This window comes from Vulpes lagopus, chromosome 5 (assembly GCF_018345385.1).
Source record: "Vulpes lagopus strain Blue_001 chromosome 5, ASM1834538v1, whole genome shotgun sequence".
Classification (NCBI taxonomy): domain Eukaryota; kingdom Metazoa; phylum Chordata; class Mammalia; order Carnivora; family Canidae; genus Vulpes; species Vulpes lagopus.
The window spans coordinates 92,235,968-92,308,056 of record NC_054828.1 but is presented as its reverse complement, the minus strand read 5'-3'; positions in this window follow the sequence as shown (position 1 = coordinate 92,308,056).

Sequence of the window (72,089 nt, the reverse complement as noted above, 5' to 3'; positions counted from 1 at the left end):
CTTTTTATTCCTTTCTTAAAAATACTTGTATAGGGCTGCCTGAGTGGCTCAGTGACTTGTTTTCAGTTCAGGTCATGATTTTTAGCGGATGAGATTAAGCCTGGTGTTGGGATCCACGCACAGCACAGGGTCTGCTTGAGATTCTCTCCCTCTGCTCCTCCCCTCACTTACACACTCTCTCTCTAAAGTAAATGAAGAAATCTTTAAAAAGTATATATATAGATAGGTGGGCAGGTAGATAGATTGGTAGATAGAGATATTAATCAGATTTGCCCCAAAATGTTATTCTTATCATCTCAGTTCATATTTGGTCATTTCATTGTATCTCTATATGAAGATTTCTCTTAATCTAATTAATTGTTCTAGCTATTTTATCTTTTCTGAGTCCATTTGGTTCATTTCCCCCCTGCTATTTGCTAAGTATGCAAATAGCAAATATTGAAAAGCACAGGCATTTTCTCTGCACTCAAGAGTCCACTGTGGAGTGGGGGAAGCAATCACAAGTCCAGGTATAGTATTTTTTCATCTTTCTTCATTTTGAAATATTATTGTTTTCTTGACCATAATCTCTTCTGTCTGCCTTTGATTGCCCACCTCCACAATTAGTATATTTTCTTCCCACCCCAAACCTTTATTCCACTGATATTCTGTACCACTGAAGAGCCAATCATATGCTGTTGTTTGCTGAATGTTTTACAATAACATAACTGAGCTATTTCACCCTCTCATCTTCATTACCCTAGTCAGTCATGTGCACCACATTAATATTTAGAGTTAGTTTCCTTCTCCAATTTGATTATAATTTGTCCTTGAGAGAAGAGGCCATGCCTTATTATATCGCCTTATTATTTCTGATACATGACAGAACATGAAACTTATGATAACTGTTCAAAAATAACCTTCCATAGAATGCAACAATTTTAACCTAGCAGTAAATAAAGGAATGGGTAGGCGATAGATGAATACTCCAGACCTCTGTTACTCAAAAAATGGTCCATAAACTAGCAGTGTCTACTTCACCTGGGACCTAAATCAGCAAAACAAAATCCTAGGCCCCACTTCAGACTTACTGACTCCTGATCCGCATTTGAACAAAATCCTCAGGTGATCTGTTTGTACATCACAGCTTGAGAAATACTTTAAGAAGCCAAGCTGCAATGAATGGACTCATTTAATCCACTGCCAAAAAGTTATACAGGTGTTCCACGTAGGTGGTGATTTTCTTAAGATGGGATATAATTGGTTAGAGAGGAGGAAGATGAGGAGGGGGTGGAAGGAGAAGGGAGAAGAAAAAGGAAGTCCAGCTGTCCCCATGGTTCCTTTCTTTATTAGGCTGAGTTGGGCTCATCTCTAGATGAGGCAGATAAGGACAATCAATCAGGAAGCGTTCAGTCTACTTAGTCTTAAAATGACCTTTGGTTGTGTCCCTGATCTCTTAATTATTGAAATGAAACATGGAGAAATGTCATGTGTTTTTCTACTTGCTTTACCTGACCTAGGGTATAAACCCCATCATTTTAAAATAAAGAATGTACATTACAACCACCCATGGAGCTTTTAAAAAAATATTCATGACTTTAGCTCCACTCTCAGTATTTTAACTCTAAAGATCTCTCAGGAGACTAATATATATATATGTGTATATATATATATATATATATATATATATATATACACACACACACACACACACATACATATATATATTACATATATATACTTATATATAAGTGTGTATATATATGTGTGTGTGTGTGTGTGTAAAGCGGTTTGTGTTGAAAACCAGTGGCCTATTTAATCAACTGCATTAATTAGATTCACTAGTATTCAGTTAAGTTACCAAATCAGCAATAAGTTACTTGCTATTTAATGTTCTGTAGCTCTCACTTTCTCTTAACAGAATGTTTTTTGTTTTAAACTTTCTAAACTGAAATAGCTGTTGATCTGTAAGATAATATCCTTTCTCAAATCATAGTCTGCTGCTCTGAACACATTTTCTTGATAATACAGAGTGAAGAAAGAGGAGGAGAAAACAAAGGAGAGGAAGGAAGAGAGGGGGGGAGGGGAACAGGAAGGAGGAAGACTGGAAGCAAGAGAAATATAATATAATATACAAATATAAGAAGGAGAAAAAGAGAAACCAGATGAAGAAAAAAATGGACAAGAAGAAGAAAAAGTGAAAGAAAAAAAATCCAGAAGAGAACAAAGAGAAAGATAAATGAGAGGAATCAGGAAAAAAGGAGGAAAAGGAAGGAAAGAAGAAACAACTTCTATCTGGTAGTTTGTTGATTTCTTTCTTACACCACAGTTAACACCCAAGGGGAAATCTTCCAGGCCAACCACCTGAGATCTGTATCTATTACTCTGCCAAGTAGAAATAATAAATTCTTTCCCTCTGCCTTTTTTAAAAAAATTATTTTTATTTATTTTAGAGAAAGAGAAAGAGAGAGCAGGGGGAAGGGTGGGAGAGATGAAGAGAGAATCTCAAGCAGACTCCATGCTGAGCTCCATCCTCTGACCCTGAAATTATACTGGAGCTGAAATCAAGAGTTATCCACTCAAATGAGTGTACCACCCAGGCAACCCCCCATTTTTGTATTATTATTTTCAAAGTTCAACCATGATGGAAATGTGAATTTACAATTTAAAGTGGAAAGTAAGAATATTTAGCTGGTAAAATTATATATGTCCCAGCTGAAATGTTCTGAAGGAGAGCATTTCACAAGAGTGACATTTTTAGGCACAATCTCCTCAAGTGAACCCTGGAGATGTTGCTGTAAGTCAGTTTTTGGCACTCTGGGGTCATTCTATTCTAGCTCTCAGCTTTATGGCATCTTGTGATTTGATATTAGCTTCTTACAGCCTGGTGATGACCAAAAATAATAGAAATATAGCAAAATGATTACTCATGGCAACAAACCTAGACTTATCACATTACCAATAATCTTAAATATTTAGAAATTGATTATACCACACATACATGCACACAATAGCATATATAAACATATCTTTCAATATATATAGTGAATGAACTGTCTTATATCCACTGCCAATTTTGGAGAATGAAAAAAAATATCTACATAGCTATTCTAGAGCCATGATAAGATTTTTAGCTAGTAAAGAGTGACTGTCATGCTTCTTGATTTCAATTTGCTGAGTTACAGCCATTATCTGAAACTATTAAAAAGTTATTTTATTCATTTATATTTTTTAATAATAACTAAATGATGTGGCTTATGAAGTCAGCCCTATGAGTAAGCTGAGAAGGCAGTTTCTTGCATATCAGGATATAACTGATCATGAAGATGGCCTTGTTTATCCCCAAACAGACAATATCAACAATCAATATATATATAGCAAAACATTCCAGCAATTTGTAAAGCCCATATTCTTAAACTCAGTCATTGAGTTTCTTTCTTCTTATACTGTAATAACTTCTTCTTTCTTACACTATAGTAACTATTAACTTGAGAAAAATTACTACATAAACTTAAACCATGTCATAAATGCAATCCCATTATTTTATTTTATTTTTAAATAAATGCATGCAATTAATAGAAAATTGTATAATATATAATTTATATATGTATCTGTGTATATATGTAAATGGCTTTTGCAACTTTCTTGAAATATATTTATATACAAAACAGCATTTCATATTAACAAGTATACATTACTAAATTATTTTGAATCAGTATTAATTGTATACAAGTATATGTTAGGCTAGACACTAGGGTGTGATAAATAAAGATAAAATCTCTGCGCTGTGATTTACACAGTTGAAAAAGAGATCAACAATGAAAAGAAAATATCCTTAAAGTACATTAAGTGCTATGAAAGTGAAAGCACAGAGATTATGTTCTCAAAAAGTGAGGCACTGGATCCATGTCGGAAGATACAGGGGAAGGCTCCTTGGGTGAAGATAACGCCTAACTTGGATCTCAATGTATCTAAGAGAAGAGAAGTGGGAAGAACAATTCAGGATATATCCAGCAGAAGAGAAAGTATGTGAAGAAGTCTAGGACGTAAAAGAAAATATGATATATAAGAATAATATATCATGTAATTGCTGTACATTATTTTTAAAACTTCAAATCTTCAAAGCACATATTACTGGAATACAAATGTTTGGGGTAAGGTTCTGTCAGACACAGACTCGAAGACGTGTGTTGATGTGTGAGGAATTGAAGGAAGAATTAATTGAACTGGGTCAACGTTTAGTCCTGGAAGCAGGAAAGGGAAACTTGCTAAGAAAGTTTCATTTCCTGACAAAGACTCTGGAAAAATGGCTTCAGCCTTATTGGAACATAAGTTACAGCCCAGAGTATGTCCCCAGTGGAAGGAGGCTCTGTTTCCATCCTCAGGTCCCAGTGAGTAATTGGCTAACACACCCTAGGAACTGTAAAATCCCTGGCCTTCTGTGCTCTCCACCTGGTAAACAGAGTAGTTCTAGTAGCTCAGGGGAGTCTTCCGGAGGAAGACTCAGATATAAGCTGTTAAGGCAAAGGCCCTGTGAAGGCAAAGGAAGCTGTGAAGAGGCACACGGATACAAATAAAAAGATCTAAGAGAATCACAAAGAATACTGACATGTTCCTTTCAGGTGGACACAAATTATACTTTTCTAAAAAGAGATTACATCCTGGCTAATGGGAAACCCAGACCGCACGGCCCATTTGGAAAAAAAAAAAATGTATTGAGGTATAATTCGTATACCATAGAATTCACATGTTTTAAACATGTAATTCAATGCTTTTTAGCAAGTTTGCTGAGTTGTGCAACCTTTCCCATAATCCTGGTTTAGAACATTACCATTGTTCCGGGAAAATCCTTATTCCATTTTGCAGTTAATAATTCCATCATTCCAGTTAATCCCCGGACCCACTCTCAGCGCTAGGCAACCATTAATCTACTTTCTCTATGGATCTGCCTTTTCCAAACATTTCTTAGAAATAAAATTATGAAATATCTGGTCTTTGGGGCAGGGATTTTTCTATATTATACTTAACATAATGTATTCATCTAGTTTTACTGAGCATCCACCTTATGCCAAGGCACTGTAAACTAGGCTACTGGTCATGAAAAAAAGACATGAGTCTTATGGTCTAGTAAGAAAAATGGACATAATAAAATGATCATACAAAAATGTAAAATTTCAAGAAAGTTTCAGGATGCTTTGGAAACATGAATGGGAATTGAGGGAAGGCTTCCCCGAGGAAGTAACACTTGACAAAGACTGAAGAACAGAAAGTTAATTAGGAAAAGAGCAGAGCAGATCAGATAGAAGGAACAGGAAAATGGACATGCCCACTCCTAAGGGGGAACACAGCTATTATAAGTGACTGAGAGAATGTTATTTGGTTGGAGTTATGAGAAGAAAGAAAGGATGGTGAGAGATAAAGCTGGAGAGAAAGGCAGGGACCAGATTAGAATGAGATTTATTAAATCATGTTAAAGGTTTTAGTCTATTTTAAGACCAGTAGAAAGGCATTGAAGTGTTTTTAGTTGGGTTGGGGGGGAAGGTAGCTGATACTAAAGGTTTTTTGTTTTGTTTTGTTTTTTAGAAAGACCCACTTTAGAAAAAGGGAATTTTTTTTAATGTTCTCAAAATACATTCTCTAAGCAGAAAAATGAGCACATTTTATTTTACCTGCTTCAGACTTCTACTTCATGACAAACAATGGCTATTTTATTTTATTATAAAATTTTATTTACTTATTCAAGAAAGAGTCAAACAGTGGGGAGAGGGGGAGAGGGAGAAGCAGACTCCCTGCTGAGCAGGGAGCCTGACTGGGCACTTGATCCTAGGACCCCAAGATCATGACCTGAGCCAAAGGTAGATGCTTAACCGAATGAGCCACCCAGGCACCCAAATAATGGCTATTTTAAATGTTAGTGCATTTAACAATCACATGATAAAACAATCCACCCATGGATATTTCTGAACAATCTATAGCTCAGTCTAGCATTCTCATTTTGATTCCCTAATGGAATAGCGACATATCATGTGCATCTGGGCTTTGTTCAACAATGATCTATTCTGATTAAATGGTGAGTCTTGACCTCATCCTCAGTTAGTCGATTAATGCTGTATGAACTATGTGAACTATAGAACTATAAATAATAATACATAGATCTCTTTGTATATTCATAATTTTGTTCTTTTCACACTAAAAATGGTAACTCAAAAAGACTTTATTTCTCTAAGTAACACAAAATTTATTTACATGGAAAAAATTAAATGGTAAGGTAATTATCCAGATCATTTGAGCAAAAATCTCACTTTGTTGGCCTGAATGATTGTAGTGTATTATTTACATGGATCCAATCTACTGGATAATGGCTTATCAACACCTTACAACATTCATGAGTAGATAGATAATGGGTGATTTACCTAAGTTATGCAGTAAGATGGGCAGGGGGGCGGAAATGCTACACTAAAAATGGAAAACTCATGTTCAATAAATAGGAGAGAATGTCTGGTGAATATCAAAGGGATCATTATACTGTTTGGTTTCCAATAATCTTTACAATGAATGTGATAAAAAATAACACAAATGAAGTAGTAATATTGGAATTAAACAGAGATGTTAGAACTTTAGGGCTTAAAATAATATGTCCGTGTATACACATTTGCCAGGTTCTAAAACCAAATGAATGACCATTTGGAAGGTGTGGAATTAATTGTCTTTCTAGAAACATGCTAGACATATTTAATTCATTGGGTCTCTTCTAACTTGGTGACCAGAATCAACAATAATTTTGTATACTTTGCTTACATAGTGTTTACTCTGGATAATGAGATACCAAAAAACCCCACATATTTTCAGCACATAAATTATAACTCCTTTTGTCCTTGGACCTCTATAATATAGATACTTTATTTCTACTCTTTTACAGAAGAGGAAACAGAATGAGGGCAAGGCAGTTGCCTAAAGCCATACAATCTTTAAAGATCTAGAAATTAAATACCAGTTCTGCCTGATTCTAGAGTTCCCATAACTTATTTCTTCTGTCTATAAGAGATTTACTGTTCACATTTCTGTAGTAATTTCAATTTGAGTGTGTTTTTCTGCTTTAATGATCATATTAACTTATACACTGGAAAATGCTTCTATTTTATAACGTAAAAACTTGTGTGAACAATTAAAGATTCAGTTTGTTTAGAGGAATGTTTCATTTTTAAACGTAATACAAACTTGTGGAAATACTATGATTTGGACAGATTTGAGCATCAGATAAAACATTTCAATTCTAACAACTGGAAACCTACAGATATAGGAGGAGACTGGCACATTTTACCATGTTCCTAGTTATGAGTTAGCTTGGAGATGAGTCAGATATCTGGACATTTGGCCTATTTGTATTGCCATTCTTCACAAGGGAGGATTGAGACTCTGTGTTACCAACTACTAAGATTAACCCAATCCTGGGTCTACAGAATGACCAAATACTTGGTCAACTCATTCAAGCAACTGGCTTTGTAAAACAGGAAAAAAAAAAAAAAAGATTAAAAGAATGGCTGAAATCAATAGCCTGGAAAGTTATTTGGGGGGCTCTTTATTACGTTGTATGAGAGGTTCAATTAATTTTCCATAGTCTCTTGCAGTGGATTATATGTGACTCTGGAACAGAGTGAAACTGATTTCTAGGAAATTAACAAGGGCCTATCTAATCAGTATATTATGTGAATATTCATTGAATTCTAGAAAGTAATGCTCATTGTGGGGGTAAACAGGGTTTTGCAGAGGGGAAGGAGAGGAAGTAAGGGAGGCTTGTCTGCAGGGATATCAAGATTTCTCTAGATATTTTCAAAGTACATGGCACCTCTCTCCTCCTCCACCCTGCTCAACCGCTGCCCGTGACAGACATACATGCACGCACACATCAAGTTACAGTTACTGTTAGTATTACTAGCAGCATGTATTACATGCCTTCCAGATTTTGAGAGTGTGAGGAGGGATGAAAATCAATGAAGTAGAGATAGTGGCAGGGTGGCAGTGGGATGGAGGGAAATTACCAGATCACTAGGATCTCTTCCTTTATCTATGTGGACTAGAGCAAGTTAATTGCATATATTGCTGCTATTTTTCTCATCTAAAGAATGATGAATTGGAACTTAGTGAATTGTTAGGTGTTTATTTATTTATTTATTGCATCACTGAATTTACAGACAATTACAGGTGATTTTAATACTTCTTTCAGTAATTAATAAACTGTAAATTGATAAATTGACAAATGTAAAAATCAGTAATAAACTAGATTTTGAGCAACCAATTTAATCTAATTGATACTATACCCAATACCTGCAGAATACACATTTTTTTTCAAGTTTTAACTTAAATTCTAGTTAGTTAACATATTGTGTAATATTGGTTTCAGGTGTAGAATTTAGTGAGTCATCACTTACATATAATACCCAGTGGTCATCAAAACAAGTGCCCTCCTTAGTACCCATGACACATTTAGCCCCCCCCATTCACTTCCCCTACAGTAACCCTCAGTTTGCTCTCTATAGTTAAGAACTATAGTTATAGTTATTGCTCTTTATAGTGAAGAATCTCTTATAGTTTGCCTTCCTCTCTCTCTTTCTCTCTCTCTCTCTCTCTTTTTTTTTTTTTTTTTTTTTTTGGTCCTTTCCCCTGTGATCTTCTGTTTTGTTTCTTAAATTCCACATATGGGAACTCAGTGGATTGAAAGGGCCACTCTACTTCCACTATCTTCTATTATTGTGTCCTTTATAATTGATCCAAGACTTGAAGGTCTGCAATTTTAGTACAATTCTACAAGCTCAGATTAGATATACATAGACACATTCAAACTAGACCTTTGTTTTATATTTGAATATTTTTGGAAGAGATTTATTTCATTTGTCCTGCCACTTTCTTTTTTTTTTTTTTTTTTTTTATTTATGATAGTCACACAGAGAGAGAGAGAGAGGCAGAGACACAGGCAGAGGGAGAAGCAGGCTCCATGCGCTGGGAGCCCGACTTGGGACTCGATCCCGGGTCTCCAGGATCGCGCCCTGGGCCAAAGGCAGGCGCCAAACCGCTGCGCCACCCAGGGATCCCCATGTCCTGCCACTTTCTTAATTCTGCTTTATCCTGTTCTCTAAACCCTCTACTTAGAAAATATTCTACTTTAAACAGCATAAGTAATACTTCATTTTTCATTATCCTATCAGTCATATTCTAAATGTCATTGTAAGATGCTTTTGCTTTTAAATGCATGCTTTTGAAGGTTTGAATCTAAACATTTTGCTGCCCAGAGTTATCGCTTATTAATTAACACCCCCTCTAACCCAGGAATTAAGTGCTTTTTTGGTTTATTTAAATTAAATGATCTTTTTTTTTCCCCTAAGCAAAATTCATTCTTAACACTACAGTGCTGGAGACAGTTATATATTCTGGGGAGAGATCCAGCTTTGGAGAAAATAACAGAGTATTTCTAACTAGTTCAACCAATATTAGGAAGTACACATTTTATGGTACAAGCAGTGGTCAGCCCATTAAGAGAAATGTTTTTTATCTGGAAGTGTCAAAACTTTCACAACCTTGAGAATAGTTTATTATTTGATTCAAATTAATGCTCCATTCACTTATCCAAAGTAATGAGTGATAGATACAAAATCAATGATCAATTAAATTCCTTCCTTAAGACCCATTGTCATAATGTAGAAATGCTGCAAAAGCCACCAGATTGAGATTTCAAATGGATGTGTCAGCGAGGCTTATTGTCCAATAAACTACAACATGCACCACACAAAGGGACTTTTATTCTTGACAGTGGCTGCAGCTTTAAAAGAAAGGAACAATTTGCTGTGAAGTAAGCACACACTGAGCAAAAGAGCCTGCCTATGGACAGTGCACTAGGCTCACAAACGTAGCTGGGAATTGAGCATAGCAAAAGGGTTTAAACTGATTTTGTCATTTCACATTCAGAGCATGTCCGACCTTTAGACTTTTCCCTGAAACATACTGTGTTTCAGGCTCTGCATATTCTACTCACGTCTCCTTCTGTGATTCTCCCAGCACCCAGGGCCGCTGGAGGAGCCAAGGTCCCAGCCTTGTAATGGGAGCTCACCCTGGAACACTGTGGGAGCAGTGAACTAATAAAATCATGGAATCTTAGTTTGTAGAAGCCTCAGAGAAATCTCTAGAATATTCGTCCACCCAGAGGAGGATGAACATCTGTAACAAATGATCATGCAGGCTCAGCTCAATACTTTGTTATATAGAGATAACTTTGATTTTTGGAAATCCCTTCCTGTTGGTTAGTTCTTCCTGATTTTACCCCACATATATCTGCCAAGTCAACCTGTTGGTTTTGTTCCTACTGTCTAGGCAAACCATGGTCTTTTCATGACTATATTTAAAAAGTAGAAAACAGACATAATCCTATTTGCTTCTTAAGCTCTATGTTTAAAAGCCAATTTTCTTTCTACTGTTTCTCATAAAACCTCATATTCAGATCCCTTGACAGGATAATCAATTTACATGTGGTGTTGTGAGAGGCTAACTCCCAGATAGATATTGAGTCTGTAATAATCAAAAGAGAAAGAACAAAATCCTCACTGATCTAACATTTTAACTACAGGTAGTTTGTTACACGGTTATTAACTTAACTACACATTGCCATCTTTTCAACTTATCTTTACCCACTGAAAGAACAGACTGATGATTACACTGTTTTCATTGACATTCAAATGTCGTTTTAGGTGCCTTCATGTGTCAACCATGAGAACTATAAAATAAATAAATGCATCCATAAAGCCAAATAGAACTAACTTGGGAAGCTTACCTGCAAGCTTATCCTAATCTAAAATCTATTTTAAGGTAATGCTTATGTAAGATTAATGAATATATGTGATAGTTTTGAGCCAAGTGGAATTCCTATACCATTTCTCTTTTATGAAGGAAATCCTAATTTCCACAGATGCAAAAACTGTAAAGAATTAAATTGACATATTTTATTCATATCAAAAGTAGTTGATGTAGGGACGTCTGGGTGGCTCAGCAGTTGAGCATCTGCCTTTGGCCCAGGGTGTGATCCCGGGGTCTCTGGATCGAGTCCCACATCAGGCTCCCTGCACGGAGCCTGCTTCTCCCTCTGCCTCTGTCTCTGCCTCTCTCTCTCTCTGTGTCTCACATGAATAAATAAATAAAATCTTAAAAAAAGTAGTTGATGTATTTTATTCCTGTCAAGATACTTATGCTTATTGCAATAACAAAATATATTTTAAGAACAGAATATAATATGCAAGCAGGCCTAGATTCATGTGCAAATACTCCTACTTTCTAATTATGCAACCTTGGAAATTTTATTTCAGCTTTCCTGCCTTAGTTTTCTCTTGTGTAAAATGGCTTTGATAACTCTATGCACCTTAGCAGAATTGTGTGAGACTCTGGTAGAACTCACTTTAGCTGTGCATAGAAAAATAATAATAAGGTTAGCTTGATGTGTTCTAAATATGTTGGAGAGTTGACAATGTGAACATAATGATGATGAAACTGAGTGGTAATTGTGTTAATCATGATGATATTGATAGTCTAAACAAGATCAGGCACTTGATGGGATGAGTACTGGGTGTTATACTATATGTAGGCAAATCAAACTTCAATAAAAAATTTAAAAAAAATTTAAAAAGCCCCACAAGATCAGGAATAGCAAAACTAAAGAAAAAAACAATCTTGAATCAGATAACATTCTTGAGACTGGAGGTAGTGAAGGGGAGAAAGAGAGAGAGAGAGAAAGGGAAGAAGAGAGGGAAGGAGAAAGGAAAAGAAACAGATTAGGAGAATGACCAACTGCATGGATTATATTTCTTTTCCATGCCAGGAAGAGTGCAAGAGTACAAGATCACTGACTTAGGTTGAAAAATGCGTAAAGTCAGGGCAAAGCTTGACAATGACAACTTAAACACAGTGAAATAACTACCTGGATTCACCATACTATGATGTCAGAGGAAATAAAATAGAACAAAATAACCCTCTCATACAAAACAAACAACACACATGGAACCAAAACAAATAAAAATGAGATATACCAATGGACAGCAGATCAAACATGTTTGTATAAAGAGGAATAGTAATAGATTTATCAAGTGGAATACTCATTCCAGATGCCTACAGAACTAACTGCAGACTCAGTGGCATCTTGGGCACCGGGTGGCACAAAGGACAGTGCCGAAACAATATCAGAGCAGTTGTTTAAAAATTAATACATATACATGTTAGATTCCAGTTTCCTCTACAATCCTACAGACAACAGATTGCTAGAAAGAAGAGATATTTACTCTTCTGTGAAGATGAAACTTCCTGACTTCAAAATGGAGCTGTGGTTTTAATACATGTCTGGGGACAGGAGGGTGAAGTTAAATACTTGTGCATAAAAAAAGATATTGAAACTTTAAAAGCACACCAAAACTTAGTAAAGGCATATAGGGGAACCTGGGTGGCTCAGCCCATTAAGCATCTGCCTTTGGTTCAGGTCATGATCCCAGGGTCCTGGGATGGAGGCCTCTGGTTGGCTGGGCTCCCTGCTCAGCGGAGAGTCTGCTTCTCCATCCCCTCCCTCTGCTGTGCTATTGCTCATTCTCTCTGTCTCTGTCAAATGAATAAATAAAAAAAAAAAAATCTTTAAAAGATTAGTAAGGGTATATGGAAACCAAGGAAATAAAGAGTTAGGATATATTAACTAGGGGTCAAACCTAGAAAGAAGACAGTTGATAATGAGCATAGGGCAGATTTTAACCCTAATCTGTTTGTGGATCCTCTTCTACCTGATTGTTAGATACAAGGTTAACTTTTCCAGGTCTGGATTTCCTTTTCCCCCATTGGATTTATATGGTCCTAGAGGCACAGATCTAGTCTTCCAAACATGTATCATGCTAGGACAAGTAACTAACTGATTTTGCATCATTATTCATGTTGCTATGTGGATTGGTGTGGCTTTTTAAAAATATTATTGGAGTTATTTATTCTCCCTCAATAAAGTGATGTTTTCAAGAAAAAAAATCATATTCCCTTAAGAACTAATGCTAAGCTAACGTTGGGAAACTCCTAGTATAATTTTTTATTCATTCTCAGTCATTTCATAGTTTTATCAATGTAGTGATGGTGATTGTACACCTATTTTATTTTCTTATTGATATATGAGCTATTTTTTATACACTTTTCTAATGTCATTTCATTGAAATTCCAAAATTCTAGTTTTCTTTCATAAGTCATGGTTCTTACAGAATATATAGAAACAGGAAGGGTCCTTGGTTATTTGATAGTGAATATTAATTCTATTAGTTTAAGGTTTGTTTACTTATGGGTCATCATTTTAGGAAACTTCCCTTCCTTTTATTGAAAATTCTTCACAAAATTTGTTGACAGGTTTAATAAATGTTTTGTTGCTGTTGTTGTATATTATAAGTGATCATACTTGCCATTATAATTATTGATTAAGCTCAAAATTAACATTTACTAAAACAACATTTTGCATCCACTGAATTTGTATGTGTATGCATGTATATGCATGTACATACATGTATATTTATATATATGTATATGCATGTATATACATGTATATTTATATATATTTTCCTATTATAACTGTTACAGTTTTATTTGCAATTTCTAAAAATACAATCCTAAACAAACAAACAAAAGAACTAATGCTAATCAGTTTCTTAGTTAATATATGATCTTTTATAAGAATTGTAAAGAGCATCTTTATCCATTGGAACATGATTTGATTTGCAAAATGAAAAAGAATGTGCAAGGGCAAAAATTCAGTTTCTCCTTGTGGCTCCTTCGCTGTGATAAATTCTCAGTAACCCCTTAGTGAATTTTTTTTAAATAACACACACTGTTCAGGTTTAGTTACCTTGACCTAAAGTGCTAAAATATACCAAACAAACAAAAATTTAACAAAGTTTAAAAAAATCTTCTTCCTTTTTTTTTTTTTTTAAAGACTTTATTTATTTGAGAGACAGAGAGCATGCATGAGAGAGAGCAGGCAGGAGCTGAGGCAGAGGGAGAGGGAGAGGGAGGAGCAGGTTCCCCACTGAGCAGGGAGCTCAAGCAGGGTTCAATCCTGGGTCTTGATCCCAGGGCCCTGGGATCATGATCTGGGCAAAAGGCAGATGTTTAACTGACTGAACCACCCACATGCCCCCTAAAATCTTCTTTCATTATTGTCTCTACTTGTCAAAAAACTGCTAGGTATATGGATTCCCATGATAAAATAGCATGTTACTAAATTCCAAGAAAGAAACAGACACATATCCATATTTCTGATACATAACTGGCTACATGGTTTGTAGGACTCAGTGAAAAAAGGAAACTGGGAGTCTCTTGGTTCAAAAAGACAACTGCAAGTCTTTTTTTTTTTAATTTTTATTTATTTATGATAGTCACACACAGAGAGAGAGAGGGGCAGAGACATAGGAAGAGGGAGAAGCAGGCTCCATGCGCTGGGAGCCCGACTTGGGACTCGATCCCGGGTCTCCAGGATCGCGCCCTGGGCCAAAGGCAGGCGCCAAACCGCTGCGCCACCCAGGGATCCCCATGTCCTGCCACTTTCTTAATTCTGCTTTATCCTGTTCTCTAAACCCTCTACTTAGAAAATATTCTACTTTAAACAGCATAAGTAATACTTCATTTTTCATTATCCTATCAGTCATATTCTAAATGTCATTGTAAGATGCTTTTGCTTTTAAATGCATGCTTTTGAAGGTTTGAATCTAAACATTTTGCTGCCCAGAGTTATCGCTTATTAATTAACACCCCCTCTAACCCAGGAATTAAGTGCTTTTTTGGTTTATTTAAATTAAATGATCTTTTTTTTTCCCCTAAGCAAAATTCATTCTTAACACTACAGTGCTGGAGACAGTTATATATTCTGGGGAGAGATCCAGCTTTGGAGAAAATAACAGAGTATTTCTAACTAGTTCAACCAATATTAGGAAGTACACATTTTATGGTACAAGCAGTGGTCAGCCCATTAAGAGAAATGTTTTTTATCTGGAAGTGTCAAAACTTTCACAACCTTGAGAATAGTTTATTATTTGATTCAAATTAATGCTCCATTCACTTATCCAAAGTAATGAGTGATAGATACAAAATCAATGATCAATTAAATTCCTTCCTTAAGACCCATTGTCATAATGTAGAAATGCTGCAAAAGCCACCAGATTGAGATTTCAAATGGATGTGTCAGCGAGGCTTATTGTCCAATAAACTACAACATGCACCACACAAAGGGACTTTTATTCTTGACAGTGGCTGCAGCTTTAAAAGAAAGGAACAATTTGCTGTGAAGTAAGCACACACTGAGCAAAAGAGCCTGCCTATGGACAGTGCACTAGGCTCACAAACGTAGCTGGGAATTGAGCATAGCAAAAGGGTTTAAACTGATTTTGTCATTTCACATTCAGAGCATGTCCGACCTTTAGACTTTTCCCTGAAACATACTGTGTTTCAGGCTCTGCATATTCTACTCACGTCTCCTTCTGTGATTCTCCCAGCACCCAGGGCCGCTGGAGGAGCCAAGGTCCCAGCCTTGTAATGGGAGCTCACCCTGGAACACTGTGGGAGCAGTGAACTAATAAAATCATGGAATCTTAGTTTGTAGAAGCCTCAGAGAAATCTCTAGAATATTCGTCCACCCAGAGGAGGATGAACATCTGTAACAAATGATCATGCAGGCTCAGCTCAATACTTTGTTATATAGAGATAACTTTGATTTTTGGAAATCCCTTCCTGTTGGTTAGTTCTTCCTGATTTTACCCCACATATATCTGCCAAGTCAACCTGTTGGTTTTGTTCCTACTGTCTAGGCAAACCATGGTCTTTTCATGACTATATTTAAAAAGTAGAAAACAGACATAATCCTATTTGCTTCTTAAGCTCTATGTTTAAAAGCCAATTTTCTTTCTACTGTTTCTCATAAAACCTCATATTCAGATCCCTTGACAGGATAATCAATTTACATGTGGTGTTGTGAGAGGCTAACTCCCAGATAGATATTGAGTCTGTAATAATCAAAAGAGAAAGAACAAAATCCTCACTGATCTAACATTTTAACTACAGGTAGTTTGTTACACGGTTATTAACTTAACTACACATTGCCATCTTTTCAACTTATCTTTACCCACTGAAAGAACAGACTGATGATTACACTGTTTTCATTGACATTCAAATGTCGTTTTAGGTGCCTTCATGTGTCAACCATGAGAACTATAAAATAAATAAATGCATCCATAAAGCCAAATAGAACTAACTTGGGAAGCTTACCTGCAAGCTTATCCTAATCTAAAATCTATTTTAAGGTAATGCTTATGTAAGATTAATGAATATATGTGATAGTTTTGAGCCAAGTGGAATTCCTATACCATTTCTCTTTTATGAAGGAAATCCTAATTTCCACAGATGCAAAAACTGTAAAGAATTAAATTGACATATTTTATTCATATCAAAAGTAGTTGATGTAGGGACGTCTGGGTGGCTCAGCAGTTGAGCATCTGCCTTTGGCCCAGGGTGTGATCCCGGGGTCTCTGGATCGAGTCCCACATCAGGCTCCCTGCACGGAGCCTGCTTCTCCCTCTGCCTCTGTCTCTGCCTCTCTCTCTCTCTCTGTGTCTCACATGAATAAATAAATAAAATCTTAAAAAAAGTAGTTGATGTATTTTATTCCTGTCAAGATACTTATGCTTATTGCAATAACAAAATATATTTTAAGAACAGAATATAATATGCAAGCAGGCCTAGATTCATGTGCAAATACTCCTACTTTCTAATTATGCAACCTTGGAAATTTTATTTCAGCTTTCCTGCCTTAGTTTTCTCTTGTGTAAAATGGCTTTGATAACTCTATGCACCTTAGCAGAATTGTGTGAGACTCTGGTAGAACTCACTTTAGCTGTGCATAGAAAAATAATAATAAGGTTAGCTTGATGTGTTCTAAATATGTTGGAGAGTTGACAATGTGAACATAATGATGATGAAACTGAGTGGTAATTGTGTTAATCATGATGATATTGATAGTCTAAACAAGATCAGGCACTTGATGGGATGAGTACTGGGTGTTATACTATATGTAGGCAAATCAAACTTCAATAAAAAATTTAAAAAAAATTTAAAAAGCCCCACAAGATCAGGAATAGCAAAACTAAAGAAAAAAACAATCTTGAATCAGATAACATTCTTGAGACTGGAGGTAGTGAAGGGGAGAAAGAGAGAGAGAGAGAAAGGGAAGAAGAGAGGGAAGGAGAAAGGAAAAGAAACAGATTAGGAGAATGACCAACTGCATGGATTATATTTCTTTTCCATGCCAGGAAGAGTGCAAGAGTACAAGATCACTGACTTAGGTTGAAAAATGCGTAAAGTCAGGGCAAAGCTTGACAATGACAACTTAAACACAGTGAAATAACTACCTGGATTCACCATACTATGATGTCAGAGGAAATAAAATAGAACAAAATAACCCTCTCATACAAAACAAACAACACACATGGAACCAAAACAAATAAAAATGAGATATACCAATGGACAGCAGATCAAACATGTTTGTATAAAGAGGAATAGTAATAGATTTATCAAGTGGAATACTCATTCCAGATGCCTACAGAACTAACTGCAGACTCAGTGGCATCTTGGGCACCGGGTGGCACAAAGGACAGTGCCGAAACAATATCAGAGCAGTTGTTTAAAAATTAATACATATACATGTTAGATTCCAGTTTCCTCTACAATCCTACAGACAACAGATTGCTAGAAAGAAGAGATATTTACTCTTCTGTGAAGATGAAACTTCCTGACTTCAAAATGGAGCTGTGGTTTTAATACATGTCTGGGGACAGGAGGGTGAAGTTAAATACTTGTGCATAAAAAAAGATATTGAAACTTTAAAAGCACACCAAAACTTAGTAAAGGCATATAGGGGAACCTGGGTGGCTCAGCCCATTAAGCATCTGCCTTTGGTTCAGGTCATGATCCCAGGGTCCTGGGATGGAGGCCTCTGGTTGGCTGGGCTCCCTGCTCAGCGGAGAGTCTGCTTCTCCATCCCCTCCCTCTGCTGTGCTATTGCTCATTCTCTCTGTCTCTGTCAAATGAATAAATAAAAAAAAAAAATCTTTAAAAGATTAGTAAGGGTATATGGAAACCAAGGAAATAAAGAGTTAGGATATATTAACTAGGGGTCAAACCTAGAAAGAAGACAGTTGATAATGAGCATAGGGCAGATTTTAACCCTAATCTGTTTGTGGATCCTCTTCTACCTGATTGTTAGATACAAGGTTAACTTTTCCAGGTCTGGATTTCCTTTTCCCCCATTGGATTTATATGGTCCTAGAGGCACAGATCTAGTCTTCCAAACATGTATCATGCTAGGACAAGTAACTAACTGATTTTGCATCATTATTCATGTTGCTATGTGGATTGGTGTGGCTTTTTAAAAATATTATTGGAGTTATTTATTCTCCCTCAATAAAGTGATGTTTTCAAGAAAAAAAATCATATTCCCTTAAGAACTAATGCTAAGCTAACGTTGGGAAACTCCTAGTATAATTTTTTATTCATTCTCAGTCATTTCATAGTTTTATCAATGTAGTGATGGTGATTGTACACCTATTTTATTTTCTTATTGATATATGAGCTATTTTTTATACACTTTTCTAATGTCATTTCATTGAAATTCCAAAATTCTAGTTTTCTTTCATAAGTCATGGTTCTTACAGAATATATAGAAACAGGAAGGGTCCTTGGTTATTTGATAGTGAATATTAATTCTATTAGTTTAAGGTTTGTTTACTTATGGGTCATCATTTAGGAAACTTCCCTTCCTTTTATTGAAAATTCTTCACAAAATTTGTTGACAGGTTTAATAAATGTTTTGTTGCTGTTGTTGTATATTATAAGTGATCATACTTGCCATTATAATTATTGATTAAGCTCAAAATTAACATTTACTAAAACAACATTTTGCATCCACTGAATTTGTATGTGTATGCATGTATATGCATGTACATACATGTATATTTATATATATGTATATGCATGTATATACATGTATATTTATATATATTTTCCTATTATAACTGTTACAGTTTTATTTGCAATTTCTAAAAATACAATCCTAAACAAACAAACAAAAGAACTAATGCTAATCAGTTTCTTAGTTAATATATGATCTTTTATAAGAATTGTAAAGAGCATCTTTATCCATTGGAACATGATTTGATTTGCAAAATGAAAAAGAATGTGCAAGGGCAAAAATTCAGTTTCTCCTTGTGGCTCCTTCGCTGTGATAAATTCTCAGTAACCCCTTAGTGAATTTTTTTTAAATAACACACACTGTTCAGGTTTAGTTACCTTGACCTAAAGTGCTAAAATATACCAAACAAACAAAAATTTAACAAAGTTTAAAAAAATCTTCTTCCTTTTTTTTTTTTTTTTAAAGACTTTATTTATTTGAGAGACAGAGAGCATGCATGAGAGAGAGCAGGCAGGAGCTGAGGCAGAGGGAGAGGGAGAGGGAGGAGCAGGTTCCCCACTGAGCAGGGAGCTCAAGCAGGGTTCAATCCTGGGTCTTGATCCCAGGGCCCTGGGATCATGATCTGGGCAAAAGGCAGATGTTTAACTGACTGAACCACCCACATGCCCCCTAAAATCTTCTTTCATTATTGTCTCTACTTGTCAAAAAACTGCTAGGTATATGGATTCCCATGATAAAATAGCATGTTACTAAATTCCAAGAAAGAAACAGACACATATCCATATTTCTGATACATAACTGGCTACATGGTTTGTAGGACTCAGTGAAAAAAGGAAACTGGGAGTCTCTTGGTTCAAAAAGACAACTGCAAGTCTTTTTTTTTTAATTTTTATTTATTTATGATAGTCACACACAGAGAGAGAGAGGGGCAGAGACATAGGAAGAGGGAGAAGCAGGCTCCAGCCTGACATGGGATTCAATCCTGGGTCTCCAGGATCACGCCCTGGGCCAAAGGCAGGTGCTAAACCGCTGCGCCACCCAGGGATCCTGACAACTGCAAGTCTTAAGCAAGCAGAAGTTTCCCCCTCCCTCTTGGTCTGGTGTGTCCCACCACCCCCAACATAAGGTATTGTGGAACTACAGGAGTCACAGGTCTATGAAGCCAGCATAGCTTCATATGTTTTTTGTTTCAGCAAACAAAACAACTTTTGTTTAACAAAAATCCTCCCTTTCACTTTCCCATTATTTCAACTGGAAAATATTTTTAATTTTTCTCCTCAAGGCAGATTTCTTCTGGTTGGCAAGTTAACTAATATGAACCTTGAGAAATGGGACAATTCTATTCTTTAAGGCCATTCGAAAGGCCTAAAATCACTAATCTCTCAAAGATAATTCTTACTGCATCCAGTAGTTTGCAGGCAAAGCTTTGGTTCCAGCTCTGTGAAAGTAAAAATGGAATATCTCATTTACTAAATAAAAATACAATGCTAAAAAATAGGTCAAATATATAAATGTAAACCATACTTATATGGCCCTAGGAAAGTTGAGAGCAAAAGAGAAAAAGAGAGGAAGAGAGCTTTCTGAAGAGTCTATTCTTTCTGTTCTGGATTATTTTGTTTTCTCCAGACTTCCGTTAATAAGTTGAATCATTATAGATGCTACAAATATTTTAGTTTTAATGTGTTATTCAAAGTAATTATATGCCAAGTGAATATGGAGTTCATATATTAAAATTACTTTTGATATAGGAAAGCTTTATCTTTTTTTTTTTTTTTTTTATGATAGTCACACAGAGAGAAAGAGAGAGAGAGAGAGAGAGGCAGAGACACAGGCAGAGGGAGAAGCAGGATCCATGTACCGGGAGCCCGACGTGGGATTTGATCCTGGGTCTCCAGGATCGTGCCCTGGGCCAAAGGCAGGCGCCAAACTGCTGTGCCACCCAGGGATCCCAAGCTTTATCCTTTTAAGATTAAGAACACATTGATCATGAGATTAAAAGTTAATATGAAATAATTATTCAAGAAATTTTAAATGTTTTGTAATTCCAAAAATCACTTGATAGTCAAGTTGCTTATTATTGAATTTACTCAACTTTGTGTATGTTTGTTGATAACCAATTTGTGTTTAGATTGGGTAATCCTGTTGTGTCTGAAGTTGTCATCCATTTTATCTAATATTTTATTTTATTTTTCAAAAGGTTTTATTATTCATTTTATTTTGAGAGAGAAAGTGAGTGCATGAGAGAGCATGGGCAGAGGAAGGGGCAGAGGGAGAGGTAGAGAAATAAGCAGACTCCCTACTGAGCCGGGAGCTGATGTAGGGCTCAATCCCAGGACCCTGGATCATGACCTCAGCCAAAGGCAGACATGTAACTGGTGTACTCAATATTTTATCCAATATTTTAGAATTTACAATTTACTGTTGATTTATGGCACTAGAATGAAACTGACGTAAATTTATGCCACGATGTATTTATAGAGAGAGGAAACATCAATGCAATCAACACAAAGGGTTGCATCAATGCAAAGGGTATTGTAATAGAATTAATAACAATAAAATACCTAGGAGTAGCACAATAAATATAATATCACAGATTGTTTCTTCTCATAAAAATTAAGCAAAGTGGTAAAGCATTTAGGTTTCAGATAGCAGTTATGCACCACAAAGCTGTTAGAAAACAAAGTTCTTGCCAGCTCACTGCTCTACTAACTTCAGCACGTTGTCTTCACCTTTATATGCCAAGATGGCATCAACTACCTTCCAGGTAGCAAGGTCAAGATAATGCTAAAGAAAAGAGTAGATCTGGGAGATCTCTTTTATTTTTGTTTTAAGATTTCGTTTATTTATTCATAAGAGACACAGAGAGAGGCAGAGACACAGGCAGAGGGAGAAGCAGGCTCCATGCAGGGAGCCCAATGCAGGACTCCAGGACTCCAGGATCAGGCCCTAGGCCAGGCCCTGGGCCAAAGGCAGACACTGAACTGCTGAGCCTCTCAGGCATCCCATGGCAGATCTCTTTTAAAGAAGGCTTCTGAGAGATGCCACAGGAGCCTTCCATTTCCATTTAATGGGTCAAAAAGGTATTCACAAGGTTACCTTAAACTCTAGGGAGGCTTAGAAATGGTGTCTCTATATTGGGGGTCTATGCACTAGCTAACACCTCCTACTGTTATGGAAGAAAGGTTGGCTGGTTAGTGGGACTTTAATTTTTCTGTCACAGACTATTGAGACTACACCAAAATAAAAAGCTTTTGCACAACAGAGGAAACCATTAACAAAACAAAAAGGTAACCTACTGAATGGGAGAAGATGTTTGCAAATGATATATCTGATAAAGGATTCATATCCAAAAACTATATAAAGAATTTATATAACCCAATACCAAAAAGCTATGAAATAATCCCAATTAAACACATATATGATGGAATATTATTGATAAAAAAACCTGAGACCTTGCCATTTGTGACAATATGAAAATTATTATGCTAAGTGAAATAAGTCTAATAGAGAAAGACAAATACCGTATGATTTCACTTGAATGTGGAATCTACAAAACAAAATGAACAAACAAACAAAAGCAGAAAGTGACCCATAAATGCAAACAACAAACTAATGATTGCCAATAGGGATGGGGATATGGAGATGAGCAAAATGGGTGAGGGGGAATGGGACACATAGGCTTCCCATTATAGAATTAATAAAGTCATGGGGATGAAAGGTACAACATAGGGAATATAGTCAAGGGTATTTTAATAGCATTTTATGGTGACTGCTCTTATGGTGAGCATAGCATAAGATATAGACTTATCAAATCACTATTTTATACACCCAAAATTGATTTAATATTGCTTGTCAATTATACTTCAATTTAAAAAAAAGAAAACTAGGTCTGATCATAAAGAATTTGAGTGGTTTAAGTTAAGGGGATCAAGGACAGCTATTAAAGTCTAGATACGGCAACATTTGCTTGAAACTTTGGGGATGAGATTATGCAACTATTGTCATTAACCGTGGTGGTAACAGAGACAAGTCTGAACCAAAATGTGGTAAGAAAAAAAAATGTGGTAAGAATCACATCAGGACATTTCCTGGTGTTCTATCTTGCTTTTGTAAGCCTGCTGGGACTTGTTCTGTTGTAGAATCCATTAGACTCCAGGAATAAGTGAATTAGGCAGCATGGGGTTAGAATTATTTGGATAGGCAATGTACAATTGGTGGTTCTGGTATCTTATTATAAAATAGTTCTATCACTTCTTAAAAAATGAGGTTCTATTGCAAGTTTATCCATCTGAATTTCTAGCATAATAGGAGAAAAATCAAAATTTCCTAAATTTAGAGAAAAGGTAGACAAGGAGGTCAGAAAGACAATGAGGTTATTTCTCAAACTGGAGGTTCAAAAAAGATAAAAATTAAGAATATTAGTGTCAGAAGGTGTGTTAATATAAGTTACCCCAGTCAGACCATGCTCTCTCTTATTATTTTCAGAAAGTTAGAAAATTAAGAATCAACCATTCCAGTATCACATTGCAATTTTCCAGGTGAAGAAGTGAGAGATGATGAGTGCTGGAGGCTTGTCCAAAGCAGAGACCTAACGTTTAGTAGTTACACAATTACTGGAAGCAATGACATGAAGGACTTTATATTTTTTCCCTCTCTCTTCCTTTTCTTCTTTTAACTTTTATTACTTCTTTATACAAAGCTTTGCTAAAACTGCCATAAACAGTACAAGGAGTGATGCTTTACACATTCTCCTTAAGTCTAGTAATTCTCTTCTCAGATACTTCAAACTTTTGTGCAGTTTGCTGATTTTAGATCTTCCTTCCCACCAACAGCTTCTACATCTGTAAACCATTGTCTGTTCACTCATCACACTGCCACTCATGGCTTACCCTCTCTGAGCTCTGAGGTGTGTAAGTGGCTATACTTTATGACATAAAAATAATACAATCCCATATGTTAGATGTTAATTAATGATTATTATGTTTTATGGATGATGGATTTGCATGCCAACAAGATTCACTAAGATAAGGACATTAAAATAAAAGGTATCAAAGGAGAGAAAGAGTACTTTTTATGTCATCTCATGATAGGAAGCACTTTACAAAAGACAAATATTCTCCCACTCCAAAAATAAATCAAAATCAAGAAAAATTAACACCGTAAGTAAACGTTTAAGTGAAGAATGATTTTGCCAGGGGGTCCTTTCTCTCCTTGTACCATACACTTCCCCTTCATTTAACTCCATACTTGTCCTAATTCTTCACAGCTTCATTTTTTCTGAATCATTGCCTCTGACTCTTGTTATTTATTCATTTATTTATTTATTCAAGCATTGACAATTCTGATACTTTCCCAGCTCAGCAACCTACAGATACATGACATCTGGATCTGGGGTCAAACTGGATACAAGATGATGGAATAAAGCTTCTGTGTGATGCCTTTCGGCATCCAAGCTGTAACCTTCAGGACTTGGAATTGATGGGCTGTGTTCTTACTAGTATGTGTTGTCTGGATCTGGCTTCTGCTATTCTGAACAACTCACACCTACAGAACCTGGACCTTGGGCACAATGACCTGCGGGATGATGGAGTAAAAATTCTATGTGAGGCTTTGAGACATCCAAACTGCAATATTCAGAGGCTTGGATTGGAATACTGTGGTTTGACCTCCCTGTGCTGTCAGGATCTCTCATCTACTCTTAGAAGCAACCAAAACCTGATAAAAATAAACCTGAAACAGAATACTTTAGGGTATGAAGGAATGATGAAGTTATGTGAAGTCTTGAAGTCTCCTGAATGTAAACTGAAAGTTCTGGGGGTGTGCAAAGAAGCATTTGATGAGGAAGCTCAGAAGCTGCTGGAAGCTGTGCGAATTAGCAATCCACACCTCATCATTAAGCGCGATTATAATGATGATGATGAAGATGGTTCCTGGTGGCGGTGTCCCTGATTTGAAGAACCTGATGTTCTTTTTAAAAGTAAAATGAAGGCCTCAGAGTGACTAGGCTTGGGCCTCTTAGCTTTAGGTGCTTTATGCCCAGACTGTTTAAGGTCTGTTAGATGTAGATGAGTCACTTCTCTGTAACATATCTGTTATACTTCACATGGGAGTTGAAAGGCTATAAAATAAAATGAAAAGCATAAAGCTCAAAAAAAAAAAAAAAAAAAAAAAAGAGTTTGTACAAATGATGACAGCAAAGTGAAGACATTGTACAGAATGTGTTAAATTTCTTGTACAAAATTGTTTATTTGCCTTTTCTTTGTTTGTAACTTATCTGTAAAAGGTTTCCCCCTGCTGTCAAAAAATATGCATGTATAGTAATTAGGACTTCATTCCTCCATGTTTTCTTCCCTTATCTTACTGTCATTGTCCTGAAACCTTATTTTAGAAAATTGATCAAGTAACATGTTGCATGTGGCTTACTCTGGATATATCTAAGCCCTTCTGCACATCTAAACTTAGATGGAGTTGGTCAAATGAGGGAACATCTGGGTTATGCCTTTTTTTTAAGTAGTTTTCTTTAGGAACTGTCAGCATGTTGTTGTTGAAGTGTGGAGTTGTAACTCTGCGTGGACTATGGACAGTCAACAATATGTACTTAAAAGTTGCACTATTGCAAAACGGGTGTATTATCCAGGTACTCGTACACTATTTTTTTTGTACTGCTGGTCCTGTACCAGAAACATTTTCTTTTATTGTTACTTGCTTTTTAAACTTTGTTTTAGCCACTTAAAGAAAATCTGCTTATGGCACAATTTGCCTCAAATCCATTCCAAGTTGTATATTTGTTTTCCAATAAAAAAATTACAATTTAAAAAAAAAAAAAAACTGGATAAAAAAAACCCATACTTGCCTGGTTATTGTTTAAAAGACAAAAAGATTTTCTTATAAATTGTACATATACAGAAAACAGAAGCTGAACCATAGGCAAAAGTGACAGAAAAGCCACCAGGAAAATAAAGCAAAAAAGAAGGAAGCTGACAGAGGGCACACGCCACAGAAGAGCAGCTAGTCAAGTGCAGCAGGCAGAGCTCCGCAACTCTGAAAGTCAAAGTTAAACTATGTCGGGGAGAGAGGCTGGTCAGGGAAGAAGCGGAGTCAGGGGCTTTTTTCTTCTACCTTGTACCCAGGGACTGACTTGGACAGTACAGAACGTTTGGAAGCATCTTTTCTTGGAGTAGCAGCTTTATCCTTGGATCTCTGTCTTCCCTGGAATGGCTCCTCCTGGCCGTCGGGAAGGCCTTCTCCTTCAGACACGTTGCCGGAGGAGCTGTCCGAAGTGCCTTTATGTTTCCGTTTCTCGTCGCCTCGACCATCCTCAGCATCATCAGAATCCCCGTCGCTGTCAAGGGCTGGGAGCTCAGGATCCAGAGGGGGCTCATAAAGCGCGGTGTTTAATGGCAAATACCGCAGCTCATCTGGTGAGTATCTTTTGTAGTATTCCTGGAACTGTCCGGGGATGAGGGCCACTGGGTAAGAACTGACCTTGGTTCGCTCAGTTGGTAACACTGTGTTTTTTTTTTTTTTTTTTTTTTTCTGGTGAAGAGGTAATGTGTTTATTAAAAATTATTTTTCCACCCAGAGGCAGTTAAAATTTATAATTTAAAACCCAGCCCACTACAAAAAGGGGAGGGAGTAAAAACTGTGCAACATTGACAAAAGAATCAACAGAGACAAGGCCCAGGAGGGGCAGCCCCGTGGCCCCGGGCCCCCGCCTCTCCCGAGGCCAAGAGCAGCAGCAGGAGGGTGGACATGGGGCTCCGTTCCAGCCCTGGGCATGGCCCGGTGTCCAGTCCTCCCTGGGGTGGGGGTGGGGTTTAGGGGAGGGCAGGGCCCCAGGGAGGGCCATTCAGCATGTGAATGTCTTCCCAGCAGTGACCTTGGCATTCCCAGAACAACATATGCTTTCTTTCCCCTGGCCCATCAGGTCAGCGTTCATGTTACAGAGCAATTTTAAATCTAGGGAGAAAGTAGATTATTTTAAAGGTTACGTAATCTCTTTTAAAGGTTATGTAAATGGGTTCCATTTTTGTAAATGTGCTTGAACTATTAGAAAAAAAAATAAACACTGAGCAAAAGTTTAAGAAATCAGCAGGTGGTAGTAAGCCATTTTTTTTTTTTTTGGCAAGATAAAGTCTACTGCTCAATTTAGACCAATATTTTTCCCTGAAATATATTGCTTGTAGTGGAGCAGTCAGCAGCAGGAAAAGCTTGAGTCTTATGACTTGGGCACTTGAGTGTTAATGTATAATATATGCCCCTTTGCTCATTATTTTCTCAGATTGGAAGGTCTCTCTCTCTCTCTCTCTCTCTTTTCTTCTGAATTCCCTAGCTAAACTCCAGAACTACATCCTCAGAGAAGCCTTCCCTGATCTCTGAAACATTGGGCAGAATGGACACTTGTCTATGGGTACAGAGCCCCTAGTTTTGAACCTCATTCTACTAATATTAACTTCATAAACTTGTCAGTTTTATTGATCTGACCCGAATTTTCATAAAATATCCAATATAAATAGTTTTTCTCTTTCAGGGTCATTTAAAAAATTACAAACCCTGGATTTAAAGTATTCAGCAACTGGATTTAATCAACTGGATTTAAATCAACTGGATTTAAAGATTCAGTAAATGATAATCTTACTACTCTTCAGTTTTCCCAGTTAGTTTTCTTCCTATTTTTATAATAATTTGATCCTTTTGTTCCCATGTTTGTGTATTACCCAGGACGACTACAAATCAAGTAGGAGAGAAGGATTAATGTACTAATAAATGTGTGGGAGGTGCAAGCCCAGAGTAACAGAAGTGGAGTGGAAGGGGAAATGCAGCAATAGAAGACATGATGCAGAACACAATAATTCCTTACTGTCCTGGCACCATTTCAAATTGAGCAGTGATGAGCTGCAGCAGTTATTTCACCCTATAGAATTTAGGATGGGTTGAGAGGAGTATCATTTGAAGTAGTCCTCTATAGGAAGGGATTTATGTGCTTGGATCCTTCCTGCCTCCTTTGTCATTGGTCTAGGTTCACCATATGGTCAGATAACACTTCCCCTTCCTGAGTTGAATCATTTGACTCTTCACTGGACATTTTGGAAGGGGGTCTTTCACCCTTCATTGTGTGTTTTTTATGCAAATCTGAAGGAGAAAGGTCAATTTGGTGAAAGTAGGTACCAACAGAACAAGAAAACATGATGTGGTTGGAATCTGGGAAGGCACACAGGTATATATGCTTATGTTTTGATTATACTGGGCAATACTTGAGGACAAATACTTTGCTTTTTTTTTTTGTATATATTGTACTTGGTATAGTGGTTGGTGCTGAGTGTCTGCTGGTAAGATAATTAAATGGAAGAATCAAACAATACACACATAGCAACATCATGGTACTAAAATAGTCTATAACTTTATTCCTTGGAAGATACAGTGAAACAATTACTTGATGAAATATATAAAATATCAACTGATTGAATTAGATTGCTGATTCAAATTATGATCATTTTTTAACCAATAAATTCCAATGAGTGAGCCACTTATTTGCTTTAGGAATTACCAAAATCATAGCGAAGAAACAAGGCAATCTGGGATATTTATACATCTATTGCTTTTTTTGCTTCTGCAAAATGATTGTTTCTCTTCCCTTTCTTTGCATGTCTTTTTCCATTTGTGACTTCCTAAAATGTTCTTACAGCTTTTTGCTCTTTTCTTTTACATTTACTGTTACACTGTTTTATTATAAAAACCTAAAAAAACAACCAAAATACTATATAAAACACACAGCCCTGAGGTTTGGATATTTTCCCTACACTGTATGTTTATAAAATGCTTTCTTTTTCTATTTTGTTGTGCATGTTTACGTGTGTGTGTGTGAAATCAATACAAATAACAATTACAGTAACTTAAAAAAACACAACAACTTAAATATCACACTTCTTTAAGGAAAAATACCTGTCATTCTACAGGATAGCATAGAAAACATTGGAAGTTAAAGTTGGGGGAGCCCTTAGGAGCAATATTTCAAATTTTTTTCAGCACTCACTGGCATAGAAAAGTGGACTATATTTGCATAACATCTAGATGGACAACTTAATTAAAATGAAATATCTACTTCAGGAAAAATGTAGCAGTACCCCTCGAGTCATGAATATGGATGGCTAGCAGGATCTTTTGAAAAGATCTTTGTCACGTTGGCAATTATGCAGCACAGGAGTCACTACTTGCTGCCCACCACACCAGCCCTATATGGTAGCAACAACTAATCATTGATCTATGTTCTATATTGAACTTGGAAGTAATAGTCCTAATGTTATTCTTTGATTCCAATGGGTTAGTTTCCCTCTAGCTTGGTCTCAGCAGAGCTTAGATTAGTGTTTTATTTGCCCCTGGTCATATACATTGAGTAAAGATTTAAATAGCTCAATGCAACATTTTAAAGCTCTGACTTTACTTAACATGTCATATATGAGTCCATCTTTGAATACAGAAAAAAAAGCACAACTTAAAGTCATCTACATAGCTAAATTTTCCAGAAGCAAAAGTATAGATCAGCATTTCACAAACTGCAAACATATATTATACTATATATGCAATTTCATTAGGACTTTCCTTTAGAAAATGTATTTTTTTTCTACTGGTAAAATTAGTATTGGTAACCCACATACTCTCTCTCCCACCTTTCTTTCCCACTACCATACTAACATTCATTATATTTATATGTAAATTAAAGCCTCAAAAAAAAAAAAAGCTGCAAAAATAGCCATTTTGTGTTATTTCAGTGCTATGGAAACTTCTGAGTTCAAAGAAACCTTGAATCAGAGAACATCTACAAATAGAAACTGGGAAAGTAGTTTTTCACAAAACTCACTTAGGAGACACTACTAGACACTACTAGATGAAGTTACATGGAAAAGTAGGAACTGATTTTCTATTCTTCAAGTCTTTTCTCAAAGACTGTACAAAAGAATCCATCCAGTATCTCTCAACTGGTTCTCTATCTGTAAAATGTTGAACTTCTGTTAAATTACCATCATAGTAGATCTTGTCTATTGTCATTTATTGATAGTTTTATAACACCTATTATTTAGGGTCAGTTACTTTACATTGAATTTAATCTGATTTTCATAACAATCATTCAAGGTGGGTATTAATATCCTATTACAGATGATGGAACTACAGGTAAAGTAGCTGAAAAAAAGTCCCTCAGTTCATTTGAATGACCTCATTTTTTTCTTATACTATAGTGCCTCCTTAGTGTATCCCTTTTTAAGTTGACCTTGAGCTCTAATGGGCAGATTGTCTCCAAATATCATCTCAACCCCCTCCTCACAAGCTACATGAATTGCCTTGAATATCCCCTAGAATTTTTTTCTATGCCTTTATATGTGTGTATGTGTACAAATTTATATAGAGAAATGTATTGATTACCAAGAAACAATCACTAGTAAAAAGGAAGTATTATCTAAAATATGAGTTAATTTTACATGTACCTGGACTGTGGGTATGTCACTAGAATAAATGTCAAATGACTTAAAAATAATATAATAAAATAGAATATTTGAGTCATTCAACAGCCCCTTCAACAAATGGTGTTGGGAAAACTGGACAACAACCTGCAAAAGAATGAAACTGGACCACTTTCTTGCACCATACCCAAACATAAACTCAAAATGGATTAAGGATCTAAATGTGACACCTGAAACCATAAAAATTCTAGAAAAGAGCACAGGCAGTAATTTCTCTGATACTGGCCGTAGCGACTTTTTTTCTATATAGGTCCCCTGGGGCAAGGGAAACAAAAGAAAAAATAAACTACTAGAATTTCATCAAAATAAAAAGCCTCTGCACAGTGTAAGAAATAATCAACAAAACTAAAAGACAACTTACTGAATGGAAGAAGATATTTGTAAATGACATATCTTATAAGGGCTTAATATTCAAAGAAATAATATGACTTAATACACACACAAATAAACAATTCAATTAAAAAATGGACAGAAGACATGAACAGACATTTCTCCAAAAAGACATACATATGGTCAACAGATACATGCAAAGATGCTTAATATCACTAATCATCAGGGAAATGAAAATCAAAACCATAAGGAGATATCATCTTCCATTTGTCAGAATTACTAAAATCAACAACAAAAGAAACAACAAATGATGGTTGAGGATGTGGAGAAAAAGGAATGCAAATGTACTGTTGGTAGGAGTGCAAACTGGTGCAGCCACCATGGAAAACACTTATCCTGTTATCCAGTCATTCCTACTACTGAGTATATACCCAAAGGATACAAAAACACTAATTTGAAAAGATATATGTACCTTGTGTTTATTGCTGCATTATTTACAATAGCCAAAGCTGGAAGTAATTCATGGAGAGATAAATAGGTAAAGAAGTAGAATATGAATATATATATATATATATATGCATATATATATGGTAGAATGAATATATATATATATATCAGCATACACACACACACACACACACACACAATGGGATATTACTGAGCCAAAAAAAATAATGAAATCTTGCCATTTTCAACCACATGGATGGGTCTAAAGGATATAATGCTAAGTGAAATAAGTCAGAGACAGACAAATAGTGTACAATTTCACTCATATGTAGAATTTAAGAAACAAAACAAAGAACAGAAGTAACAAGCAAAAAAGATTTGACTATAGAGAACAAAATTGTGGTTATTAGAGAAGAGGTGAATAGGGAGATGCATGAAATAGGTGAAGGGGATTAAGAATACATTTACCATGACTTCCATATTTTACACAAATATTCTCTGGATACACCAAAGTCACTTATCTAAGGACACATATATAATTTTATCTAATTTAATATCTCAGATTTGGTGGACAAAGTAGCTTAAATAGCAGTGGATATGTCCTCATCCTCTTCTAGACTCCCATTACTTCTCTTCGCACTCACATAATGTGCTATTTGGAGCAAAATATTTTTCTGAAACCATATTAATAGCATCCATTAAGGTATTTAACCCAAGTTTTCTTCACAGAGGCTTTTGAAGCGTAATTGAGGACTCAAGAGGTTTAATAACATAAATCACAAAATTTTTTAGCTAAATTTAAAGCATAATAAGAAAAGCACAAAATACTTCAAAGGGATGTTCATTCTGAGAATCCTTTAGAACATGGCTGATGAACTTGCACTGCCTTCATTGTTGTTATCTGGAGAAAGTGGCTATTGAGGCACATTAGAGTTCAGATGTGAGTCTTTCATCTGGGGCTGTACTTTGGTAGATGAATGAAATATTGGACAAGTGAGAACTTGAGGCCTAAACCAAGATACATATTCTGGCCAGCAGAATGGGAAGAGGGGATTTTGACAAGAGGAATTTTTTGAGGGGGAGAAATAGTTATTATAGCTGGGGAAGAAGGGAAGCCACAAAGGAAATAAAAATTGAGATGTCAAAGCTAGCTTCCTTCGCCTAATAAGAGTGTTTAACATTTTTGGTAAAACTGTCACCACATTTAGTTGCAAGGCATGCCCAGAGAGCATGTCTTAAAGTGGATTAATATGAAGTGAAATCCTAACTGTGAATGTACTGTAGCCAGAACGGTTGGTTGAGAGCAGAAGTAGCAATATAAAGGTCTTTACTAGCAGAGTTGAATTAATGGAGTGATGAAATGGGAAACAGTAATGTAGAATTATGGAAAGATAGTGCCTAGAACATCTATGTGACTGATTTTTTTAAATGTTTCATTTGTATCTTAACTATTTAGCAAAATGACAGAATTTCCCTGCCACACATCAGTTTCAAAAGCTAGTGCTACACATATAAAACAATTTCCCTTGAAGGGTTTCCTCAGATACACTGTCAACATTAGTGTAAGCACTGAAGATAAACCATTGAATGGAAATTGCTGCCTAAATTATTTCTTGCTGCTGAAATTGGAATCTCACTAATTTCTAAGTAAAAATATAGCTCTTATCAACAACTGGACCCAAGCAAAAGACTACCTCTACACAGAGACACTATTGGACTAATTGTTCTAAATATCCAGATGATTCAATCCTATGCCACCCTTATATGAATTAGCTTGATCTGTGGAGAAGGGGGGGAAAAAAAAAAAGGACAAGTACATATGTACTTTTTCCAAAAAGCATTTTATCTTCAAAACTTTTATTGCCATATTAACCAAAATGAGCTTAGCAGTATATAAAAAGCAGTTTTGGGGCATGTGGGTGGCTCAGTGGTTGAGCATCTGCTTTTGGCTCAGGTCGTGATCCCAGGATCCTGGGATTGAGTCCCACATCAGGGTCCCAGTGGGGAGCTTGCTTCTGCCTCTATGTCTCTGCCTCTCTCTGGGTCTCTCATGAATAAATGAATAAATAAATAAAATATTCAGGTTTTTTGGAGGGATCATGCTATCAATACTTCATGTTTGTGATGCTAGCTTATTTGTCCATCATTTAAAAATATGTAATCTACATTAGACACATCATAAATCCTTACACTAAGAACAAATGAGGTGAGGGAGGGAATTATAATTATGTTTATTTTAGCTTTTTTTTTAAGCCTCTCACCTGTCAGCAATGTTTCACAGGTGACAAAGGGTAGTGAAATCAGTTGGGTCTAGGAAGAGCTGTCTCATAGATGTATGCAGATATAGTTTAGTAAATGAAGGAATCACTTCACAGGAAAGAGAAGAAACCCACAGGGAGCAGTGAACATGGTTGCCACCTCAGGCCTATAGGAAGCTTTCATTATTCTAATATGAACCATGGGAGCATTTAAACCAAGATATCTGAGTAAATAACACTAGGAAGACTTATCCTATCCTTTATCTTTTATTTAAAAAACAAAGCAAAAGTCTTTGCTAAGTATGATATATTCTTTAAACTGGCATGTGAGGCTCTAGACAATCTGTCAAATTATGTCAGTATCATGCCAGATGATTCCAGGAGAGTCTATTTACATTTATTCCAGGCTCTAGCTATATCTAATTTCTAATTATTTCTTATCTGTGTCATGCTCTTTCAAGATTTTCCAACATTGACTTGGTTTTTCCTTTTCCCTAAAATTATCTTACTCATTCTCTTTGGCACAATCTTATATTCTCTGTACAAAGTCTTTAGAAGAAAGAAAGTCAAAAATTTTGTTTTCTGTGATGCTGCACTGATTACTCCTTTCTCTATACCTCAAAAAACTTTGTCCATACCTTTTTTAGAGTACCTACCCAACTTTGCTTTAAAAATCTGCTTTTCATGTGTGTATCTTCTAGTAAACATGTTATAGCTTCTAGGATATGGATTGTATTTTTTGTTTGTTTTAGCTTTTTAAACTTGTATCCTCAGAGCTCAGAATTGATCCTAATATGTATTTAATAAAGGTATATTGAGGGATCCCTGAGTGGTGCAGCGGTTTAGTGCCTGCCTTTGGCCCAGGGCACGATCCTGGAGACCCGGCATCGAATCCCACGTCGGGCTCCTGGTGCGTGGAGCCTGCTTCTCCCTCTGCCTGTGTCTCTGCCTCTCTATCTCTCTCTGTGACTATCATAAGTAAATAAATAAAAAAAAAAAAATAAAGGTATATTGATTCCCATTTTTGTCCTAATTTGAGGAATTCGTCCTATTTGAGGAATTCCCTATTATTTTCTATATTGCAAACTTCAGGTATATGAAAGGTCATGTTGCATAGAAGAAAGTAAAATGTATAGGTAGATAAGCTGCTGAATTCTGATTGAGAGATAGTCATTACATGCTATAGAACCCCAAGGAGATCACCATCTTTCTAGTTTCAGAAGGAGTTGGACCTTTTAGAACCCCTCCAACTATAAGAGTTTACATTCTTTTGAACATGTAAAGCACTTGACTTGGGCCACCAATTTTAAACTCACAAATATTAGGCCTGTTAGTATATTAATGAATACATATTTTGAATATCCTTTTGATAAACTACATAACTAATGCCATGGAAAGTACTCTATATTGTAGTTGTGGAAATAAAGAGATGTTTTTAGGTACGAGAATTGTTAGCTTTTATTTGTTAGCAATAAAATTTAAGTGAGACTAGCGTGACACAGACCAGAACGAGACTTTATACTACTGATGTTAACAAGAATGTCAAGCTATACTTTTTTAAAAAGGAGAAAAAAACTGCCCTATGCACACCAAAGAATACACACCTACACATGCACACAGACATCAGGCAATTAGCTCATGTGTAATGAGGGACAAAATGTTCATTAACTGGCAGTCAAAAGTCTTGAATAATCTTATACCACCAAAAAGTTAATTATACCCTGACTAGCAATAATTTTCTGTTGGGGCCATTTTTTCATAAACAGAATGGGAGTGATAGCCAAAATTATCTTTCAACTCCCTCCCAACTTACACTTTTGATTGATTGTTCCATGTTTTCTGAAATTAAACAACAACAACAACAAGATATGTGAGTTTGTGGTTCTATCACTAATATATACCTTCTAGTAGATGGGAAGTGTGGAGATATTCCTTAGCAGATGAGGAACTCCAAGCTTTTCCACTATTCTCAGAGCATGCTGACTTTGCAAGTCCAGTTCTTCCTAGCATTAATACAGGATGAAGCAAATGTCATTACCATATATTACTTGGCCTTGGAGAACGCCACGTTTTCCCCAGATCTGCAAAAAGTCATGATCATACTCTTGATAAATGATCAATGTAGTTAAGGAAGATTGACTCTCCAAACTACAGTATTCAGTTACAAATAATCCTAACATTTCTCACTCACCCTTCTAAACATACTCCATTATTTACAGCATCTATCCTGCCATGGCGGCAAAACACAAAAATGTCTGACACTATAGTAAATAATTGTGTTGATAATGTCCAAATTAAGACAGTCACCAATATTAGAATACTGAGCATGTTGCATAATCAATTTGAGTAAGAGATATTATATGTAATTGCCTCTATGCAAATAACTTTTAAAGAATTGTGTAGTTCTTCAGAGAGTTTCTGAATTGGGCAAATGGTCTGAACAACTGCAGAACACTATTTCATCTACTGTGTTTTTTTGCCCTGTTTTGTATATGGATTCTGGTGCAGTCTATTTTCAACCTAGAGTCTAAACTGTGATAGCTCCAACTATATGTTACACTTTGTCATTATTTGAGTTTTGTTCTAACAAATTTCTAAAATCTACTTTCAGATGAAGTTTTATTTATTTTTTTTTTCAGATGAAGTTTTAAATCCCCTCTGAAATAAAAATATTTCATTTAACTTGTTTGATAGCTGCCTAAATCTGAACAGTATTAACTATTTTCTTGTCTAACAACAGAATCAGTTTGTATAAAACTACTCAATGTCCTCTCAGAGAGATTCTGAAATCTACCAAAACTTAGAAAAGGGAGTAAATCTCCCAAGACTTTCTCTTCTATGATTACCTAAATTAATAATGTTTAATATTATCATGAAAGAAAACTGAGAAAGTATTACAAATCAAATAAAATGTAAATAATTTATATTCTCATGATTTCACAGTGTATTGCCTTTTAGTTTTTGTTTCTATGCAGAGGTTTACTTTTTATTTCCATAATTACTATCATATAATACATATTACTTTATAACCTGCATTTTCGCTTAACCTATGGGTTAATATGGCTCCACTCTTTGGAACCATAAGGATGAATTTAATCAAGTTCAACTTTACTACTGACATTTGACATTTTGATACTTGATCACAACAATGCTTATTTTAAAACATGTTTTAGAACATTATCATTATTGTTGTTTTTATAGTTAATAACTATCATATTAGTAACTTATCAAATTTACTCAGCTAAAAATTTATATAAATATTCCATTTAAATCTCTCCTCACATCTAGGGTGAAAAGAAAATTACTGTCCTCCATTGCAGATGAGACAAATGAGATTAAGAGATGTTAAAAGTTTTTCTTAAGATCATAAGAGTAGGAACCCGACACATATTTGTATTTTAGTCACTATTTCATTGAAGGCTAAGCAAAGTTGAAATAGGCAGATGTAGCGAGGTTGAGACATGGGTCTATTCCAACAGAAAATAGACAGAAAGAAACACAAGATACTGACCAACAACCCAGTTTTTCTTTTGCTTTTATCAGATGGGGTTCTGTGTTTCTTGCTCTCTTCTTAGCTCTTTAAATGTGATAGATCACATTAAACTCTTCTTAATTGCAGAAGTTTGTGCTCCTGATCTCTAAAATTTGAGGCACTAACTCCAAAATAGAACTTATTCTAGAACTCAATTTACATTCCTGGCTCTGTCCATATATCAATGCATGGCACACAGTAAAACTAGGGAGTAGTGCTTATATCCCAGATTAAGAAGCTGCTAGCTTCTCTTCTGGAAAAAAGGAGAAGCTGGGTAGGGGATGCAAAGTCACATCTAAATACACATAATGATACCATCATGCATATGAGGCTAAATAGAAAAATAACAATTTCAGATTGATGAAAAAGTAATCATTACATTAGAAGACATTTCAGACTTAGAGGGCTCAGAAGTCATTCTGAAAACATTTTCTTCATAAAACGGAAGCAAATTTCTCAAAAATGTTTACATAAAATATATTACTAATATTTTGAATTAAAAAGTCAATGAAGTAAAAACCATACTAGTAAGATAAAATCTTAACTGAAAAATCTTAAAATAGAAAACTTTATAGCACTATAAACCATTACTTTAAGAATATTTTGAGACTATACGAACATATTTTTTAACAGATGATTAGGGAGTAGAATATGATGGAAAATAAGTTTCCAGTGTTTAAACCATGAATTAAATATGTCCAAGAATAAAGAGGATATGGCCCTGAAATAATAATTGAAGAAATTTTTCTGGATATAAAATTAGAGATCTCATGCTATGAAGATTCATACAATTCCAAACAAAGGTAATGTCAGACATAAATGCCAAGATATTCTGAGTAAAGTGTTAATTAAACTATTAAGAGTATTTCTTCAAAATTTGTAAAGAAAGAGGACACATTGCCTGCAAAAGCATTAAAATCCATTTAATCTACAAATTTCCATTTTCTACCAATACAATCAATTACTAGGACAATATACAGAAAATCATCAGGAGAAACTATATGGACTCCAATTTTTATATTTCTACTAAACTGTAATTTATATGAAAAGACAGTGGAAAGATGATTCTCCAAAATGAGAAGATTAGAAAACATGACATGCGATTACCTTTGCTAAAAAATTACTTGAAAATATTCACATTACCAAGCAATAATCATAACCATGATTACTGAATGGAGAAACTGAATTTGGAAATAGCTAGAGGCATTTTTCTTCAAATAGTGATGTATTTACATTTTTCTTTCAGTCTATTTTAGGACACTTCCTATCATACACGTTCATAATTAAGAGGATTTAGTCACGGGTCCTTTCTCTTACTCCTTTTTCATCTCTCCTCTCCTCTTTTTATCCTCTCTTCTCTCAAAAGTGTCTCAGGTTTAAGATATAACTCTGGGAATTCCTTATCTCACAGAATCTTTGCCTGTGACTCTATGTCGGGGCCAAGAGTACCTGCAACCTACAGTTATTTAAGCCAGAGTTTGAAATCAACTTGACAATTCCTTCTTCCATATCTCTAATCCCTCAGGATGTACCAATGTTTCTACAACCAAAGTATAACTCAAGCCCATCACCCTTCTACTTGTCTGATGCCACACTTTAATCCAAACCTCCATAGTCCTGCATTTCAAAGATTATATCATATTCCTAGTTGAACAGTTCATGAATCTTCCTGTTCATTCCCCTCTCCTAATACACACCCACCCACTCTAACTCATCTTCCATGTATAATTTTTCCAAGTCAGGTTATACTTCTACTTAGAAGTCTCTTTACCCTCTTTGTTTACTGCCACTATTTAGGTCTTAAATTTCCTTCCTCAGAGTCATTCCCTGACTCTCAAACCAATGTTAACTCTTCTTCATAATTTCCTTCATGTTACCATATAGTTTCTTTCAGAGTGCTCATCACAATTTTTGTCATGTCCTCCTTTCACAGCATTTACCACAATGTGTACTTATTTCTTTCCTGACTTGCTTCTCTGCTATATTTCCTGACTTGCTTCTCTGCTATATTGGGAGATGCCTAAGTTTTTGAGGTGATCAGTATCTATCTTTGCCCAGAATAGGTGTGCACTACTATAGGATTAACTAATGATTGGTGATTATTTTATTATATATTGCCACTAAAGAATGTTTCAAACATCATGGAATAGGTATATAAAACATACCATGATAATTTAGGGGAAAGATAACACATTTCATATTTTGAAAGTTAAGCACTTGCAGTAAATTGATAGTATACTACTGCTGGGGTTGACTTCAAGAAGCTAAGATCCTGAAAACTGTATTCCCCAGAATGAAGGACCTCTTTGTAAGGGTACTTAGGTGGTCATGTTTATGAAAAAAGAAGCAACATACACTCCCTCAACAATCACATTCAGAAAGGCATTAAGGAGGAGAGTAGGCTGGGGTGCAGAGAATTATTTATTGACTGTGGACCTATATTCTCCCACAGAAAATCTTGGATGTGGGGACCTGGGCAGTTCAGTCTGTTAAGCATCTGACTCTTGATTTCAGCTCAGGTCTTGATTTCAGGGTTGTGAGTTCAAGCCTGGCTTTGGGCTCCATGCTGGTCACAGAGTCTACGAAGAAAGAAGAAAAAAAGAAAGAAAGAAAGAAAGAAAGAAAGAAAGAAAGAAAGAAAGAAAGAAAGAAAGAAAGAAAGGAAGAAAGAAAGAAAGAAAGAAAGAAAGAAAGAAAGAAAGAAGAAAGAAGAAAGAGAAAGAAAGAAAGAAAGAAAGAAAGAAAGAAAGAAAGAAAGAAAGAAAGAAGAGAAGAGAAGAAGAAGAAGAAGAAGAAGAAGAGAAGAAGAAGAAGAAGAAGAAGAAGAAGAAGAAGAAGAAGAAGAAGAAGAAGAAAGAAGAAGAAGAAGAAGAAGAAGAAGAAGAAGAAGAAGAAGAAGAAGAAGAGAAGAAATAATAATAATCTTGGATGCTAAGCATTTAGAGCTTGCGTATGCATCTTGTTTCAAAGTGTTAAGATGTACTAAATTAATGTCAGGTAAATCTTTACTTGAAAGGAGTAGATGGGCACTGGAAGTGAAGGAGCTTGTTCATTGCCACCTGAAATGATCTTCAGTAGCAAGAAACACTTAAGGGCATTGTGCACAAGACAGAGGGCTGTCACCACTATTTTTTTAAGATTTTATTTATTTGAAAGAGAGAGGGAGTGAAAAAGGGAGAGGGGGTAGAGAATCTGAAGCAGACTCTATATGGAGCTCAGAGTCAAAACCAAGAGTCGGTTGCTTAATCCACTAAGCCACCCAGATGCTCTTATCATCACTAAGAAAGACAGGTGATTAAACTCAGCTTTCTACCTTTTACAAGACAGAACTCTTGATTAGAAGGAAGTAATATTGTTTCTTCACACCAATTTTTAGAGGCAACAAATTATGAGAGAAATAAAACCCTTTTAACCAATTTTTTTTTTATTTTTTTAACCAAATTTTGTGTGATAGAAGTTAAAAAGCCAAAATCTTCCATCTTCTGCTTTGCCTCTTGGGTGAATTTGGAGAAATCATTTACCTAGCAGCATCACTGTAACATTCCATCATTGGCTAGATAAGTAGAAATCTCCACACGATTAATAAATTACTTGTTCCAATGGCACCAGCATCATTATTATATCCCTATACCAAGTACCCAAACATACCGAACTTTTTTTCTTCAAGATTTTATTTATTTATTCATAAGAGACACACAGAAAGAGAGAGAGGCAGAGACAGAGGCAGAGGAAGAAGCAGGCTCTATGCAGGGAGCCTGATATGGGACTCGATCCTGGGTCTCCAGGATCATACCCTGGGCTGAAGGTGGTGCTAAACCACTCAGCCACCTGGGCTGCCCGCATATTGAACTTTTATTCATATTCAATACAGTTTATGGTATTTTCGTCTTTGAAAATATTAAACTGTTTGTTCTCTTCAGGTTAAATGCCAATAAACCATCAAAAACCAGCTGTGGTATTTTTAAAAGAGTGATGGTAGGACACATGAGCACAGTTTTGTCATTGCCCTGGTTTTCAGTAATACCAGCAGCTTCCCTGGCTCTTGGCTTTGTTATTACTATTCATTGGGAGAAAAGGTTTTCCTTCATTTCTCAAAAGCAAAAAGGAAAGATCTATTTGTTAGATTTTATATACTCAATGCAAATATTGTGACTCCCAGACCAGCCCCCAAATCTGAGCATCATTTCTCAGTTATCAATCCTGTTAGCCAGGACAGCGAGTGGAAGTGTGAGATACCATTATTACAAGCAGCTAAACAGTTGGGCTTTAAAGAAAGTTATAATTTACAACAAAAGAGGCATAAATTGGAATTGATTTCATTAGAGGAACAACACCCGCAAAATAATGATACTACTTTTTCTTTAGGGACACTATTGCATTACAGTTGTGCTTCACTAAATTAAAAATGCTATCAAGTTGGTAGTAAATTCTGAAGTTTGCTACTGAGCAAACTCGAAAGGCCATTTAGAGGCCAGGAGCTCATATATATCAATGGAAACAAATTAGACACAAAGTTTAAAATTCAGTTTTCATTATAGGAAACTTTGAAAGTATATCAACATTTGATCACTTTTGTTGTTGTTCATACTGGATTTAAATGACTCAGCAGATGATTTCACTGATGTTTAGCTGCTGAAGAAGGTGCACTTAAAGAAGCCGAGTATTTGAGAGTTCAAGAATATTTGGATTGTGGGCTGCTCTACAATGAATAGAATTATTCCAAATGAATTATTCTATACTTATTCTCTAAACCAGTGCTTAAAATGGCCTGGTAAACAATCCCAATGAAAAGCTTTAAGAGCTTTAAATAATCAGCTGCTTTTTATTTCATAAAACGTTCAGTGTTAATGCTCCAGAAGTGGAAAGCTTGTACATGGGGTGGGGATGAGGGCAAATATTAAACTGAAATAAATTACCAAATCATCTTTGGAAGAAAAGTTCTATCTTGCTTGTATTTTTAACTGGCATCAATCAATCAAAATGTCACAAGCATTAAGGGTTAAGGGCACAGGTTGAACAATGCAGAAGGATTATAAGGGACTAAAAAATATCAAGCTTGAGAAGAGTTCTTGTCCCAGAAATAACCACCCACAAGCCAAACATCACAAGGAAATGTGGATGCCTGACAACAGTCAAGCAGAAGATAAAAACAAAGCGCAGGAACTATTCCAATGAAAGAGGATAATACAGAATTATAAGTCTGGACTACCATTTATTAGTAAAAATGAGACGAGCTAATTCTAAAGTTTTTTCCCATTTTATAGATGTGGAATAATGAAAAACAAATTTGCTACTCCTTTATCTGAAAATCTGTTTATTTTTTTCATTTTTTCTGCAGTCCTTTTGACTTTTTAAAAATATTTTATTTATTCACTCCTGAGAGACACAAAGAGAGAGAGAGGCAGAGACACAGGCAGAGGGAGAAGCAGGCTCCATGCAGGGAGCCCGACGTGGGACTTGATCCTGGTCTCCAGCATAGCACCCTAGGCTGAAGGTGGTGCTAAACTGCTGAGCCACAGGGCCTACCCAGTCCTTTTGACTTTATGAGCATTTTCACTTGTGGCTGCATGTACTTTTTTACTTTATTTTTTGCCATATTTTAAAATAAATTTGTTTTTATTGGTGTTCAATTTACCAACATATAGAATAACACCCAGTGCTCATCCCGTCATGTGCACTCCTCAGTGCCCATCACCCATTCACCCCCAACCCCCGCCCTCCTCCCCTTCCACCACCCCTAGTTCATTTCCCAGAGTTAGGAGTCTTTATGTTCTTGTCTCCCTTTCTGATATTTCCCACACATTTCTTCTCCCCTTATATTCCCTTTCACTATTATTTATATTCCCCAAATGAATGAGAGCATATAATGTTTGTCCTTCTCCGACTGACTTACTTCACTCAGCATAATACCCTTCCAGTTTTTTGATGGATGCTTGTATTGCGATGTATTTCCACCTTAGGACTGCTTTTGCTGCATCACAAAGATTTTGAACGGTTGTATCTTCATTCTCATTAGTTTCCATGAATCTTTTTAATTCTTCCTTAATTTCCTGGTTGACCCTTTCATCTTTTAGCAGGATGGTCCTTAACCTCTATGTGTTTGAGGTCCTTCCAAACTTCTTGTTGTGATTTAGTTCTAATTTCAAGGCATTATGGTCTGAGAATATGCAGGGGATGATCCCAATCTTTTGATATTGGTTCAGACCCGATTTGTGACCCAGTATGTGGTCTATTCTGGAGAAAGTTCCATGTGCACTTGAGAAGAATGTGTGTTCAGTTGAGTTTGGATGTAAAGTTCTGTAGATATCTGTGAAATCCATCTGGTCCAGTGTAGTATTTAAAGGTCTCGATTCGGGCTCCCCTGGTGGCTTAGCAGTTTAACGCCGCCTGCAGCCCGGGGTCTGATCCTGGAGACCCCGGATCGAGTCGCGCCTCGGGCTCCCTGCATGGAGCCTGCTTCTCCCTGTGCCTGTGTCTCTGCCTCTCAGTCTCTCTCTCTGAATAAATACATTAAAAAAAAATGCTTAAAGCTCTCGTTTCTTTGGAGATGTTGTGCTTAGAAGACCTATCGAAAATAGAAAGAGTTAGATTGAAGTCACCAAGTATAAGTGTATTATTATCTAAATATTTCTTCACTTTGGTTATTAATTGATTGATGTATTTGGCCGCTCCCACATTCGGGGCATATATATTGAGGATTGTTAAGTCCTCTTGTTGGATAGATCCTTTAAGTATGATATAGTGTCCTTCATCTCTCACTACAGTCTTTGGGGTAAATTTTAGTTTATCTGATATAAGGATGGCAACCCCTGCTTTCTTTTGAGGACCATTTGAATGGTAAATGGTTCTCCAACCTTTTATTTTCAGGTTGTAGGTGTCCTTCTGTCTAAAATGAGTCTCTTGTAGACAGCAAATAGATGGGTCCTGCTTTTTTATCCCGTGTGAAATCCTGGGCCTTTTGATGGGGCCAATCACGTTCAGAGTTACTATTGAAAGATATGAGTTTAGTGTCACCAAGATATCTATTCAGTCCTTGTTTTTGTGGATTATTCCCACTGAACTTCTTCTTAAAGAGGAATTTTAAGAGTCCCCCTTAAAATTTCTTGCAGAGCTGTTTTGGAGGTCACATATTCTTCTAGTTCCTGCCTGTCTTGGAAGTTCTTGATCTCTCCTTCCATTTTGAATGAGAGCCTTGCTGGATAAAGTATTCTTGGTTGCATGTCCTTCTCATTTAGGACCCTGAATATATCCCGCCAGCCCTTTCTGGCCTGCCAGGTCTCTGTGGAGAGGTCTATTGTTACCCTAATACTCCTCCCCATAAAAGTCAGGGATTTCTTGTCTCTTGGTGCTTTAAGGATCTTCTCTTTATCTTTGGAATTTGCAAGCTTCACTATTAAATGTCGAGGTGTTGAACGGTTTTTATTGATTTTAGGGGTGGGGGGATCTCTCTGTTTCCTGGATCTGAATGCCTGTTTCCCTTCCCAGATTAGGAAAGTTTTCAGCTATGATTTGTTCAAATACATATTCTGGCCCTCTGTCCCTTTTGGCGCCCTCGGGAATCCCAATTAAATGTAGGTTTTTCTTCCTCAGGCTGTCGTTTATTTCCCTTAATCTATCTTCATGGTCTTTTAATTGTTTGTCTCTTTTTTCCTCAGTTTCCCTCTTTGCCATCAACTTGTCTTCTATGTCACTCACTCATTCTTCCACCTCGTTAACCCTCGTTGTTAGGACTTCTAGTTTGGATTGCATCTCATTCAATTGATTTTTAATTTTTGCCTGATTAGATCTAAATTCTGCAGTCATGAAGTCTCTTGAGTCCTTTATGCTTTTTTCTAGAGCCACCAGTAGTTGTATGATAGTGCTTCTGAATTGGCTTTCTGACATTGAATTGTACTCCAGATTTTGTAACTCTGTGGGATAGAAGACTCTTTTTGATTCTTTCTTTTGAGGTGAGATTTTCCTTCTAGTCATTTTGCTCAGTGCAGAGTGACCGAAAACAAGTTGTATTTGGACAAGGAGAAAAAGAGAGAGAAGGAAGCAAAGAAAGGAGAAAAAGAAAAAAGAAAAAAGAAGAAAGAAAGAAAAAAAAGAGAAAGAAAAGGAAAGAAAGGGGAAAAAAACGGTGGAGGAAGCAAACAAACTAAAAAGAAAAAAAAAAAAAAACCACGGGGGAGTATCTTCTGATTCTGTATACCTTAAGTCCCTTGACTTCCCTTGGAACTGGTTCATCTAGCTGGTTTTCTGGGGGAGGGGCCTGCTGTGCTGATTTTCAGGTGTTAGCACTTGGGGGAGCTGCTCTGCCCCCTGCCTGGTGCAGGGCTCAGTGAGTAATGTTTATCCTGTTTGTCTGGTGAGGCCTCTGTGATGCTCAGTGGGGGTTGTTTACTTCGTGAGGCCCCAGGAGAAACAACCCCAGTGGCAGAGGCCAGCTCTGGAGCCCTGGAGTCAGTTCCTGCAGTAGCTCCAGAGCTCTCCGTCTGCAGGGCCTGGAGGCTCCGGGGCGGGGCGCTGATCTGCTCAGCCCCGGGCAGGAGCCTCCTTGCTGTCCTGGGCCCTCCCGGCCTCTGCCTGTCCCGGGGGAGGCCGGATCCTGGGCTGTGTCCTGGCGCCCAGGGCCCCGGAGCCTGCACTGTTGGATTCGCAGTCCCGCCCCGCAGCCCCCTCCGCGGAGCCGCCGCCCAAGCCCCTCCGAGCTGCTCCGGGTCCCGCCGTGCACGCTGCAGCCCTTAGGGAGCTCGGCGCACTCTCCCGGGGCGCAGGTGCCTGTTAGTGTCCCAGGGAGCCCGAGGGCATCCCCGCCCTCCTGGGTCCTGCTCCAACTCCCTGCGAGCCCCTTTCCGTGGGGAAGGTCGGTGCAGCTCCTGCTCCTCCGGGACGGGGCTCTCCTGTCCTGGGGACACTCACCCCGGCCTCAGCCCGGCTCTTCGCTGGGGCCCCTCCCCCTTGGAGGCCTTTTGTTTCCTTATATCTTTTTCCCGTCTTCCTACCTTGATAGAAGCGTGAACTCTTCTCACTGTAGCATTCCAGCTGTTATCTCTTTAAATCTCAGGCCGAATTCGTAGATTTTCAGGATAATTTGATGGTTATCTAGGTAATTTGGTGGGGACAGGTGACCTGGGGACCCTACTCTTCCGCCATCTTGCCCCTCCTCTGCATGTACTTTTTTATTTAAAAAAATCATTCTATGAGATTATTTAATTCTTTCATAATTTTATACATGTCCCACTTTCATCAAACTGTGAAATTACATGTCTCAATAAACTTAATTGCAGTAGCTACAGAACTCTCTGTTGGTTTAAATAGGAATTTAAGTTTTATTCTCTTTCCTAGAATTTTTGAGACTCTTATGTAGATCTTCATTGGTGCATTTAAATATCTGATTAAATGCTTCTTCTTTTTAAGATTTATTTACTTTTGAGACAGAGAGAAAGACAGCAAGTGAGCATGCACATTGCGGAGCAGCAGAGGGAGAAGGAAAAAATCTCATGCAGACTCCACAATGAGTGCAGAGCCCTACCCGTGCTCAGTCTCATAACCCTGACATCACAATCTTAGTGGAAGCCAAAAGTCGCCAGTTCAACTGACTCTACACCACATAGGTGCCTCTAAGTGCATCTTCTTTTTTTCCCTTTTAAGATTTTTTTTAAAGATTTTATTTATTTATACATGAAAGACAGTGAGAGAGAGAGAGAGAGAGAGAGAGAGAGGCAGAGACACAGGCAGAGGGAGGAACAGGCTCCCTGAGGTGAGCCTCGTGGGGGACTTGATCCCAAGACCCTGGGATCACAACCTGAGCCAAAGGCAGATGCTCAACCACTGAGCTACCCAGGCACCCCCCCCCCCATTTTTAGGATTTTATTTATTTATTTGAGAGAGAGAGTGTGTATGAGCAGGAGCAGAGTAGGGTCAGAGGGAGAGGCAGAAGCAGGCTCCCCACTGTGCAAGAGGCCTGACATTGGACTCAATCCCAGGACCCTGAGTTCATGACCTGAGCCAAAGGCAGACACTCAACCAACAGAAGCACCCAGGCACCAACCCCCCAAATGTTTCTTATTTCTGCTCTTTTCTTTATTCTCTTTTTCCAAGTATGGTCCGAGATCTTTCCTTTAAGTCACTGCCATGATCACAGAGAACATATTGTTACTTTTAACAAGCATGGAAGTACAACAAAGAAAGTAAATAGGTGGCTATTTTATTTCTCAAAAGCCCAGGTTTAATTTAATTTGGGGCTCTTTATTCTGCTACCATACTTCCACATGTTGCAGAGATCCCCTAGCTCCATAAAAAACAAACAAAAACAAACAAAAAACACAATGTTTAGCACCTGCCTATTTCTAAGATTATATTTCTTTTGAGAATGATGTCCCAGAGTCCCAGAATGAAATCCCTGCCTTTAATTTAAGCCCTACCTCAACAGTCCTCATTACTTATTCATCATCCTTTCTAGAACTATAGTAATTATGACCCAAGAGAGAGAAAATCCCTTCAGGGAAAATCCCACCACCACTTTAAGAAGTGTATTAATGCCCAGTAGCCCCAGTAGAATATGGACATCAGAACACAATGGTGTAAATGAAGGCCACTCTAACTCCACCTTATCAGATAATTCCAGCATCTGATTTATATAGATGTTGGCACCAGTTAAATGCTTTTTCTCATTCAAGTTATGATTTTTCTGGATTGTTGGGTGAAGAGTAATTTTCTCTTGTATATGGATTTTTTTCTATTGTTAAGGAATCCTAAGTCTTACTTAAATCTTAACTGTAACTATAACCATAGCACATAGGTTCTGGCCTACATTGGTGGGCTATGGTTCCAACAACAATTTAATTTTCGGAGACACTGCAGTGCTATGTTTTTGTGCTTGATGTATCTGGTGGTGCTAGGGCTCCCGCTGGTTCCTGATCTTCCTGCCTGAGGGAGCAAATGTAATTTCTCCATGCTGGGTCACCTGGTACCCCTAGAAACACGAAAAGAATATCCAGCCTACAGGAAAAAGAGGGCATGTAGGCCTGGCCACTGTTTGTTGCAGTATCCCACTTGCTGTCACCTGTTGATGTTGGCATGGTGAATTTAGGATCCAGAAGATAAAGGAGATTTCCTAGCCTGCTACATGTTATGGTGTGATACTTCCTGCCTGTGGGGAAAGGAGAGCACCTGCTAGGCTGGTAGCCCTTGCGTAATTCCATTGCTGCTGATGCTTGGCTGCCTGGTGTTTCTACGTAGGGAAGGGGAATCTCAAACCCAAGCAGGGGGATGGGGAAAGGAGAGAGCTATACTCACTGCTATTGTTAATGGGGCTTGATATAGTAGTCAGGATATCTCTGAGCAGGTGGGGTCTAACTAAATTCTGGTCTAATGGTTTTAGGGAGAATGATGGGCTGATATCATTTTCAATGAAGCTCATTTTCAATAGGGGGGTCTTAAACCATGTCCTCCAGTATAGGTCAAATACTGAAGACAATATTGTCTTTAGTACCCTTATAGTCACTACTATCATTTCTCAGTTGGCTAGAAATTGGTAGAAAGTTATTATGTCATCCTAAGCTCCCAGCAAAATTTACTGTAAGATTAAACATAGGGATGGATATTTGGGATCGAAGCAGGTAGAAAGGTTAAGGCTGTTTACTATATGGTGGTTGCAGCATATTGAATGGGGCTTATGCTGAAAAAAAAAAGGTTTTCATTTCTTTTTAGGACTTCCATTAACATTATTGAATGGAAATGGGTGATTTTTTAAGGGGAGGGGCACAAATATGGGGAGTGGCAGAGGGCAGAATGAGACAGAGAATCTTAAGCATGCTCCACATCCAACACAGAGCCTGATGCAGGGCTCAATTCTATGACCCAAAGTTCATGACCTGAGCCAAAATCAGGAGTTGGGTGCTTAACTGACTGAGCCACCCAAGTGCCCCAAAGGTGAGGATTTTTTAAAAAGTAGGTATATATGCCACAAGAGTTAGATTAGTAGTGCAAATATTTTTCATCTTTTAATATTTGGTGCCATGTAACAATAAATGTTATTTTGTCATTAGAATAATAATACCCAAAATCAATTCTCTTTCATCTATTTAAACATTGTTAGGGACAAATTATCCCAGTAATTGTGCCTAGACTTTAACCTCTGCACATCACATCTAACCTAAACTAACTGCTGCTCACCATAGTATATTCATGGTTCTACACAAAGATAACTCAGATGATGGTGAATTTTATAAATCACTGAGGAAGATGTACAACAAGCACTTTTAATAAGAATTTTAGCATGCAAGTTGACCAAGGTAAAGGAAAATCTGAATGACATTTTCACAATCTAATGAGCAATATATTAGTAAAGCAAAGCCTATACTCAGTAAAGAAGGCCTGTACTTTTGTACTTGAAATGCCTTGTAACGGATTCAGGTTGGCATGGGAACTGCACAGAATGTTAAGCAACAAACAGAAAAAAAACAAAGCATGTGTCAAATGAACCTAAGAAATAGATGGCTCAGGAGATGGTGTTTGCATTGGAAAGAACAAAACATGAATCTGGTGAGTATATTTTAAAGGATAGGGAAATACTTGTGAGGAGTTTATTGGAGTCCAACAAAACATACATGAAAAGAATTACAGGAGTAATGCCAAAAGAAAACTTATGTTAAATATATAATTAAATATTTTTAAAGATTGATGAAAAGCAAAATATCTTATGCATTATAAACAATTATAGGATTCAGAAGAATGAATGACGTTCAGACAGGATTCAAAAATTAAAAGACTAATTTTAGAGTTGTTTTGTTTTGTTTTTTATTTTTATTTTTTTAAAGTTTTGTTTATTTATTTGAGAGAGAGAGTGTGTGTGTATGAGTGGGAGGGGACGAGGGATAGAAAGAAAGAATCTCAAGCAGACGCAGTGCTAAGCATGGAGCCTGGCATGGGGTTTGAACTCAGAACCCTGAGATCATGACCTGAGCTGAAATTAAGGGTGGATGCTTAACGACTGTCCCATCCAGGTGCCCCTTCTTTGTTTTTTTTTAAATATATAGGGTGATTCTTATAGAGAAAGTCTGACCCAGAAAATTCTTGAGAGTTTACAGAGAGGTAATCATAAAAAGGTAGTGGGCAAGTTTCCTTGCATTAATGGAATAGCTGCAAAAGGTTTAATTAGATATAAGGAAAAGGCTGGAGGCGGGGCAAGATGGCAGAAGAGTAGGGTCCCCAAGTCACCTGTCCCCACCAAATTACCTAGATAACCTTCAAATCATCTTGAAAACCTACGAATTCGGCCTGAGATTTAAAGAGAGACCAGCTGGAACGCTACAGTGAGAAGAGTTCGCGCTTCTATCAAGGTAGGAAGAGGGGGAAAAAGAAATAAAGAAATAAAAGGCCTCCAAAGGGGAGGGGCCCCGCGAGGAGCCGGGCTGAGGCCGGGGCGAGTGTCCCCAGGACAGGAGAGCCCCGTCCCGGAGGAGCAGGAGCTGCACCAACCTTCCCGGGGGGGAAAGGGGCTCCCAGGGAGGTGGAGCAGGACCCAGGAGGGCAGGGATGCCCTCGGGCTCCCTGGGACACTAACAGGCACCTGCGCCCCGGGAGAGTGCACCGAGCTCCCTAAGGGCTGCAGCGCGCGGCGGGACCCGGAGCAGCTCGGAGGGGCTCGGGCGGCCGCTCCGCAGAGGGGGCTGCGGGGCGGGAGCGCGAATCCAACAGCGCAGGCCCCGGAGCACAGGGCACCAGGTACACAGCCCAGGATCCGGCCTCCCCCCGGGACAGGCAGAGGCCGGGAGGGCCCAGGACAGCAAGGAGGCTCCTGCCCCGAGCTGAGCAGATCAGCAGCCCCGCCCGGGAGCCCCCAGGCCCTGCAGAGGGAGAGCCCCGGAGCTACTGCGGGAGCTGACTCCAGGGTCCCAGAGCTGCCCCCGCCACTGTGGCTTCCTCCGGGGGCCTCACGGGGTGAACAACCCCCACTGAGCGTCACAGAGGCCTCACCAGACAAACAGGATAAACATTGCTCACTGAGCCCTGCACCAGGCAGGGCAGGCCCCTCCCCCAGAAGACCAGCTGGATGGACAAGTTCCAGGGGAAGTCAAGGGACTTAAAATATACAGAATCAGAAGCTACTCCCCCGTGGTTTTTGTTTTTTTTTTTGTTTTTTGTTTTTTGTTTTTTTTTTCTTTCTTTTTGATTTCTGATTGCTTCCCTCACCCCTTTTTTTTTTCACCTTTCTTTCTTTTCTTTTCTTTCTCCTTTTCTTCTCTTTTTTTTCTTCTTTCTTTCTTTTTCTTTTTTCTTTTTCTCTTTTCTCTTTTCTTTCTCGCCTCTCTTTTTCTCCTTGTCCAAATACAACTTGTGTTTGGCCACTCTGCACTGAGCAAAATGACTAGAAGGAAAACCTCACCTCAAAAGAAAGAATCAGAAACAGTCCTCTCTCCCACAGAGTTACAAAATCTGGAGTACAATTCAATGTCAGAAGCCAATTCAGAAGCACTATCATACAACTACTGGTGGCTCTAGAAAAAAGCATAAAGGACTCAAGAGACTTCATGACTGCAGAATTTAGATCTAATCAGGCAAAAATTAAAAATCAATTGAATGAGATGCAATCCAAACTAGAAGTCCTAACAACGAGGGTTAACGAGGTGGAAGAATGAGTGAGTGACATAGAAGACAAGTTGATGGCAAAGAGGGAAACTGAGGAAAAAAGAGACAAACAATTAAAAGACCATGAAGATAGATTAAGGGAAATAAACGACAGCCTGAGGAAGAAAAACCTACATTTAATTGGGATTCCCGAGGGCGCCAAAAGGGACAGAGGGCCAGAATATGTATTTGAACAAATCATAGCTGAAAACTTTCCTAATCTGGGAAGGGAAACAGGCATTCAGATCCAGGAAACAGAGAGATCCCCCCACCCCTAAAATCAATAAAAACCGTTCAACACCTCGACATTTAATAGTGAAGCTTGCAAATTCCAAAGATAAAGAGAAGATCCTTAAAGCACCAAGAGACAAGAAATCCCTGACTTTTATGGGGAGGAGTATTAGGGTAACAATAGACCTCTCCACAGAGACCTGGCAGGCCAGAAAGGGCTGGCGGGATATATTCAGGGTCCTAAATGAGAAGGACAGGCAGCCAAGAATACTTTATTCAGCAAGGCTCTCATTCAAAATGGAAGGAGAGATAAAGAGCTTCCAAGACAGGCAGGAACTGAAAGAATATGTGGTCTCCAAAGCAATTCTGCAAGAAATTTTAAGGGGGACTCTTAAAATTCCCCTTTAAGAAGAAGTTCAGTGGAACAATCCACAAAATCAGGGACTGAATAGATATCATGATGACACTAAACTCATATCTTTCAATAGTAACTCTGAACGTGATTGGCCCCATCAAAAGGCCCAGGATTTCACACGGGATAAAAAAGCAGGACCCATCTATTTGCTGTCTACAAGAGACTCATTTTAGACAGAAGGACACCTACAACCTGAAAATAAAAGGTTGGAGAACCATTTACCATTCAAATGGTCCTCAAAAGAAAGCAGGGGTTGCCATCCTTATATCAGATAAACTAAAATTTACCCTGAAGACTGTAGTGAGAGATGAAGAAGGACACTATATCATACTTAAAGGATCTATCCAACAAGAGGACTTAACAATCCTCAATATATATGCCCCGAATGTGGGAGCGGCCAAATACATCAATCAATTAATAACCAAAGTTAAGACATACTTAGATAATACTCTTATACTTGGTGACTTCAATCTAGCGCTTTCTACACTTGTAGGTCCTCTAAACACAGCATCTCCAAAGAAATGAGAGCTTTAAATGATACACTGGACCAGATGGATTTCACAGATATCTACAGAACTTTACATCCAAACTCAACTGAATACACATTCTTCTCAAGTGCACATGGAGCTTTCTCCAGAATAGACCACATACTGGGTCACAAATCGGGTTTGAACTCAGCCACAGTAACTTCTTGCAAGATACATCCACGAAGGCAAAATAAACAAAAGTAAAAATGAACTATTGGGACTTCATCAAGATAAGAAGCTTTTGCACAGCAAAGGATACAGTCAACAAAACTAAAAGACAACCTACAGAATGGGAGAAGATATTTGCAAATGACATATCAGATAAAGGGCTAGTATCCAAGATCTATAAAGAACTTATTAAACTCAACACCATAGAAACAAACAATCCAATCATGGAATGGGCAAAAGACATGAAGAGAAATCTCACAGAGGAAGACATGGACATGGCCAACATGCACATGAGAAAATGCTCTGCATCACTGGCCATCAGAGAAATACAAATCAAAACCACAATGAGATACCACCTCACACCAGAGAGAATGGGGAAAATTAACAAGGCAGGAAACCACAAATGTTGCAGAGGATGCGGAGAAAAGGGAACCCTCTTACGCTGTTGGTGGGAATGTGAACAGGTGCAGCCACTCTGGAAAACTGTTTGGAGGTTCCTCAAAGAGTTAAAATAGACCTGCCCTACAACCCAGCAATTGCACTTTTGGAGATTTACCCCAAAGATTCAGATGCAATGAAACGCCAGGACACCTGCACCCAGATGTTTATAGCAGCAATGTCCTCAATAACCAAACTGTGGAAGGAGCCTCGGTGTCCATCGAAAGATGAATGGATAAATAAGTTGTGGTCTATGTATGCAATGGAATATTAGTCAGCCATTAGAAACGACAAATACCCACTATTTGCTTCAACATGGATGGAACTGGAGGGTATTATGCTGAGTGAAATAAGTCAATCGGAGAAGGACAAACATTATATGGTCTCATTCATTTGGGGAATATAAAAAATAGTGAAAGGGAGTAGAAAGGAAGGGAGAAGAAATTAGTAGGAAATATCAGAAAGGGAGACAGAACATAAAGACTCCTAACTCTGGGAAGCAAACTAGGGGTGGTGGAAGGGGAGGAGGGCAGGGGGTGGGGGTGAATCAGTGATGGGCACTGAGGGGGACACTTGACGGGATGAGCACTGGGTGTTATTCTGTATGTTGGTAATTGAACACCAATAAAAAATAAATTTATTATTAAAAAAAGATATAAGGAAAAGGAAGATTTTTAATTAGATATAAAGAAAAGGGTAGATTTTTAAGTGAATTTTGAACTAAAAATTATTATAGATGAGAAACAATTATTAGAAAGAGTAGGTGTCAGAAATGAGTGTCAGTAGAGTTCTAAGAAAAAAAAATGAGCCAACAAATAAAGAATGGCTAAGTAGGATTATAATCGATAGTTAACTAATACTATGATAACTTCTGGGTAGAATTACTCTCTTCAGAAGACTGATTTTCGGGATGCCTCGATAGCTCAGCGGTTGAGCTTCAGTCTTTGGCTCAGGGCCTGATCCTGGAGTCCTGGGATGGAGCCCTGCATCCTGCTACCTGTGGGGAACCTGCTTCTCCCTTTGTCTGTGTCTCTGCCTCTCTCTCTCTCTATTTCATGAATAAATAAATAAAATCTTAAAAAAAAAAGGCGACTGATTTTGGAATGAATTTTTTGACTAAATAGATAGGTTTTTATTTTTATTTTTTGATGTACTTATCTGAGAGAGAGCGAGCATAAGTAGGGGGAGTGGCAAGCAGAGGGAGAGGGAGAAGCAGGTCCCCTGTTGAGCAGGGAACCCAACGTGGGGCTCAATGTCAGGACTCTGTGATCATGACCTCAGCCGATGGTACACATCTAACCAACTGAGCCACCCAGGTGCCCGCTAAATACATATTTTGAATGGACCTGGACTGACCCACTAATTGATGTCTCACCAGGATCAATGTGAAGAATAGTTCAAGAAAAGAAAATGAGAATGGCTGATTTCAGTGTTCAAAGTTTTAGTTACAAATGCAAATGACAGAATTGCCAAAAAAGAAAAATAACATTTGAACAATGGTAGAGAATAAATAGAATAACAAATGGAATTGTAAGTATTCTATGATCAAGATAGATCACATTTAGTCCCACCGCACTTGTACTCAACAATTTAGGATTAAACATTTAAAACAACCACCTCCTCAAAAATAGTAACCTGGAAGATGAAAATCCAACATTATCTGAGAATGCAGCCTAAAAGTAAATGGTATTTTTCAAATAAAAAAGTAAATTAAATGGGGTGCCTGGATAGCTCAGTTGGTTTTGCTTCTGACTCTGGATTTTGGCTCAGGCTGTGATCTCAGGGTCCTGAGATAGAGCCCCATGTTGGGCTCCATGGTCAGTGGGAAATATGCTTGAGAATTTCTCTCTCCCTGTTTCTCTGCACCTCACATCCCCACCCCTGCTCTCTCTCTCTCTCTCTCTCTCTTTCTCTCTCTCCAAATAAATAAATACATCTTTAAAATAATTAATTAAATGACATAGAGAACATATCAATACTCTTAAAATTCCTCTCAGGATGTCCACTTATTTTTATTAGAACAGACAGAAAAGAGGTAATATTTAATAAACCAACATAAATCCTCAGATTAGAGACCCAACCTACGTTCGAAATTTAAGGCAAAGCTAGTCAAAACAGTAATAATTGCAAAAAATAAGACAAAAGTAGACAATATTGTGGAGGCCGAGAAAATTAAGGCCATTCCACTTTAAGTTCAGCGTTAGCACAAGTACAGCCCTCCCAGGCCCCTGTGAAGAAGAGCTGAACTCTACCTTACTCCAGTTACAGGAAGAAAACAGCTTACAGCTTAACGTCCTAGAAAGCCCCATATTAGAATAAAAACAGAGCCCAAGCCAAGGGCTGGCAGCCCCTATTAGAATGAGAACAGAGCTCAATGCCTTTGAAGGCCCCATATCAAAATGTAAATAGAACTTGAGGAATTGCTCCCCCCCTTCTGGAGGTCCCCTAGACCAGTCCTTAAAACTAAGCTGAAACCCACCTCGGGGTCCAAGTCCTTGCTCTGCTGTGTCGGGTATTCTTGGACCCAAGCTCGAGCTTGTAAATAAACCCGCGTGTGTTTGCATCGGTGTCGGCTCCTTGGTGGTTTCTCGGATTCGCAATCTTGGGCACAACAAATATACTGTTTATTAGAGGCAGAATCAGGAACAGAAAACAGACCTTTGCCTCTTAAATCAATTCTCCATTCCATTTTAAGACATTCTTCATTTAATTCAACACAAAATATATTAAGCACTTTTAAAGTGCTCAATACGATGTTAATTACTATAAAAGGTGACAGTAAAGAAGATTGGCTTTAAATCAGCTAGGAAGAGAAAATAAAATATAGTGTAAGTGAAATAAATATGAGTATAAACAATGTTGTTTTATGGGTAATCAAAGAGGATTTTACAACTGCATAAATGGTTTTCATTTAACGGTTTGAAGAAATAACCTCTGTAACTCACACCTTGCTTAACTCATTCATCCCATCTAGCAGTCAACAAATAAATTTCAAAATCAAACGTCAATAAAAATAAGAAGCAAAGGCTAATTTCACCATGAACTATGTCTACTTGGAAAGGTAGGACATGGAAGTCTATATAAAAATATTTCCCAATATATATGTTGATTATTGGTCAACAAATTTGCCGTAATAAAAATCTATAAAATTCATCCCCAGACACAAAGTTACATTCAACATTAAATATTTAATTCTAAAATAAGACAACTCAGGAGTGCCTGGCTGGCTCAGTTGGGCTTGGAACTCTTAATCTAGGAGTCTTGAGTTTGATCTTCACGTTGGGTGTATAGGTTACTTTAAACAAATGAAACAGTTCAATGACCTTAAGCTTTTGGCCAATGCAAACACAATTAACTCATATATATTGACAGAAACTATTATATGTATATGGCTCTAAGAGGTAAAGAATTAGCAAGAGTCATTTCTCACCCTGAAAAAAATACAGTAGAGGCTTTCAAACATTCAGTTTAAGTAACCAATTTAAAGCTGAGTTCAAGGTTTTCCTGGGCTCATAAATAAATCCCTTAGAGGTGTTTATGCAAATATGGGGAACTTAGTCTCCTGAAGTTACCATGGAGCATAACTTTTCTTATTTGATTTTGCTAGGCACTGATACGAGGAATATGTGAATTTTCTATCCTACAAGGAGGCATTTTAGATACCAATATCAGTAACTTTACAATTACAAACTTTCAATATAGGTAAGAGCTTAAGTGTAGGGGAGGTAGTATCCTTGCCTTTATTGATCTGATTGTATAATATCTACCAGTTTAATATGGGTATGGACCAATCATTATGTATCAAACCCCAAATTTCAAAGGGCTTAAGGAAGGAAGTAAAACTGACTCAGGGCTCAACTCATAGCAGGAAAAATGGAGGAATTTATATTAGCAGCTGTGCTGTGTTGTTATCAATACCTACTGGGAAAACACTCTGACATTTTCCCTGAAATGATTAGCCCATCATCTTCCTAGAAGTGGGCTGGAGGTCCCCAAATAGCACATTTACTTGGCTTGCCTAAGGATCTATAGTTCAAGCTGGAGCATTAAAAAGGTTGTTGTGTAGCACAGAGCCTCTAACCATATTCTACTAATTTTCCACTTCAAAGCTATGGAGTAAAAGGTGTCACTGTTAATTGTGTCTTAAGTTTGTGTTTAAAATGTAGGATGAGATATTTAAAAAGAAAGAGAGAAAAGCATTTTATTATCAATTCAAATAGCATAATTCGCAATCGTATATTAAATGATGATAAATAATAAATGATACATTTTCTTACTTTTACTTGTAAATTAACAGTGTATGAAAATATATAACCATTACTTAGAAAGAGTAAGGTGCTATTAATTTAAAAAAGTAAAAGAACAAAAAAGCACATTGCAGTAACTTTTAAAGGTAGATTTATCTAGAAATATCTTTACTTTTCTTTTTTTTTTTGTCATTAAAATTTCCTCCTGTTCTCTTTTTGTGTTTTTGTCTGATAAAAACACTTACCATAAGATTGATAGATTGATCTATTTAGCTATCTATTTAATTCCTTATTTTTTAATCAAAACTCTTACTGTTTGACTGAAAATGTGTCCTGCTTTTTAAGTTTACGTAAATACAACCACTCAACCACTTTACTTTCTCCTTTAATTCAGAACCGTTTTGATTTTTTCCACAGGTGAATGACTTATCAGTCAATATTACATTACATTGGTTTAAAATCAAATTACAGGATCCCTGGGTGGCTCAGTGGTTTAGCACCTGCCTTCCTGGACTCCTGGGATCCAGTCCCACATCGGGCTCCCTGTATGGAGCTTGCTTCTCCCTCTGTCTGTGTCTCTGCCTCTCTCTCTCTCTGTGTCTCTCATGAATAAATAAATAAAATCTTAAATAAATAAATAAATACATAAATACATAAATAAAATTAATCGTTTAATTTTAGATGGCATGTAGGTAATGGTGACATGAATTGTATAGGCTATTTTTGTAATTTGTATTTAAACCTGTATTACATAAAATAGATAAAAATAATTTTTAAATAATCAGTATCAACTATGCTGCCCATGTAATTTACATTCCCTTTTTCATGTAAATTATTTTATCAGTTAATATATTTGGCTGCAAGTAACAAAGTATCTTATTAAAAGTGGATTACAATAAAATGTATAATTAACCCACTTAAGAATATGTCTGAGGTAGGTATTTCTGGATTATTTTCAACTTCCCAGCCTCACCATATCAATAATATCCCCCTTTGTTCATATAATGGCTGCAGAAATACCCAGCATTAAACCTACACAAGAAACTGTGCAAAGCTTACAGGGAAAAAGGACAGTTATTTTTTTCTATTTCTCTGGTTTATCATGAACCATCTTTTCCAGAAGCCTTCTACCACACAGCCCTCTCAAGATAACTGGCCATGACTGTGTCTGATAGCCAAACTACAGATGTAAGTGAGTGAGTATAAAGTGAGTTTTTAATATATGTGAACTATTGTGAGAATTTGGTTCTATTAGCTATAAGGGAGTGAAAAATTCTTATTGGATAGACAATCAACACCTGTCTGCCATAATCTTCATAAAACAACGAGTAAACTGAGGCTGAGAGAGATTAAGACCAATCTCATAATACATTTTTATTTTATTTATTTTATTTATTTTATTTATTTATTTATTTTTTATTGGAGTTCAGTTTGCCAACATTTAGCATAACACCCAATGCTCATCCTGCCAAGTGCCCCCCTCGGTGCCCATCACCCAGTCACCCCAACCCCCTGCCCACCTCCCCTTCCACTACCCCTTGTTCATTTCCTAGATTTGGGAGTCTTTCATGTTTTGTCACCCTCACTGATATTGTCACTCGTTTTCTCTCCTTTCCCTTTATTCCCTTTCACTAATTTTTATATTCTCCAAATGAATAAGACCATATAATGTTTGTCCTTTTCTGATTGACTTATTTCACTCAGCATAATACCCTCCAGTTCCATCCATGTCGAAGTAAATGGGGGATATTTGTCGTTTCTAATGGCTGAGTAATATTCCATTGTATACATAGACCACAGCTTCTTTATCCATTCATCTTTTGATGGACCTCAAGGCTCCTTCCACAGTTTGGCTATTGTGGACATTTTTAAAATCAGGTATATCTATATCCAAAGTTTTGGCTTCCCACATCACCATTTTACCTTTCCCTGTGTTAATTATAACATCAAACCTGGGCAAGAACAAATGTGCTGTGTTTAGCTCGTGCAAAGCAAAATAAAAGAAATAACCTATCTATCTTTAAAGTTTTCATACAAAGAAAACTCAGACTTTTTCATTGTTACTATAATCATTAGAAGTACTAATCAATAAAAGCTATAGATTTACAGAATCAGATTTTAAGTCATCCTATGAATACACAGAATTTTCTATCAGTGAAATAAACTGCTTTGGTTGCCACTAAGTTCGACATAACTATATTTTTCAAATAACCTCTTCACCCAAAATCCAATGCTAAGTAATTCAACAATCTCCCCCTATAGTGTTTTTACCTCTTCTACTTCAATGACTACAGCTTCTGTAACCATAACTACAATATGAATTTTATCATTATTTTCCATGCTTAAAATAAAAATCTCTGATATCCTTCCCTCTTAGTTTTACAGTTCACTTGGTTCCTATTCCTTTTAATTTTCTTCCTATTCCACCGTTTTCTTGAAACTATCACTGTTCCCTTGTGTGCATTTCCTTTCCTATGCAATCCATATAAGATCACCCAACAATCCAATGATTCTGTTGCTAGTGCTCCCCAATTTATTTCTCCTTGCTTTATATAGCAACAGAACCTGAATCCCTCCATCACAGAAGCCATTACCCTATGTGATACAAGTTCCTGAACACTACTGGAAACAAAACAAAACAATACAAAAATACAACATTTCACTATGTAGAATGATTCAATTTCAATCATTAAAAAATGTCCTGCAATAATTTTATATCCCAAATAATTGTTTCATTCTCTAAAATAGTTATTGAGAGAGAAGAGAGAGGGAGAGACAGAAAGAGAGGGAAAGAGAAAATAAGTTAATAGCTAAAAAGCATGAACTCTAGATCTAGACTTCCTGGTTTTGAGTCTTTGCCCCATCATAATATAATTTTGAGCAAATTGTATACTTCTGTATGCCTTGGTTTCCGTACTTGTAAAATGAGGAATTAATAGTACCTACTTCAGGGGAATGAGAGCTCACTCATTCTAAACACCCAAAATGTTTTTTTTTTTTTTTGTCTTCTCTATAATGTTTTATTAGGTACAAGGCAAAGTGTAATTGTTTTTTGTTTATAATTTTTTAATAATAAATTTATTTTTTATTGGTGTTCAATTTGCCAACATACAGAATAACACCCAGTGCTCATCCCGTCAAGTGCCCCCCTCAGTGCCCATCACCCATTCACCCCCACCCCCCGCCCTCCTCCCCTTCTACCACCCCTAGTTCGTTTCCCAGAGTTAGGAGTCTTTATGTTCTGTCTCCCTTTCTGATATTTCTTACCCATTTCTTCTCCCTTCCCTTCTATTCCCTTTCACTAGTATTTATATTCCCCAAATGAATGAGACCATATAATGTTTGTCCTTCTCCGATTGACATATTTCACTCAGCATAATACCCTCCAGTTCCATCCACGTTGAAGCAAATGGTGGGTATTTGTCATTTCTAATGGCTGAGTAACATTCCATTGTATACACAAACCACATCTTCTTTAAATGCTTAGAAAAAATTTTGGTGCACAATATGCTCTGTTAGCTTCTTAAATTTTTTGCCATTTAAATTGTAAATTAAAAATCCATAAATTGAACATCTATTTTGTTGTATCTAGTACTGCTACCTTCTTTTGGTAATAGTACTTCTTTCTATGCAATGATACAAAGCAATGTAACACAGTACTTGCTTTTCTAGTCCACAGGCCCTACCATTGATCTTCCACGGAATATTTATTAATAAAGCTTGGACTTCTAAGACAAAAGTCCAAACAGTGTCCTACACAAAACTAAACTATATTTCTTGTCCATAATACTCCAATATATAGTTCAGGATTGATATGACAATTGATATGACACATCCATTGTATTACTGTCTAACTCTGAAAGTTCTGAAACTTCCATCTCATTTCTAAAAGATTTGCTTTAGTCTCTATTATCTTGCTCAGTTTGGGTGAATTGGTTTTTCTAAATATGCAGAGATAATGTAATCTTGAAAATTCTCCAACTCCTTGCAGTCGCCCTATTTTAGCAATCTGTACTTACTGTAAGTCTTACACCTTCTATCCAGCTTAAGTGATGAAGAGGGTTAATTCTCTTGTGAAAAAAAGTTAATTCTTCACTTGCATGCTAAAAGCAACAAATGATTATTTGCATGTGGAATACTGAGACTACTATTTTCATATGCTTTGATTGTTTTACTTTTTCAAAAGTAGTTAAAACTTCAATTTTTAATGTGAATAATCCCAATATTCACTCATTATTCACTCAATATTCACTCATATTCAAAATATGGGTCAGGAAATAAAAACATGCCTTCTAGACAGAGGAAGAGTGTGGGTAACCACATTTCAACCAGTAATCCATCAGTTGCTAAAGGGTATCCCAAAGCTAAGTGAATGAAATTCCTAAAGAGGTAGAAAAGGGATTTTAAAATTTTAATGGAATTAAAGTTAGTTGGATATATTACTGCCAATCTAGACAGATAAATCAATAATTGATATTTTTAATGATCAATAGATAAATAGTTGGATGATTTAGATACTTGATTATTCCCCACTCCTTATTTTTATTATAAAGCCTAGTACACTTAAAGATAAATTCTGCTTAAGGAGTATACAAGTAGCAGTCACTGTGATTATTTTACAAAACTCAGGGCATCTGTTCCCTGATAGTCATTAGCCATACAGTTGTGGAATGGTGCTAGGAGTGGGGGGACAATTGATCCTCCTCCCATGTCCAAGGGTTAACCTAATGGTTCTAAACATATCACAGTGATTTAGTGGTGTCATCCAGGCCTGCTACTAACTGAGACTAATAATATGCTAGGAAAATGGTTACATGTTCTCTAACTACTCAGGGTCAATCTCCATAACTTTCGGAAAGATACAGTAGCACATTTATGCAAATGTTTCATTAACTTGAGAGAATAGTCATATCATAAACCTGATGTTGTAGAAGGCTGTGCAAAGAGATCAAAGGTCAGTGAGAACTTGATGCTATATAGGAAATAGTGAATCAAACTGACCCAAAATGTATCCCTCCCTCTGGACCATTCAGATATGTGCATCTCTAACTCCCATTTATAATTGATCTATTTTGGATTAAGTTTTCATTATAGGAAGTATCCTAATTTATAACAGAATGACAAATTAAATTGTTTCTTTGTGATACATCTCTGTGATTGATGTAACTTGCTGAGTTATCCTTAAACTGTTTAGTTGAGAAACTCAACAATGCATTTTACTGAATGAAAAGTTGGAATAATTTAAATATGGGGTATGACTGGCTGAATGTTAATATTTTATGCTATATCATATTTGATCTATTCCCATAGGCAATGCAAATATATATAATAAAAATATATTCAATATTATTTAGTTTTAGGTGTAAAAATCCCCCCCCCCAAAAAATCATACATAAAAGCAAATTTTAATGGAACTAGAAAGTGATTTAAATTCCTGATTAAAATCCTACACATTCCTTAACAGCCCTTCCTGGCTGAACACTTTTATTTGGCATCTCTACTTGTCAAATGAGGGGGAGCAGTATGTTTGTCCTAAAATATGCCACTTTGGCATATAGATTATTTTTAGCTTAGGACAGTTAAATTCCAACAGATTCAAAAAGAGCTGCTTACCTTCCCCTTCACTGCCTAAAATAATTTAGAGAGAGGCCCAAACCAAGAGAGAGCTAACACCAAAGATAACTTTTTGTCAAGAAGATTTATCTGCATGGTATGGGAAACATTCATTTACCAAACATTTTTTCTTCTCATTTCCTGTGAATTGTCTTCCTCCCCCGTGCAGCCCCAGACCCTTCTTGCTTCTCCATGGCTCTGGAAAACATATAAACCTCAATTGCCTGACGGTCTTTGGCACTCAAGTCTTTGGGGCTCTCATACATATGAAATTTGCTTTTTTTCCTATTAACCTATCTTGTATCAATTTAACTATTAGACCAGCCAAAGCACCTAGAAGGGGAGAAGGGAAAAGTTTTCCACCCTACACAGACTTAAAATCATTTATAAAGGTCCAGCTTAAGTCATACTTCTGACATGAGATTTTTCCAGTGATAAAGCATCTCCTTCCTTTTTGATCTTTCACAGCATCTTTATTGTAGAATCCACTTTTATCATGAGTTTGAGTTGTTTTTTGAGGCTGCCTCTTATAGGCTTGTGCTGGAAAGCAGAGACTATGCTTGTATCCATATTCATTGCCCTGATAGGCAATGTAATGCCTACTCCAAGAATATGGTCAATCAAAGTAAGTGGGACTTCGCTAATTTGAGGTTCATGATTTAAGTTCCCCAAATGATTAACTGACTTACCATTACACCTATCCTCTATAATTTTATATTCAATATTCTTTTTCAAAAACCTGAAATATTACAAATTATTGTGTTGTCAAGTCATGTTCACATGAATCAGAGATCTTACCAGTAATTTACCAGCATTTTGAAAGATAGAGGTAATACTGAGGCACAGATGAGTCAGGGAGAGATCCAGTACTGCTAATGCAGTCCCTCATGTCCTCTCTCTTGGCATCAGGAAGTACAGTTTAACATATGAGGTCTTTAATGTGGCTACATTACTTATCCAAAAGAGATCAGCTTTTAATCACAAAATGTATTCATTTTGTATTCAGATTGTTACAGAGCCTAATGTTTTCTGAGGAACATGACCATTAATCATAGATTCCTAGTTTGTTTACTATAAATAGTCCCAGACAGCCCGGGTATACCCTGCTAAAAGTGTTCCCCAGATATAAGCAATCCTGTTAGCTTTTCTTCTAGGAAGTCTTATCATTAACATGCTTACACTGAGATTTGATCAAAGCCACTTTATCTCCTCCCACCCACCTGGGACATTGTCCCTAATGCCTGATTAAGGAAGAAAGTAGATTCCAGGGCTATTAATAACCATTTCCCACCCACAAACTCCAGATACCTTCTCACCAGTAATAGTACTGTTTTTTTTTTCTTTTAAGATTTATTTTTATTTATTTATTTATGATAGACAGAGAGAGAGAGGCTGAGACACAGGAGGAGGGAGAAGCAGGCTCCATGGTGTAAGCCTGATGCAGGACTCGATCCCGGGACTCCAGGATCATGCCTGGGCCAAAGGCAGGCACCAAACCGCTGAGCCACCTGGGGATCCCCCCCCCTTAATAATACTCTTAATGCAGGAAACAAACTGAGGGTTGCTGGAGGGCAGTGCAGTGGGAGGATAGGGTAAACTACCATTCAGGAAGTTTCAGGAAGGCATGTGATAAAATGAGCACTGGGTTTTATATAAGACTGACGAATCACTGATCTCTACCTCTAAAAACCAATAATATATGTTAAGTAATTGAAATTTTAAAATAAAGAAGTTAAAAAAATAATACATTTTCAAAGAATTTCCGAAAATTTATGCCAAGAAGATCAAATATGGATTACATGAAAATGTAAAAAAAAAAAAAAAAGTACCAAAACTTGTTTTAGGATCGTATTTATATACTAGGCTTTGAGATTTAATTTCAATAAAATAGGGATTATTAGTTTGTTTTAAATATGGTAGATATCTGAGAAGCTCTAAAAGACATGGAAGATTGTTTTTATTGATTTTGTTTTGTTTTTTCTTTTATTAAATACTTGATATTTTGTCTCTTCAGAATAATGGAGATTAATCATTTAGATTCATACTAAACTGATATTTTGTTTCATTGTTTCCCCATTTTATTTCCTCTCTACAAAATGTTCTTCAAGAACATGTATACTGTACATCCAGTTATCAGATAACATCTCTGCACTCCATTCAAAATACTACCAACAAATACAATGTTTCAGTTTAACAAATCGGCAGGATAAGGACAAGGAAATAGTCAATAAATGTCAGTAACTCCAGTTTATTCTCCTTCATATGTAAAATTTTCTATAATTTAATTTCTCAAATTTTGTCTTGATTTCACTATGATTAAATATGATCTCTCTAACTAATGCACAAAAACTTTCTTTTCATAAAATATGAGCAGAGCAGTTAAGTATAAGCCTTCATTTTTTTCTTTAAATTTCTTTGTTTAAGTAATCTGTACACCCACATGGGGCTCCAACTCAGATCCCTGGAGATCAAAAGTTGCGTGCTTCTCCGATTGATCCAGGCAGGCACCCCTGGCCTTCATTTTTTTTTTTTTTTTAAGTGGAGGAACAATGTGAGTTGAAGAAAATATAATTCTTATTGAAAATCATTATTGAAGTATGATGTTAAACTGAAATCTAGAAGAGAGATATGCACTAAAGAGCTATGAAGCTACTTGTTTTTTTAAATAAATTTATCACAAAGCAATACTTTGAAACCAGTCTCTTAAAACCTGAAGTTAAATGAAGCTGAGAGGGAAAGCTTACATGATAGATGGCGAAATAAAGATTTTAAATGAACCTGACAATCTGTGATACCAACATGGAGTAAAAAAGGCAAATTTTATGGAAATAAAATGTAAAGATTTGAATCAACTTTGATTATGGTAGCATTGGGTGAAGGAGCCTAGGATGGCTCAGGTGGAAAACATCTGTGGGTATTATGTCGTTGGAAGTCTAATAAATTAATGAAATAACTTCCTAATATGCAAATCCAAATGGAAGCTGCATTGATAAAAATTACATTGCTTTTATGATAGAATATAATTTTCAAATTATTTTGTTCAAATTATTTTGTTTTATGGTTGTCAAAAAATAACTGAAGTTCTTTTTTCTAAATTAAATAATCCCTACCTAACAAGGACAAAGGGGTGTTTGTCCAGATAAAGTTGACCATCATGGTAAAATGATGTAGAAATGTTTAAAGGAAACTGAGATACCTACTTGAGGAACTACTATTGTTGCAAGAAGACAATTTTTCATAGTATTTCTCTAAGAGGCACAGTAACATTGAAAGTTGAAATCTACTAGTAATCCGATTCCATTTCAAGGCGAAAAAAAATCAAATGATTACAGTAATCCTAGATTGAAATGTATTACTTCAAGGATATTTTGACACCACTGTTGTTTTCCAGTTACTTCAAAAATATGGCAAATCAAAATATAAATTTCTTCTGTGGTTGCTGTTGATTTTACTTTTGGATTATCATATCACAGGTACAAGAGCATTACTTATATAAGTGGTAAGTACACAACTCATGCAGCCCAGGTCAAATTTGTATGACCTCTTGGTCATATACCTCCCAGGAAAGTCAGGATCCATTAGTCATCTCCCAATGCCAGGTCTATTTCATTCAGCCTGAACTGTTGTCTCTGAGGAGTAAAATAAATTTTCCTTTTTTTTTTTTTTAATTACACAATCAATGTGTGTTAAAATTCCATGATCTAGACAAACAGACCAATATTCTTAGAGCAGATTCCTTGATTACCAATGCAGCAAAACAGATCATTGCCTTAAACTCCTCGGGGAGCCTTTTTCTCCCTCTCCATCTGCCTGCTGCTCCCCCTGCTTTGCTCTCTCTCTCTCTCTCTCTCCCTCTCACGTAAATAAAAATCTTTAAAAAAGCAAGCTAGAGAAAATAAAATGTTATTAGGAAAATTATGAGAAAATACTTTTACAGTATTGCACTGTATTTATTGACAAAAAATCCATGTATAAGTGTGCCTGCATAGTTCAAATGTCTATTGTTTAAGAGTCAACTGTACTCCTCAGGGTGAGGTGTAAAGAAATTAATATGAAAATTTTTTCATTAATGTTATGGTATGAAATTATGCAAATATAACAATACAGCAGAAATTAACAACAACAAAAAACCCTGGAAATTTTTATTGAACTTTTAAACATAAAAATAAATAGCTTTAGTTTTAAGTTCTCTATGACTTATAAGAGCAAATAAGAATCAACTGGGATTTTTGCAGTCTTCCAAAATTTCAGATACTGTACAGTCAAGGCATTTCCTTATTGTTTCAGTCCACATTTTATTTTCTGGATTCCTATTAAATTTATAGACCATTGAATCTCACGTAGCTCAAAAGAGGAATTTTCAGCTCCCTGAAAATATGACATCTTATTTTTCTTCTACATTTTTCACAAACCCAGTGTTCTGAAGCTAGTGGATGTTTAATGAATATTTATCAATTAATTGATTCTTCATGTGTAGGTGCAAAATTTTTAAATTCAATGAGTTGTTCTTTCTTTCCCCTAGCAAGAATCTTTTCATACTGCTATGCCCAGAAGTGAATGTGGACTAAGGTAAATCACCAGGGTGTATGTAAAAACAAAAACGGCCAGGTTAGAAGCAGAAGATAAGTTGCATTGCCATTAAGTTGGATGCAATTCTGAAGTGTTTTCATTGAAATTTCCCACACCTGTTAGGATCTCTAAGTCTCAATATTGTTAGGCCATGGAGGGATTTTTTCGGGGTAAAATGCAAATGTTCCATTTGTTTTGATGTCTTATATCTGGCATGTCTGTGTGTGAGACATTATGAGGAGGGAGGCCAAAAGAAAATTGTCATAATGCACCTGTCCATTAGTGAGTCCTCATGCCCAGCAGAAACTTTCTGGCACCATCTGGTTATAATCTTATGCTCTGAAGCATAAGAATTGATGGACCTTTTAATTTTTATCTCAGCTAGTATAATTGCAGATGCTATTCTTATTCAAAATGGGCTATATTTTGCCCACGGCCAAAAGCATTGAGTTCCCATTGACTTTAATATGAGGACAGGCACAAGAAAATGACAAGAGAATTTAGTCTAATGCTTCTAATTGCTTTATGAATCTTAATAAACCTGTTTAACTTAATAATGTTCAATTGTGAAGACTTTCACAGGTTATTTATTCATTTGCTGTAAAAAGCATTTTCTTGAACCCTTTCACAAAGGGCTGTGTTTTCATTACAAAGCAGATTCTTTGCTTTCTGTGTCCAAGAAGCATGACATTGAGTCATAGATTTTTTCTACAAACAAAAGGAATTTGAGAAAGACTGAAAATATTGGTACCAAACGTTCCAGGAGACACAGAAAGTGCATGCCCTGAAATGATGAAGGCTTAAGAGAATTTATGCAGTGCCTTTTTCATACAAAGACAAGTGCAATTTGTACAGAACATAAAGAATCATAACTAATTACACTGGTTTTAATTGGGTTTGTGCTAAATCCAATGTTTTATAGAACCATCAGTGCCGAAGAGGAAAAAGATAGCCAAATTACAAAATACACAGAGAAGCTGACTATAGAGAACTAAGTGAGATAAATAGAGCCAAATTACCCAATAGGAAAGAATCAGCATAAAATAAGAATGAAACACACATTTCTAAGAGGAGATAAAGGGGAAATTAATTCTCAACATTAAATGTAGCCTAATTCCCTTTTTCTACACTTTAAATTGTTTATATATAAATATATAAATGGGTCCTTCAAGTATGGGGTTTATATATAAATATATAAAATGGGTCCTTCAAGTATGGGGTTATGTTTCCTTTACATGCGTGAATCACTGACCTTGAAGCCAAAAACACTATAGGCTAATGAAAACAGTAATTTATGATGTAAGTTGTTAAGGAAAGCTAACTTATATCATCTCTACTGAGTAGCAAAATTCAATGGACAAAAGGAGTATATATATATATATATATATATATATATATATATATATATACAGAGGTGTATATCAGTCCAAGACTAAACAGATCTGTATTTCGCAGTTGAGTGTCATTTTTCAAAATCCAAAAGTGGTCATCCTACTTCATATATCCCATCTTAACATACTGAGGATATCTCAAAATTCATGTTGAGTCATATAGGGCTCCAATAGATGTTAGGAGAAGAGGTAAAATTACAGTTATTGAGGAAATATAACCATTAAAGTACAGTCAGTTATTAAAGGTAAATTTTAGAGTAACTAAAAATAAAAACACAAGTTTCATTACAAGAGTAATAATAAATTAAACACTTAAAATCTTTGAATCAGAAGGCCTGAGTGGCTCCACTGTTGAGCACCTGCCTTCAGCCCAGGGCATGATCCTGGTGGGCCTCCCTGCAGGGAGCCAGCCTCTCCCTCTGCCTATGGCTCTGCCTCTCTCTGTGTGTCTCTCATGAATAGATAAATAAAACCTTTTTTAAAAATAAATAAATAAATAAAATTTTTGAATCATTAGTGTAAGCACATTATGTATATCGATCATATAGTAGACACTCATATCATACAAAAACACATACTATCTGATGCCAAATACTCCAATTTTACATAAGATGAAAGTGTTTCTTAAGTGATCTGTCCAATGTCATATATCTGTTACCTAAGATTTTTTTCTGGAGGTAAAATGCTAATGCATACAGCAAATCTCTGAAACTCCAAGCCAGGCAAGTTCAATTAGGACGGCTTCACAATATGTTAAATGTGATGTAGGGGTCCCTGGGTGACTCAGTTAAGTGTCTGCCTTTGGCCCAGTTCATGATCCTAGTGTCCTGAGACCTCCCTGCATAGGGGTCCCTGGTCAGGGAGTCTGCTTCTCCCTCTGACTCTCCCCCTGCTTATGCTCTCTCTCTCTCTCAAATAAATAAATAAATTCTAAAAAAAAAAAAAAAAGTGATGTATATACAAGTTCTGGGGTCGTAAAGCCAAATGTTGTTAAAAGAGCATTTATTATTGCTTAATACAGACAATTTCTGGAGAAGATTGGTCCATGTGAATTTTGTCAAGCAACAAGCAAATTCTACTGAAATTATCAAATTAATATAAAAATTGAGTAAATTTAAGTTGATTTTAAATAAGGAAATGGTAAACTTTTGCATGCTGCATTCTTTGAAAAAAGTATTTTCCATTTTGGACAAAAAAAAAGAATAACTCTAACACACACAGAGAATTTTCTTTAAAAAGTTATCATTATAATAACTTGAAGAAACTAGAGGAGAAACCACTAACGTCAATGGGAATGGGTAATAGAAACATAAACAAGGACCAAAGAATGCTGATATTGAAAATTATTACTGCAAATTAATAACATGTGCTAGCAGCTATATTTGAAAGTATGATTTTAAATATGCTTATACCAACTCAGAAAATAAGATTTAATGGGCAAATATAAGCCTAAGGAAGATCAGCTAATATGGACTTCTAAAGTATTATAAAAATACTTGGTTTAAAAATAGTGGAAATGTCAAATATTATTATAGAAAGAAAAGACAGATCATGATAAAATAATAATATGATTTGTATTTAAATAGAGACTATGATGCTAAGTGAAATAAGCCAATCAGGCAAAGACAAATACCGTATGATTTCATTCCCATGTGGAATTTAAGAAACAAAACAAAGGAGCAAAGGGAAAGAGAGAGAAAGAGAGAGAGAGAGAGAGGCAAACCAAGAAACAGACTCTTAGCTATAGAGAACTATCTGATGGTTACCAGAAAGGAGATGGGTTGGGGAATGGATGAAATAGGTGATGGGGATTAAAGAGTACACTTGTCCTGATGAGCACTGGGTGTTGTATGGAAGTGTTGAATCACTATATTGTATACCTGAAACTAACATTATAGTGTTTGTTAACTAACTGGAATTTAAATAAAAATTTTAAAAGAATCCAGATAACATTGCTAAAGTAGAGATAACAATAGGAAGAAAAATATATTAATAAAATTGTCTCAAATAGGAGAGGAAAAAATATCTGTTTCATATTAGATCATAAAAGTATAAATATAGGGCAGCCCCAATGGCTCAGTGGTTTAGCGCCGCCTTCAGCCCAGGGTGGGATTCTGGAGACCCGGGATAAAGTCCCATGTCAGGCTCCCTGCATGGAGCCTGCTTCTCCCTCTGCCTGTGTCTCTGCCTCTCTCTCTCTCTCTCTCTCTATGTCTCTCATGAATAAATAGAATATATATTTTTTTAAAAATATAAATATATGTATATATGTGTGTACATATGTATGTATACATATTATATATATATAAATTTTGAAATGCTGAAATTTGTTAACCAATAGCAAAATTATATAATACAATTATTCAACCCCTATAAAATGGAAACGGGAAATATGGAAGAAAGAAGAAAATTCCTTTTTTTAAAAGATTTTATTAATTTATTCATGAGAGACACAGAAAGAGAGGCAGAGGCATAAACAGAGGAAGAAGCAGTGTGCTTGAGGGGAACCTGATGCAGAACTCAGTCCCAGGACTCTGGGATCATGCTCTGAGCCAAAGGAAGACGGTCAACCGCTGAGCCACTCAGGCTTCCCAGGAAGAAAATTCTTTATAGGTTTATCCTTTAATACAACTACCACATTTTTTGGAATCTACCATAGTCCAGCAAATTATATAATATATATTCATTATATATAACATATAATATGTATGAGTTATATATGTTTTGTACAACTAAATATATGTTTATATTATATATTATATATGCAAATATACTTATATACAAATGTTTATTAAATATATTAAATATT